This window comes from Alnus glutinosa, chromosome 2, assembly GCF_958979055.1.
Source record: "Alnus glutinosa chromosome 2, dhAlnGlut1.1, whole genome shotgun sequence".
Lineage (NCBI taxonomy): Eukaryota > Viridiplantae > Streptophyta > Magnoliopsida > Fagales > Betulaceae > Alnus > Alnus glutinosa.
The window spans coordinates 12,537,488-12,602,650 of NC_084887.1; the positions used below are offsets into that span (position 1 = coordinate 12,537,488).

The following is a 65,163-nucleotide window of genomic DNA, read 5'->3' on the forward strand; positions in this document are numbered from 1 at the left end:
TGGATTAGTTGTGACAGTTCTCTTTCGTCTTAGTATTTTTATTTTATTTTTTGTTAATTTCATTTCCAGTATTTCATCTTGACAGTTTGTTATTCTTAAATTTAGTTTTTTCGATGCGATTCAATCTTAGTTCAGTATTTGAAGTTTGCTATCCCGAACTTTGATCAACCAGAATCATGGATATCTTTATTTAATTGTAAAATATGATTTGTTCGTGGTTGCATGATTATACGTAAACAGTTTTCTTTTTCTTTTTCTTTTTTTTTTGAGAGGGTTGATAAACTACGAAAGTAACGAAACCATCATTGGCCTACTGCATCACTTGAACCCCCCCTCCCTCTGCTCCCCCTTTCACACACTACCACACACTGTCTTCTCTAATTTTTTTTTTTTTTTTTTTTTTTTTTTTTTTTTTTTTTTTTTTTTTTTTTACTACCCGGTCTAGATAACCAGTTTCACCCAGGGTAACCAGGTAATCCCCGAATAACCGTGTGTAACGCCCCGCCTTTTACAAAAGGGCGTAAGTAAAAATTTCGATTTTCACGTGACATTATGACATCATCAGAGTTAAAAGTTGGCAACGGAATATATTTTTTAATGATAACACATTAGAGCTTCTAACAAAAATACTTCAAAATATATAGAAAGAGTGTAATTGAATAATTACACATTAAAATAGTATTTGTGCCATGTATGGCACAGATAATTTGCAAACATTATAATCATAGCATCATCAATATATACCATATATAAATATTGTTCTCCGAATATTATAATAATGGACTAAACATAGTAGTCCACAAAAATGAGAGGCATCCTATCCTCAAATACTGCCGACAAGATCATCTAAGGGTCTGGACAATCCTGATACTCCTCCTCCTCATAACCTGTATTAAAATATAATACAGAGAGAAACAATAATACAAAAATACCTAGTGAGTCTACTATTTCCCATAGTAATATGATTGCTGATTTATTAGAAATAAAGAACACAATGCAATGACATAATAAAATGACAGTTTTATATGCACAGTCTTATTTATTTAAATAACCATTTTCTTCTTGCATTCATCAAATGGAGACGTAACTCCAGTATATAAAATCTAGGAGACATAACTCTTGTCTAACGTGTTATAGGAGACGTAACTCCCGTTTATCGAGTTATAGGAGACGTAACTCCCGTTTAGCGAGTTCTAAGGAGACGTCACTCCTCTAACAATTTATTATCTTTTTGGCACAGACAGACGTCACTTCTTGTTCCGTAGGCAGACGTAACTCCCTACTCTATTATTTATTAATATTTTTGGCTCAGGCAGACGTCACTCCCTGGTCCGTTGGCAGACGTCACTCCTAACTCTTTTATAATTAAATTCATTAATTAAAATATCAAAATATACAAATTTCACATGCGCAAACAATTAAATAAACCAGAAATCATAACATTAGGAAATTCAACATCACCCTCAGCGAGTAAGAAATACTCACAGTTCTTTCTTTGCTTCAGAAAAGTGTTCACATAAATACTAACTGCAGTATAATTTAATACCAATAATAGTGAATTAGTACAATCCACTAATAAAGTCATATCAACCCTATTTTTATTTTTAACCTTTTAAACCTTAACATAATTGCTAATATCATTTAAACATAATAACGACATATAAAATGGTTTAATTATAATGCCACATATTCCATATGGGTATTATAACAACACTTATAAATAATGACCAAAATACCCTTTTACATTTTAAAATACTTATTTACATAAGGGTCATTTTACCAACACTTTTAATCATAAAAGCTATATATTTATATAATATAACAAATTCTAATTGAGCTTAGTAATAGCATTAGTATTAGTAATGTCTAAAAATACTTTTGGAATGTTGGGCGGCATAACGGCATAATTATGGATAATTCACTTTATAAAATTTGGCAGAATAACGACACTTTTATAACTAATGCTTAAAAAACCTTTCAAAACTTTTGACAGTGTAACGGCACATTTATGGAATACCCAATTGAATTTGGGCATCATAATGGCGTATTTGGTAAAATAAATGATCAACTTTTGAACATAAACACATAATGGACATAATCAAGTTTAAACTAATGAAATCAAAACCTAAACCATAAAATCAATGAAACTAATGATTGTAAGCTTACCAAAATACTTCCTAGCATACACCCCAAGCCTTGGACCGCACAAAAGCACACAAAAGCACACTTTTCTCTCTCTTGGCCATGGGTGTGTGTGTGAAGCTTGATAGATTTCTGCATCATTCCCCTTTAGTTCTATTTATAAGAGAATGAATGGCTAGGATCAAGTAGACACATTTTGATCTATTGGATGGGAGTTAGCCTAATCCTCCAAGGCACATAGGTGTCATCATTACTAAGGTAAACATCTACATGCATTTGCATTTCATATGAATTTACATTTCATGTGTATTTTGGCACATAGGTTTCATCATTACTTAAATCAAATAAAATCAAATAATATCTAATCTAATAAATTCCATTCTAACTAAATTTGGCACCCCACGAAATATCTAAAATCTTAATCATCACAAAATCAAATAAAATCGAATAATATCTAATCCAATCATAGCAAATTCCATTCTAACTAGATTTGGCATTTGTCTTTACTAAGAGATGAAACTAAGTTACAAATAGGACTAATTGGTTACAAAATATCACAAAGGAATGCTAGCTTACTCGTGGTTGGCTTTAAATGAGAAGAAATCATCAAAGCAAGTAATCATGATTTTTCAATAATATCTTTTATCTTAGTAACCTTATTCTTTAGTTAAATAATTTTTATCCTTAGATATTTACTTGACTATTAAACTACCATACAAGACTGGAATGGACACTTGTCAACTCAAGAAAGCATCAGAAAATCAATAGGGTGACATGGCGATGACGTGGCAGAATCTTGGGCTGCCACATGCATGATGTCCAATCTAGGGGCACTAGGTTCACGGACAATTTCGGCAAACCTACAAAACTCTGATTTTAATGAAATTTTATATGTAGATAGAGGACTCTGAGATGAGTGTTCTAGCTTTTGAATCGATCAAAGCGGAGTTCATTTGACCTTGTTTCCATCGTTATAAAGTTTAAGGTCCGTTTAAACTTTTATTAAACTAAAACTATAAAAGTTTCTTAATAAATGAATATTTATCTTCATAAATATTCATATTTATTCTTTTGCCTTATTATTAGGTCATAAATCATATTTTAAGGTATTTTATTTAATATCTTAAAATACGGGGTATTACACTGGGGTCCCCAGTTAACCGGGGTGCCAGTTTCGGAGCCCATTATTGAATTTCAATAACCGAGGACCCCAGAGCCAGTTCCCGATTATCGACCACCGGCTCCGGGTTTACACTCCTATAATTAAGCCTTAAACAGTTAGATAACTAAATGGCTCCGATGTTGAAATTATTCTATTTATTTCAATGATTAGAAGTTCTGTTGCTATAGGTTTTTTCTTTAATATGTTATGCAGTTGTTTTGAAATTTGTTGTGTTGATGTTGGCTTGTGATTAATTGTCATGCCACTGTGATGATCCATTTTGTGTAAAAAATAAAAATAAAAAATGGGTCGTCACATCCATTCTGCCCCTCTATTGCCTAGCATTCCTAGAGTGAGAGTGTGTTTTGGAGAGACAAGGAGATAACTTTCCTAGCTTAACGATGGTCCTTTGTGCTTCTAAGGAGGCAACTTTCCTAACCTAACTCGTTTCATTTATTGTTGTTATTCTATTGGTTTGTTTTAATAGGATAAGCTCACAGGTTTACGCCTCTAAATGGTTTTGTTGGCCTTAACACTAGCTTTTTAATAATGGATTAGCGTATTGATAATGTAGGGCCTATCTTTTTTCCCAATACCTTAGTTGCCCACCCTAAACCACTCGCCAGGAGCATCGACATTACATGGGCAGAGCATTTTTAGGACTAAGAGGACTAAGATTCAGTCTTTCAAGGTTTCACCATTTTAGAGTTTTAAGTTTATGAAACTTTTAGGTTAACGTTTTACTCTTCCAAGAAGGAAGATGAACAAAACGCTCCGTTTTGTTAACTTTTTTAACAAAACATGTTGGGTCATTGGTGTAGCCTCCTTTGATCTTTCCTAAAGGATACCTACTTCTTGGATGTTGGATGTGGGACGCGCAATTGGGGCTTTGGTCTGTTGTTGTTTTAGTGTGTTGCACTGTCTTGGTGTATTGGGAGCTATTGCATTTTAAGTTTTTTAACTTTTAAAGTGGTGTTGTGTTGGCGTGATTAAAAGCTATGTTTAGTTTTTTATTTTTATTTTTATTTATTTTAGTAAACGTTTAGCGGTCATGACTTGGGAGTTGGAAACCTATCTAGAACTTGTGAGTTGCAATTTGGGAAACCAAATTTACAGCTGTCCATCACACATTAGAACTTTAAAATATATATATATTCAAACGGGAAAGATAACAAGTCAACAATACTTCTATTTTTTTTTTGAACGAGAAGCATGTGCTCCATCCATTGCTAAAACAAAGCCCATTGGGCATTACAGAGACAGATAAGGGGTACAAGACACCCCTACATCCATAGTCAGAAACAAGTCTGACAAAGCAGCTGCCTAAATAATAGACAATAATTACATGAACACCTTAAGCGCCTCATTACAAATAAGTCCAATAAATATTTGTCTATTACATAGACACACTGCGAAATACAAAGAAACAAGGAAATAAACACAAACAAACAACAGAAACACCGTCACTGCCAACATCGGAATCGGAGGAGAAGCAACCGCCACCAGAGACGGCGCGTGCAAAACACGCGCCTTTTCTGAGGAGGACAATTGATCCCCAAAACTGATGCTACGTGAAAGCCTTCTTGTCAGAAAGAACAAGAAAAAACACCACAAACTCCTCGACCCATAAGGGTAAGGAGACAAAACCTCCACCGAAGCATGTCCGGGAGGAACGAAACTCCCTGCCCTAAAGGCAAAGAGAAAACTAACCACCCATGGTAAAAGCCATGGAGGGACAAAAACCTCCTAGGGTACTAGGAGGACCAAGGACCGGGAGGAGGGAGGCGTGAACCTCCCTCCCCCGGCAAGAAATTTCTGAAAATGAGGACTCTCTCTCTCTAGAAACGTCGGGACTCTCTCTCTCTAGAAAAGATTTCAACAATACTTCTATTTGTCCAAAAATATAGCCAACCAATAAAATATCTCTCTTCAAACTTGCTTTACAATTTACAAAATCAATAAATGACAAAAACTAGCTTTGTTTCTTCTTTTTTTTTTTTTTAGTGTACGGTAAAAAGAAAGAGTGAAATGTTTACCCCTTTTTTTTATTATTATTTATCTTCATTGAATAGTTTTAGGTATGTAAATTGTTCTTTTAAATTAGTTGTTTATATATATATATAATCCCTCCTGGATACATTTCATGTCAGATCTAGAATCAATCAAAGCAATAGCATCAAAAGAATAATCTTTTGCAATAATAACAGTAATTTTTGCATACCATTTCCATAAAGGGGCGGATACACGTGGGGAGAAGGAGGTCGAGAGAGACCTAAGAAAGTTGTTTTGTGTGTGTATGAGGGAGAAGGGGAAGGCGGTATGAACCTGCCAACTGGGGATACAGATAATGAAAGTAAAATGATAAAATAAATTTTATCAAAATTAACAGAATTATCAAACTATAATTTATTTCAAAATGAAATACTTACAGAATTAACAGGGGATAATACAAATGAGGAGATCGGAAGATCACAATAGGAGAATAGGAGAGTAGGAGATAGAAAATCAGGAAAACAAAATTTTATTGTCTAAAAGCTTCTGCCTTACCCTGAAGGCTTTGGTCCTTTAAATAGGCCAATTACAAGGGGTATAATAGTAAATAAACAAGACTGTAGATCAGCATGCGACGAAACTGTAGCAGTACTGTAGCAGTCAATAAGGTTGTCGGCCAGCTGCAAATGTAACCAATAATTCCGCAAAAGACAAATGAACTTTAGGTGGAGCTCAATGATGCTGTCTGAAGCGTGAATCAACAATAGGGGACCCGTGGGGGCTAATAGTTGAGTTCTGGAATATCTTCAATGCCTGGGATTTTCATCAAAGGCATCTAGAGCATCCTGACTAGTAATCGGGTCATGCCCGAATAGGTGGCGGTTTTCTCCGCACAGGCTAGTAGTATCCAGGGAGAATTCTGAAGAGTTATCATTTTCTTCATCTCCGCTGTCTTCAATATTATTTTCTTCCTTGTATGATTTGAGAAATTGCTAGAACATTCTCATATCATTCTTGGAAGGGCCTTTCTTCTTCTTCTTCTTAGATGAAGAGGATGAGGCAGCAGCAGACTTGTCTTCTAAGACCTTATCAACAGCAACCTTCTTTTCTTCTGGAGGAGGAAGGAAGTGTGATGGTGTAACAAGTCCAGTAGTAGTGATTAATGGGACCGTAATAGGAACTGCTGGAGAAGTACTCTTTTTATGAGGACCTCTTAGCAAAATCCTTGTAAACAGTCTAAATAATAGCATCAGTTTGGGGGAATTTGTCCCACCATTTAACAAACCATTGGCGATCAATGATATCACCATCTTTAATATAATTCCATTTTAAAATCCAAGAAATCTTGAATTTTATAGCAAAATGCATTATGGTAGGGAAGTTCTTTCCATAAGCATCAGTGTTGTAATTGTCTCTGAAGGTTCCAAAAGCTTTGGCGAGATGCAGAGGAAAAATGTCTGGAATTGCTCCGAACTGTCCCCACCATTTTGAGAACCAGAGAGGGAGTATCCCAGTGAACTTTTTATCAAAATTAATAAACCATGAATGGTTATTGGCAGAGTTCTGGTAAAGCATAAATCTGAACCAGGCATCAATATAATCATAATAAGAATAGGATAACTCAGAATTGGCAAGCATTCTGGGTTGGGAAGGATGTTCACCCCAATCTTTGAGAAGGAGGATCTTATCAAAGTAGACGCTCATGTAGAGTGTCTTACCGATTTTTTGGTCAGGAATCAGTTTGAAATGGGCCGATTTTGTTTCAACCAAAATAGTGGTGTAATAGGCAATATCTTTGAGGGGGTGTTCAGGAACCCAATGAAAACGAGGGGGGAAGTAAGCAAGAGCCAACTGGCTTGGTTCTTTAATGGGAGCCATTCCTATCTCAATGAAAAACAGATGCTGGAAATAGGGTAGGCAAGATATAAGTTGAGGGTTTTTCAGCTTTAATAAATGGCATTCTTGGTCTATGAGAAGGACCAAGGAATGGACTGTATTCAGAGGCAAGAGCACTACTGAAAGTAATATTTGGTTCAGGGCAGAAAGTCATGAATTGATTAGTAAGTGCCAATGAAGTGGTAATAGGAGAGGCAACTGGGGTGCCAACAGGGGAAGACTCTGATTTAATGGCTAGAGGCTTATTAACAGAAGAATTAACAACTTTTCCTTTTCCTCGATCCTTTTTACTTGCCATGGTGGCACTGCAAAAATTCACGAGTGAGAAAATCAGGGATGAAATTGTTAATTCCTTTAATATATTCAATATCAAAATAAAAAACACTTAAAATTGCTTGCCATCGGGCAAATATTTGTTTTGAAGCAATATTTTCAACATCTTTTTTCAAAACATATTTTGCAGATTTGCAATCAATTCTTAACAAAAATTTCTGATTAATAAATCAAATTGAAACTTCGTAATGCAAAGAACAACAGAAAGGATTTCTTTTTTAATAGTACTATAGTTCTTTTGTGCATTATTCCAGGATCCAGAATGGAATCGAACAATTTGTTCAGATAATCCTGGTGAAACAATCTGTTTCAGAATTCCTCCATAACCAATGTCGGAGGCATCAGTTTCAACAATTTTGAAAGCAGTATCAGTGGGTATTCCCAAACAAGGAAGAGATCTAACATGAGTTTTGATCTCTCTAACAAGTGAAGTATGAACTTCTGTCCAGGGAGGAGGATTGTTTTGCAACCTATCAAACAAAGGTTTGCAATACTTTCTCAAATCTTTGTAGAAGTCAGCAATATAATTTATAGATCCAAGGAATTTTTGGAGTTGATTTTTATTAGTGATCACATTAGGAAATTTTCTAGCAAATTCAATAGCTCGATCAATAGGACGGATTTGTCCTTCAGCAATGTCAAAACCAAGGAATCGAATCTAGGTTTGGAATAATTTAATTTTCTTTGCAGAAACAACAAGTCCATTGGTTTTAATGATTTCTAGAAACGAATTCAAATGTTTCCAGTGTTCATCAATGGATCTAGAATAGATGAGGACATCATCAATGTAAATAATGGCAAAATGACTAAAGGGGTTAAGAATGTCATTCATGATCCTTTGGAATTCACTAGGGGCATTCTTAAGGCCAAAAGGCATAACATTCCATTCGTAATGTCCAAAGGGTGTGGTAAAGGCAGTCTTATACCTATCCCTATCATCAATCTGAATTTGTCAAAATCCAGATTTCATATCAAACTTAGAGAATATTAGGGCTTCACTAATGCGGTTGACTAGGTCTTTCCTATTAGGAATAGGGTACCTAATCCATTCTAACACATCATTCAAAGGTTTGTAATTAATTACCAACCTAGGAGAACCTCTTTCAAGTTCAGCATTTTTCATAACATAAAAAGCAGCACAAGACCAAAGGGACTTGCTCTTGCGGATAATATTTTTCACAAGTAAATCAACAATTTCTTTTTGGCAGAAATCTAAAGTTTCGGCATTCATTTGAATGGGCCTAGCTTTAGTAGGAATCTTCCTTTCGGAGAAGTCCTTGGTATAAGGCAAAGCAACAATGTGCTTCTTCCGGTGCCAAAAAGCATTAGGTAGGTCAGAACAAACAGTATCAACTAGTTTGTTATTAAAAGAAACAATCTTTGATTGTAGCAATTTGTCATAGAGTTGCTGGGCTTTCTCTTATACTTGAGTTCCTGTTTTAAGGAATTCAAGTGTCTGGTTTTTGCAGTGACTAGGTTGAGTCGGTCCAGCTCAATATCCAGTCTGGATGCAAAAGTGAATTTTACTTCTGTACCCATCTTAACAGTTGTTATCCCAGTTTCATCAATAGAAGAGGTGGGGTAAAGTAAGTAGAGGAAAGGATTTCCTAAAATTACTTTATCACTCTTCATGTTCTTAACAAGCACAGAAGGAATGGGAAAACAAACATCATTCTGGCAAACATAAGCCTTACTAAGCTCATACTTAATATGAAGAGAATCTCCATTGACAGAATTTAACCTTTCAGTAGATTTCTCAAAATATTTACTAGGGACTAATCTCTCCTGGATACAGTTCATGTTAGATCCAGAATCAATCAAAGCAATAGCATCAAAAGAATAATCTTTTGCAATAATAACAGTAATTTTTGCATACCATTTGGGTGGTATGAAGCTCTTGACGAGTTTAACAATTTTAAATCACTACTGAAACAGACAGTTGCATTGCTGGATTCAGGATCATTAGAATGCTCATGTTGGTTACCAGTAATGTCTTCAATTTTTAAATCTTCATTTTTAATTTGGAATTTTTTATGAAGATTGGTTAATAACAATTGACTTTTTAAGTCTTGATTATCAGTTTTAATATGATACATATCATTTTTCAAATCAACAATGTCTTTCTTGATATTACTTATCTCATGCTGCAAGTCTGAGATAGTAATAGCTTTGGATTTTTGTTTTGAAAATCTTTCCAAAGTTTCATCAAGAGAGATTTTGGTTTTAACAGATTATCCAAAATCATGCTTCATTGTTTTCTTGAGTTTTTTAAGATATTCATCTTTTAACTCATCATTTTCAATTTTTGAAATTAAAGTGATTACTAAATTTTCTTGTTCTTCTTCTTTAGAAGTAACATTACAAAATTTACTTTCACAGCAAGATTTACTGCAACCAATTTTGAAAACATCTTTACTAGACGATTTGCTAGCAGAATGATAGCAAGAATCATCAGAAGTAATGGCTTCATCAATGTAGGATGAGTCAGAGTCGGAGTAATCTTGGGATTGTAAAATCCTGAAAAGATCATTCCTGTCATCTTCATCAATTTTTAAAGAATTAATTTTATTTTTTTAATTTATTAGGTGGGTTTGGACACTTATCAGCATAATGTCCCTTTTTACTACAATTAAAACATCTTCCTTTAGAAGACTTAATAGTTTTAGAAAGCTTATGCTTTCTAAAGATTTTATTAGGCCTTTCAGGCTTAACAGTTCGTCTTTTAGTATGACGGTATTTTTTAGTGAACTTATCTGGTTTCTTCCTGTGTCTCTTGCTTGGAGCAATGGGAGGTAAACCAAATTGTTCATAGAAATTACCCATTTCATACTTAGCTTTCTTAGCATTTTTTAATTGTTGTCTTATCATCTTCTGATCGACACACATTTTAATGCCAAGTTTTTTAATAATTGAAAACAGATCACCATAAGTTAAGTTTTCATAATCAATGGATCCCGTAGTGGGATTAACAAGTTCATCTTTTACTTTGTGAGCAAATAATGAAGGTAATCCATCAATGAACTTTTCTTTCCAATAAGGCTTAAAACTATCAGTTCTAAGCATAACACGAGAAATAAAAACATCTTGATACCATCTATAATCAGACATAGTAGGGCATCTAAGATTATTCAAATAATCAGAAATACGAGAAGTAATATTGGACGGAGTCCCAACAAAATGTTTAACGATGGTGTATATCAAAGTATTGACACCATCAGGCAATTGCTTGCCATCATTAAGGACAGGAGTCCCATCATCATTGGTCTTAATAGCGGTTTTAATCCGGGTTTTAGCATCTTGGGAAAGATGCTTGTCCCACCAAGCATTGAAGGTGCCAGAAAAACCAATGGTTAATAATTCAACAATATCATAATCAAAAATGTCATGGTTAGTCATATAAGCATTAGCAACCATAGACATATGATTCATCTTATTAAGGATTTCCTGTTCAGACAAACCATCAATATTCCACTCATATAATTTATCAGTAGAAACAAAAAACTGGTTTTGAAAAACCCTTTCTTCAAACTACAAATCAGGAGGAGTGGGTTTATTATACCAATTCTTGGTAAGGTTAACAGGTTTGGATTTAAAAATTCTTTGGATTTCTCGAGAAATGTCAATTTTCCCAAAATTTTGTTCAAGAATTTTAATATCTTCATCAGTGGATGAGTCTGATTCAGAAGAACTAGATTCCTCCGATTTTTCAGACTCATTATCAGAATGTTTGAAAACATTTAAAACATTTTTGCCTTTGTCATGGTTAATGGCGCAGGCTTTGTTAATACTTGAAGAAATATTTGAAGAACTGGCTTCAGGGACTGGAGCAGTCTCTCGAGTAGCCTTGCAAAGGCTTATCTCTAGAAGCATTTCTTCAATTTTTTCCAAATTCTTTTGACTATTAGTTTTTAAACTAATTCCTTTTCTTTCTTCTGGTAAAGAAATCAAAGGTTTTTCAACATCTTTCTTAGCAGCCAAATGAATAGGTTTTTCAATAATTTTAACAGACGAATCAATCTTTTCTTCAATACGATCAAGTTGTTGACCTATAATGTGAAGAGATTGATTAGCAAAATTATTTTGTTCAATAATCTTCCGAGTCTCAGAATGAGTAGGATCATTCTTAGAAGTTTTATAAGGAGAAGCAATGACAACAGTATCATCTTTTCCCTTTACTCGGAGGGTTTCAACAGGAGGATGAGAGGCTTTAACAACAGTGTTGTCTTCAGCCAAAACAAAAGGTTTTTTAACAACATTTAAAACACCAGGTTTAACCTTTTGAAGAAAGTCGAAAAACAGAGTATGTCTCTGCTCTTCAAGCATCTTTTCCACCCACTGAAGTTTTAACAGATCTTGTTCCTTTTGAGAAAAAGATTTAAAATAGATTATTCTCTGCTGGCAGTTTTCTTTAGATCGAAAATCTTTTTCTAAAGAAGGCCAGTCGAGATCATTAAAACCCATTTTCTTAGGTTCAGCAAAGGTAATAGCATTACAATGGTGAAAAACAGGCTCAGGCATAGGAGCATTTAAATCAGAAGTAGAGGGAGAAACATCTCCTTCTTCAGTTTGTGAAGCTTGTGAAGGGAGTGCCGATTGCTTGGCAGGATAAAAAACTGAACAAACTTGGGAACTGGTGGCAATTCCTTTTAGCTTGTAACCAGCAGAAACAGAATCAGCCAAAATGTTTTCAATATCTTTATCACGTTTTTGAAAACCTTCAGTAGTAGTTGAATCAGCAAAAGAATTTCTTTTTTGATTAGCAGAGAAGGAATTTCTTCTCTCATTAGGCAATGGTCTTTCAGTCCTTGAAAGATTTAAATCGGCGAAGCTAATTTTGACAAATCCATCCATGTATTGTTGGATGTAATCAACATTAGCATCGTTTTGAGCAACCTTGGCTGGTTGAGTAACATTCTCAATTAGCCATTCATTAGGGAGTGTGATCTCACTCCATTTCATCATCCGAGGAATTCAGATGTTAGCATCTCTGGTGGAGCTCTGAATTAACAGAGTAGATTCTCCCGAGTTTTTAATAACAGCTTGAGGATTCAAGTTGGTTTTTAACAATTTGTAATAAATGCGGTAGATAATAACCACGGGTTGACTACCAATCAACATGTCATAACCAGAAGTTAAAACATTCAAAGTTAATGCTTTAGAAATATTAACATCACTCAAAGAAAGAGTTATGTTAGGAAATGTATCAAAATAAACAGGACCATTGTACAGAGACGTATGGACCATGCCAAGAGTGCTAGTTTTGAAATCAATAAACCTAGCATCACGAAGGCACATTAATACAGAAGCATCAATACCAATTCGCGTTAATGGTTTAATAGCAACTTGGACAGCTCCAATATGCAAAAACTTAAAACCTTTAGCAAGAGATTGGTTAACAAATCTCTTGTTAAATAGTTCAAAATCTTCATTCCTATTTGAAATCGGATGGTTTGTTCAACAGTTTTAACAGCATATTTAGTTCTGAAAGAACTCTTAAACCAAGAAGTTTTGTAAACTTCTTTATCAGGGAGTCTTGGAATACTCCAATTTTTAAAATCAAAAGAGGTATCACCCTCAACAGAGTAATGTTCAGAATTTACAACATTATCAGAGAGATTAATAGAGGACCTAGAGCTAATTGAAGAATTAGACCTCCAAATCTTGCAAATCAAATCAAACAAACATCAAAACAAACATAATCAACAAAGTCTCTATCCTTAGTTGGTTATTTCACGACACATACCCTGACCCTAGACCTTTTTTCGACCAATCCCTAAAACGCCTACCCCGGCTTGGACGGGAACCAGGTCTGTGCTAAAGAGCGGCCTGTACGGGGGGGTGGTTATGATCCCTAACCTTAAGGAGAAAGTCTTCGAAAAACGAAAGCTTTAAAAGTTGAGGGAGAAGATAAACAAAATGAAACAGATCTTAACACTTATGGCTTTGAGAAAATAGGGACATTATGCTGATAAGTGTCCAAACCCACCTAATAAATTAAAAATATATATATAATATTTTAATTGTATGAAATAGATAATTGTAACTTGAGATAATGGAAAACAACAATTATTTCATTGAGCTCTAATTAATTTTAATGGAGCTCATGTCCAGGTAGATTTAGCAAATATGACATATGAAAACTCGTGGAGGATAGGCGTGACGAACTAAATTATAAGTTCTATATATTTTAAACAATAAATAAATTTTGTTTATTTGTTTCGTTAGTTCATTTGTGTTCATCTTTAGTTGTTAATCTTGCCTCCTGTAATCTAAAATTCTGGCTCAACCACTTGGTTCATTATTGTGGCATAGGACTCTGTTAGGGATCATGTTAAGACTTTTAGACTTGCCTATAATTGGTTTTGCTCCTTTTTTTGTTCTAAAATCAGTTTCTACTCAGCACCAAATGTTTGTCTCTCATCTGGACGAATGTTCGATGTCGTGGAGAAACCTTTGACCTTTACTATCCGAACTTTTGATGGTGAGGCAAAAAGTCTATTCTGAGCATATTAAGGTTTAGGGCTTGTTTTAGCTTGAGTTTAGAACTAATGGTAGGTCTTTTCTCAAATTTCGAGGTTGTGGAGCCTCAGGTAGATTTTTGGAGGAGCCCTACAACACAAGTAAGTAAAACTAATACAGATACTTGTATGCTTTTCTTCCCGCAAAGTATGATTATTTTATGTATTAAATGTGCACGTTTACAACTCACATGAAATACATTTTTATTACTTTTAACTCTATTTTGTGAAAATGAGTGATGAATAAATAAGATGATGAAAATGACGATTTGTAAATACATACATGTAAGAGACTATGAATTAAAGTGCATCATATGGCATGGTACACCGATACGTGCAAGATAACGACCATAGACTTATTATACAGGTTAACTCTATGGTCAAAGATTTACTGTTATTTTTTGGCCTTGGATCCAATAGTTCATTGTGACCGGTGCACTATGTATAGATGAGGTAACAATTACAACTTTGCTAGTAACGTGGGCCACACAACGTAGGACCTGGTCGGGCTGCTAGTATAAGATGGTAGGCTGTAACATCCGGGGCATCGGTGCTTTGCTACAAGTCCCTCAAGACAACACCAACCCTGCCGGGAAGGGGTTAGTATCTTGGGTAGACCATGTGGTGTTGAACTATGACACATTTTTCTTAATTATCATGTATTATATCTATATTATATCAACATGTCATATGATCTTTAAACTGATAATCTTACCTGACCTTACTGCATGTGATTTATAAATAATTGAGTTCATTACATGATAACATGTACTCCATGTGTATTAGTAGTTACTAATTCGTTGACTTATGCTTGTATCTTTTCTACCTATGAAATATGTGTTGTTTCATAGTTTGACTACCTTTAGATGTTAATTAATGTGATGGTACTTCTTAGATGTGCTGGTTGTAATAATTAATGTTGGTAGAATTATCTTATGTTCCGTTGCGTAGTATTCTCTTTTTTAAGGAGTAGAGATCCCTAAGTCTTAGTCCTTATGGAATGAGATTGAGAGGCGGACTGTAAATTTAACTACCAGTTAATTAATTTTTCGGGGCGTTACAGTCTCTCCTGCATCCTTGGGAGACTCATTGACATGCTCTGAAGGTTGAAACAGAAGTCCAAACCAACAACACTAAGAACTAAAACACTTGCAAGTCAAAAGCAAGAACAGAAACAGGTACACAAGATTTCCCAAATACAAGGGGAAATGCAAAAAGATCCAAGGCCAATTCTATCCATCCCCACTTAAACACTAGGTCGGAATGCATGACATGTATGAGGGATGCATTTTAGATGCACACTACAAATTCTCAACAGATTGAATAAATCAATACAAGGCAAGTGCACAATTTAACCAACACAAGGACATATGAAACCAGCAATTCAACACAAAGAAATGTGTTTAGAAAGTCATGGACAAGGCAAGGCAAGATATTAATACAAGGTCAATCGACCGATGAAGATGATTTATGAGATTTCAAGGAATGAGCAAAGTAATTCACATTTTTGTTTTTTTTTTTTTTTTTAAAAAAAAAAAAATCCAATACTTCACACAAAATACAAAAATCAAGATCCCATTGCTAATTAAAAATGCACAATAACCACACAATATGAACATGATCAAGAGAACCATATAACGATCACAAGATGTACCTCAAAATCTCAATGTACATAGATATAATGGTTTCTTAACTCTTTTAAAGACATTTAAGGAAATGGAAATCATAAATCATGTCAATCATTGTGTGTAGCTGACATGTATAAGGAGGAAATACATTCTCACAAGGAGGCTAGGTAGACCAAGAAGCTCAAAAATCAAACCTTATGTCTGTAAGATTTTGTTACACATTACTAGGGCCAAAGGGCACTTACACACCCATTACTTTTCAACTCCAGCTTTTGACATTGACTTTTATGTCCTGTGGGCATTTTCTTTTTTTCACAATGATTTGACACCAACTCTTTCTATAAGGACAAAAGAGGCAAATCATTGTAAATGTTGTGTTTAATTATTGAATTTTCATTTTTTATACACTTGATTTTAGATCACGTTGTGCTATTTTTATTGAAAAGGTGATGCCATATGTAACACACGAGGAATTTAACTCTCTTAAATGCATTATAGATCTCGACGATTGTGCTTAGAAAATATTATCATTAAGCTTTTATAATTATTTTAGCAATACCATTTGAGTTCGATAAAGTCATAATTCAATTAGGAGAGTTTTAAACTTTTGATCGTAAGTAGGCACTTCAAATTATTGAACTGGCTGCAAAAAGTGAAAAATTGTCTACAAACTACTGGAATTTCTTGGCCTTTTGTAACTTTATGACAAAAATTTCGAATTTATCAAGAAAATTAATAAAGCAAGTGTGAACACAAAAGTGGTTTTAAGACTACTTTGCTAGAACTTATCAAACAAGTTGAGACTTTTATTACATTTTGCACCTCATGCCCGTAATTTCATTATATAAATAGATGCCAAGGCTTTGGATTCAAGAACACTTTAATTTCCTCTCAAAACTTTGGCTTTCTCTTAGCTTTCCTCTCTTGTTCTCTTTGAGCACTACACGGCCATCTTGGTAAGTAATCCATGTATGAAGTGCTTTCTTGAAAATGGACTTTCAAGAAAATATTTTATGATTTGCTTGGCATATCTGTATTCTCTTTTGATCCTATCATTTTAATTAAAAGTTGTTTAAAGACCCAATAAGTTTAAGAGATTAAAGGAAATAAGATAAAAGTAACATATAATGCCTTTACTTTTATTGCCCTCTTGGTGCTCTTGCATCGTCATAAGTGATCACATTTGTTTCTTTTGTCCTTATAATTGTAGGTTCATGCTTAAAATTTATGTCACCGAAGCGCAAGCTAGCTAGCTTGTTTCGACGTTTAAGCATCAATCATAATGATGGGGCAAATATGAGTGATTGTCTTTACTTTGTTGTCCCTATGACTAATTTTCTGACTTTCATGGGATAAGAATCGTGCCTTGCTATAAAGTTTGAGAATTAAGGTGTGTATTTATTATGTCCCATTATACTTAAACTACTGATCTTAATGGTTCCCATTCCCTTCGGAAACGATTCAATCTCTCTCTCCATGTGTACATCGGAGTGCCTCCTCGACACGCACGCATATATGTGAAGGTTTTTAAAATGAACAGTCTAGTCATCATTTATCTTAATGGGGCAATCATGGCATGGACGGTAGTTGACACTAAATTTTATCCGCAAAAAACACCGCCACATGCAGTTGAATTTAATATAGTTTCATCCTTTCCTACCGAATCGCCACGAACAAATTTGACCCTCCCACATAAATTATTCCAAGTCTCACTTTCCGCCTAGCTAGCCCTGACAAACAAAAAGATTCCTACCTTTGCAAACAAATCTTTCGGTTACTAAACGGGAATCCGTAATTAAGTGATCTTAACTAGAAAAAAAAAAAAAAAAAAATTTAAATAAAATCTTTTGGGTTCATGTTGATAAGTTAACTTATATAATTAACCTTCGACTGCATTTCTCACTGTATTTCAAGGACACAAAGTTAAGCAGTGGTATATATATAAGGATATATGTAAAAGGAAACCTACATTTCCATTGAAAATAATATATTATTTTTTTATTTACAAAAATTGTTTAGAAAACATGTTAAGCCTATATTGAATTATAATTCACAAATATTGATCAACAAATAATATTTACATTCCCAAGCAGATAATTTACGAAATAGAACCCACTTATTTATTTTTCTTGTTTTATTTATATATTTATCTGGACTTCCTACTACATATGATTCAGGACCATTACAATGTGATTTAAAAGTCATGATCTTCTGCTTATTTTGTGCAGCGGTATAGAATGAGATTTGGTTTAAAATTATATTTTTTATTTAAGAAATCGCAATTTCAAACGCACCTTAACCACACAAACAATTTCCTAATTAATAAGAAAATGATAATTATTATATATAAAAGACTTCTCATATAACTCTGATGCAGTTGTAAATCCATATCAAGCCATTAACTTCCTTAATATATATATATAAAATACAAAAGAAGCCGTAGATTAAAACGATATATTGTAAAACAATTCTCAAGGAAAAATGTAAATTCAATCCATATATGGTTACACCGATTTGCAATAAGTTCTTTATGGTATAAAAATATTATAAGAGCTCTTTATGGTAGGTAAAAATAACAAATAACTCCTGTACCAACCTTCCGGCTAATTTTTTATGAATTAGAGACCGTTAAATGCCACGTTATCAGATACCCTCCTCAAACTACTACTTCATTGTCAATGTCTCCCAAACTACCAATTATGTCAATATCCCCCCTAAACTACTAAAACAATGTTAATGTTTCCCTTCAAGGCTAACAAAAAAAAAAAAAAAAATGGCCTCAAAAATTTTTGGGATAGCATTACAAAAGGATATCGAATTATATGTCGTTTTAAGATAATGATACTAACAGCAAACGTCTCAAACCAGGGTATTCAAGTTTCCAAACGTCTCACTTAATGGTACTCCGTTAAGATTTGCTGTTAAATCCTAACAAAGTACTCAAGTACCCCTCTCTTTTTCTTTTCTTTTTAATAAAAAAGAAAATGCTAGGATTTAGGTAGCTAGGATTTAGATGTTGGTCAGAATTTAATGGAATTCACAAAAATACCTATGACTGAATCTTTGAAAAAATTTCTAATTATTTTTTTGAAAAAAAAAAAAATACATGGGTATTTAGAAAATTTTGGCAGGATTTAATAACAAATCCTAAACAAAGTATCTTTAAGTAAGAGGTTTGGAAACGTTGATACTCCAGTTTGAGACGTTCGCTAGTGCAGTATTATTATCTCAAAACAGCATATAATTCGATATCTTTTGTAAAATTATCCCAAAAATTTTCAATAAGACAAAAATATCCATATAAATTCGAAAAATAAATAAATAGAAGTAAAAATTTTAAAAAAATTAATAAAAATGTTTTAAAAAAAAAAAGTAAAAAAGAAAAAAAAAATTGTATAAAATTATCGCGTTGGTTTTTTTTTTATTTTTTATTTTTTTATTTTTTTAAAATAATCATTAAATTTTTATAAAAAATAAAATTTAATAAAAAAATTTTAATCTATTGGCATATTTCGACAAAATGGGCATTTTTAAAACTTTTTGGTAGTTTGGAGGGTTAGAATCTAAGAATTAGCAGTTCGTGGGGCTACTTGCAAAACAGTTGGGAGTTTTGGGAGTTAAATTATAATTTTTCCTTTATTTTTATTTTGTTATTTTTTATAGTTTTAGTTTTTTGTTATAATTTTAAGAATATTTTTAATTTTATTAAAAGTTTTTTAGTCATTGTAGAGATTGATATTATTTTGGTAGTTTGGGAGGACATTGACAATGAGATATTAGTTTGAAGAAGGTATGTACACTTTTTCCTATTTATAAATATATAAAAATTAAAAAAATTTATAGTGATAATAATAATTAAAAAAAAAAAAAAAAAAGCCTAAAACTGGGGTGGTTGTTTTAGAAAACATCTCGCTTTGAGCCATTTTTGTAAAACGACTCAAAAAGCAGGCTTTTGTGTAGTGTAAAAGGTGGGTGAACCACCCCATATAACCAAAGAGTAGTTTGGCCCCCGGCGGTCGACCTGGCCGGGCATATGGGAGCAACTAGCCCTTCAGAACCACTCGCCCATACATTTTGGGTAGAAACCTTCGTCAGGAGCGGCAGAAGAAAGACTTAATTAATTGCTCTTTCTAAACATTCCGCCTCTCATAAAACAGTGTGCATGAACGCGAAGTGCACTTGACACCCGAGTCACCACCTCCACAATGTTGTCATATAGCCAGCAGTGAGGTGTTGCATCTCTCTCTCTCTCCATTTGTGAACTTCTTCCTATCACAGCTAGCTGTCACAGCGCGCAGCAGAGTCCTTTTGCGGACAGTACTGATTGCATAGATGGGCTGATGCCTGGACCATTAACTCACCATAAAGTATACGATTTTTAGAGAGATAGTACGTAATTAATAAACTATTCTGGTTCTCAGTGGAATTGGAGAATACCTTGGGCGCTTAGCATAAGCTCCCCCATGACTGGACGGTCACTTCGCGCGGATGGCCGAAAAAGTACTCGGCCAGGCCATTTGCGATTGATTTGGCCACCCGAATTTAACTTTTTGCTTTTGGAGGGGTCGATTTTGAAAATTCAGCTAAAAATATTTTTACTCGATCACTTTTTTTCTTGGCAAAAAAAAAGTTGCACCTAAATGCGTGTATCCACCACTACATATTTGAATACGGACGAATAAGCTATAATTTAACTCTTATTCAGGTATATACATATATAGTTAAAAGTTTGAGTTAGGAATGATTGTCTAAAAGTGGTGGATGTCCCTAGTGAGGTGGGCGGGTACAGTGGCGTATGGGCTCGACTTATTTTGCAAATTCCCATGAAAAGTAGCAAAGCTTTAGCATATAAGCTAAGATACGACTGTCCCGCAAATAGTTCTTATGATTATGCCAGTAAATTGCTCAGGAAAAAAAAAAAAGATTATACCATAATACTGAAGTAAATTGAAGATCAAGAACATGCAGCCACATTAATTAAAAGCTGAAAAAAAAGACAAAAAAAAAAAAAAAGAAAAAGAAATTGCATGTTATGAGGTAAACGTTTTTCCTTCACAACATGCACATGCACTCCATCATAGCACGCGTACAAATTGCACAGACAAACAACTCGTTATTCAATCTCGAAAAGTAGGGGTAGCCGCCATTAGTGATGGTCATGATTTGGTCCTCCTGGTACGGTTCTATCCGTTGCTACCTCAGAATCGGCCAACCTTCGATAATGCTCATGTTTCGATTGATCAAAACCTAGCTCATGCCAAAGACGTTGGCTGTCTTTATTTTCCTGCATGGCTGGGCGAGCATGAAGAACACGTGCCTGGGAGTTCACAAGAAAACCCGAGAAGCAGACGAAGAAGAATATGCAGACACCTATGGTGATTGTGTTAGCCATCTTAATGAGATAAGAAGAGCAGCTTGAAGGAAAACTGATATACAGAAGTAGCTAGCTAGGCGGGACAAGTGAGGAGATTGAAGTAGCTAAATGGGAATGGCTGTTGCTTTATATAAGCTAATTAAGCAGAGAGGACATGTTTAAATTATTACAAGTGGAGAGAAGAAGACATATAATAGTTTTAATAAATTATAAGCCACAAAATCCTACTAAATGTAAATTGTCATCTACTGGAAGTAGTGGACATTTTCGTCTGTTGTTGAATATATATCCTATTACTAAAGCCAATGTTCGAGTACCAGGCGCTATGGCGCTATGGCGCTGAAGCCATAGATTAATGTATTCTTCCATCCTCCTCGATCGTTCTCTTTCTCCAAAATGATATGGGATTTGCTTAGTATGCTATTTTGTATTGCATGCTTGAGCGCTCGCGGAGCATCAGCTAGAGAAAGCACAGCAATAAACAAGAAGATCATGCATCTAGGAACATATATGCATTCAATTTTTAATAAAGTCAAAGTAAAAAAATTAGGAAAAAAAAAAACAAAAAACCACTTTTAACCAGATTTCTCATCGCTATGAATTGTTACGTCAGTTTGTAAATGATTCTGCAGAAAAAGTTATAGTATTCCTAATACCACTCTTTTACAAAACTTTTAACTGATAGATTATCTAGCACGAAGTCCAGCTCGAACGAAATAGGGTGTACGTATATTGTGTAGTATAAACGTGTGAATATGAAAAATTTAATTCATATGTACATTAGGTAGTTTTCATGATTAAGTGTGAGTAGTTAGTATAATATAATTAGGCTCAAACCAGTAGGCTTAAACTTTTGAATTTAGTAGTGTTTCAACATGTGATATATTATGGTTGTTGGTACAGTTTCCGGTATGGTGTGAATCTGCACGTTCCTTTGATGTTCTTCACGCTTCTCAATAACTCTGCAAAACAACAAAACCTAGGGACCCTTCCGGGGGTCCCGCTCCGATGCCTAAGTTAGCTTCTGTGAGAAAATAATACTTTGTGCATAAAATTGAGTCTTCTCTTTGGATCGGGTTGAGTGGGATTTATCCCCAACAATGGCCTTACTAGCTAGAAGGCTAATTAAAGTGTAAATCTCTAAAACTAGTATTAGAACAAATGGTGGTTCGTGTATGCTACATGATAGATGTGCCTTCCGTAGTTGGAGCAGAGATGATGCGCATGCACGAATGACAGGTTCCTTTCCTAGTTGGAACAGGGACGAAGGCTCATGGCACAAATGACGTCCACATTGGCTACACAAGCTGCGATCCTAGAGATGGACCAAGAATTGATAAAGTATATTCCGGGGCTTGGGAGTGTAACGATTTGGTACGATTTTCTGATAGACGTACTATGCCGACACAAAATAGGAAATTGTTAAGGATACACGTGTGATATAAAATGGTTTAGTCCCATATTTGATTGTTATTACAGATATTAGTAGTTAATGTAACATAATTGAGTTTGTGTATTTATACATGTATATATATATACTATATGTATAAATGCACATTCACACGCGAAAAATGGAGAAGTTTTAGAATTGATGTCTCTAAATTAAGTAAAGAAAAAAAGATTTGGAGAACTTTTTTAGTGAGAAAGTACGGTGACATTAGTGTAATATGTGTGGTGTAAAATGGCTTACTATACGTCTCCAGAGAAAAATTATTTTACGCCGTAAATGTCTCATTTTCCATTGGCTTCAAATTAAAAATCATTTTCATTAACTAATATCTTTTGTTTGCACCAAAAAAATAGAAAATATGGAATATATATATATATATATATATATATATATATATATAAGAAAACAATATCTAGCGTTGTTTTTTAAATCTAGAAGTTTGAGCCCAAGAAATTTTCCAAAAGCTAGAAGAAAGTCTTTTAATTTCCCAAAATGCAGAAAGCGTGGAAGAGATTAATCAAAAGGGAGCAGCTAGCCAAATAAATAAATAAATAAAAGAAAACAAGAAAAAGAAAAAGGAGCAGCTAGCCATCTTTTCTTAATAATGATAAGGATATTATTAAAATGGTACGGTAGGGTGGATTTTGAAGGCATATTGTAGGTGGTCCACGTTTATATGGAGCATGAGATAGATGAACAACGTACCCATCATTGAATCTTAATCTGTTCTACTCACTGATGTGCCCATTTATCGAGGTTGAGGACAATGATAATGGGCATGAGGAAGAGGTTGATGTTGTGCATGCGGAGGCTAAAGTGGAAGCTGATGTGGATGGCTAGCTTCATTAGAGAGGATCATGTGGCCGGCCAGTATAAGGAAGCTAATCTTAGTATTCAAATAAGATTAAGTTTAGTACGCAAAATAGTTAATATCTCTTTTGAAAAAAAATACAAAATAAGAATTTATTAAAAATAAAAGAAGGTGAAATAGAATAGCTAGTTTTGGTGTTAGAGTACGTATATGATAAAGACCTAACAAGCACTTAGAATAATAATTCCTTCTTGGCCATGAGAATGACTATTTCATTTTATGTTATTTCATTTTTAATAAAAAAAATTATTTTCTTAACAGAATAATCATTATGTGTACCAACCATAACTTAATTGAATTTCATGAAATTGATCACAATGGGACTATACACAACAAATGTTGAACAAAATATATGGGTTAGTGTCAGTGAATTGGATTGGGTTGGATAGTTTTAGTACTTGTTTTAGTTCGACAATTGATGGTGGTGTGTAGAGTCCGAGTATGACGACAATAATGAATTGGCTAGCTTAGAAAAGAGTGATGAGTGTCGGCGAAGCAATATAAACACACAAGGCTAGGGGTTATGCTGAGGTATATAGTATTTGAAAATCCCTTTTAGGCCACAAGTTATAACAAACAGTACTGAATATATCAATCTTATCCCAGAAGTTAGATTAGTAAAGTTATCAAATTTCAAGCCAAACACCAAATAGATAATCACCAAAATCCAGACAAGAAAAAAATAAATGAACACAAGGATATTGGTAAGGAAGTGAAAATCTTTTGAATTACTCTTCAAGCGTAAAATTACTCTAGCAGCCAACCAACCCCAAAGGTATCAATGATAAAATAATTATGTTACAGATTGATCTTACATACAAATTAAACCGTTGTATGTAACACCTCGCACTAGATTAGGGGTAAGGGCACCCTTGTAATACCCGGGAAAGACAACCCACTTAAGTTATCAAAATATGTGCATAAATATAAGACTTAAGAATTGCTCTTAGTCTAATTGAGTTATATAGTTATGCATGTAGAGAGTTGGATCAGTAAAGTGATGTCAATCGAGCGACTTTCTGGTCGATCGAGCGATTATAGGTTGATGTCGATCGAGTGACTTTATTTTTGATCGAGCGACTTCGCCCAATGCAGTGCAGTTTCCGCTAATTGCGAAAATTGATTTTTCCACCTAATGATTTGGGACCTACACGTGGTACTTGATGCCAAACGATCATGTCCATATTTAGTTAGCCTAGTTAGCCCATTTTGGTTGAAGCCCAACCAGATTTCCTTAGATATCATGTAATCATGAACTAAGATATGGAATAGTCACCTATGAGATTTGAGCTATGGATTTGAGGTGTTGGCTGGCTCAAATCCGGCCATTGAGATGATGATTTGTTGGTTAAATCTCAGCCCTTCAAGAGTGTTATATATAGGTTGCATGGGGAGTTGATTTTCATGAAGAAGAAACAAAACTCTAGCCAAAACTCTCTCTCACTCTAGTGCTGTAGAAGTAGCACGAAAATTCTCCATTTTCACCTCACTTTCCAGCACCTAGCAAGCCCAATTAAGCTCCAAAACCACCCTCATTCTCCCACAAAATCAATGGTAGAGTGTGAGTGGAAACCTCCTTTGTTTTGAGACCAAGAAACCAAGCTTTGCAAGTGGAACTCTCTTGGACAGCAACTCTCCTTCACTCTTTAAGTTATTGGGGAACTTTGGGTGAGTATTTTCTCCCTTAAACTTCTCATAAGATCAAGAAGTTCTATTGTTATTTGAAATCATGACTTGCTCTTGCTTTTAATTATGCATGTTGTATGAAAAGTTGGCTAACTTACATGTGAGTATATGTGTAAGCATGTGGATGAGTATTTACTACATGAGATTAGTAATTTAGAATGGGTAAATTGTGTTTTAAAAATGGATCAAGAAATGTAAGTGTGAGAGTATATATATGTTGATATATATATATATATATATATATATATATATATATATATATAAATTAAAAGAAAAGAGGTGAGCAATATCTAGGTGTGTGTTATAAGGATGTGTGACTTAAAGAAGAGTAAAATCATATGTGTGCTTGATTATATGACAATGTATCCTTATTTTTAAAGTGTGTTATGTGATGGATAATTCTAGTAGTGCTAATACAAGAGTTGGTGAGTAAGCATTAAAATAGATAAATAAGAAATCATGTTTAAATCTGTAGCCGTTGCAATTTCAAGGAAGAGATATGGTAATAATAATGATTTCATAAGAATGTTTTATTAATTCGTTATCATCATATGATGGTTGTTATGCAGTTGCAAAGGAAAATATTTGGAGCAGAAACTAGTAAGTATCTCTATACTTACTGAGGACGAAGCTGGTTGACTTTTCCTATAATATTATGCTTACTGCTTTGTTTATTTGTTTGCGCATGTGGCTTTGCATGTTTTATTATTTTTAATAATCTGTCTAATAACAAGCTGCTGGATCAAGATCCACAGTGGGTACGCGAGGCTTCAGATGAGTTCCTAGGTTCTCAGTGAATGAGGAGGTACCTGAAAAGAGAATAATAAATACAAAAATTGTTGTACCTAGGTCACCAGGGATTTCGAGGTTTCCAGGAGCCTAGGCTCCCAAAGAAAATAATTAAAAGTTAAAGGGAGGAAACCCAGGCTTTAAATAACACGCTAATCGTGCCTAGGCCAACAGAGGAGTGGAAAAAGGGAAATACCTAAAACTATACCCTTAAAACTGTCATTGCTTTATGATTATGTTTATGTTCATTTTATGTCTATGACTCGCGATCATGGATTATATTTTGTCTATACATGTGATTATATGGCCATTGCATTGTGTTGCATTAATTAAATAAATCAGCACTCATATTATTATTGGAAACAGCGGACTCACTTTAGTGTTTATGTTATTTTCTTCTCTTTGTATGGTATTTGTAATGGTTCAGGCTATGAAGAAGAAGAGGATTATCAGGACTATCCCGACACATAGATGGTTCCTGGTTCAGTTTTTGTAAGGCTGGATAGCCTATATTTTGGGACTACCCTGTTATAGTCCATTAGCCTAACTTAAGACAATACTTATAATTCTCCGGTTATATATAGATATTTGGCTTGTATGATTATCTAGCCCTGTGAGGCATGACTGGTATTACTGTTTGTATAATTATGCTGACTGGCTCATTATATATATATTTTGAGGTATTTCAATAGTAGCTCTGAGGTGTCAAACTATTCCCAATTTATATTACATTTATTCCGTTGCTAATAATTACCTCTGATAAGTTAGTAATGTCTCGTGGAAATTCGAAAATTTTCACTTACACTTTTTGTAAAAGCAGGGCGTTACAACCCTAGTTTATGCCTAAGTAGGATAAGTAGAGTTAGATTAATTAGTCTTTAAACATAGAAGGAGGAGAAATTTTTTTGAACGATGATAGTCTACATACGTATCGCATAAGCTATTTCGGCATGGACTCGTGAAGGTGGTGGCTTATTTAAGGGTTTAGGTCGAGTTCTAGACGTTGATTTTGCCTATTTCAGCCACCGAAACCCTAGAGAGTGAAAGGAGGAGGAATGTGAGGTTTTAAAGTCTTGAGGGTCTAGCTTCAAGGAAGGTAATTAACCTCTATACCTTAAACTTGGAGTATGTTGTTGGCTTCATTTTGTGGATTCATCTTGTTTATTCTTCTGTATTGTGTTTATTTTCATGTGTGTTTGTGTGTGTTGGTAGAAGGTTTAAGTGAAGGTTTTGTTCTGGATAATGATGACTTTAGGGTTAAGAAGTTGGGTTTCCTTGAATGGTTTGAATTATTTCATTTCCCTTACTATTTCAGAGGAGATCTCCAATTATTAAAGGTATTTTTGTGAAGATTCTCTGTGCCTTTACAGTGTTTAAAAAGGAAAGCTTTGTCTTTTGGAGAAGACTTGATTTTTGAGTTAAGTTTGGGACTTGGGTGTTTGAGTTCCATTTTGAGGTGTGTTTTGTGCCTAGGTTAGTGAGAGGAAGCCTTTTTGAGGCATTCGAACATGTTAGATTGATTAAAAATAAATCATTTCTGAGTTTAGGAGTCTCTGCCAAGAGCCCATTCCAACAGTCCGTGCCCTTAGACTCGATATGTCTCATCTTCATAATTTACCTCATCAGCTATTTCATCTTGATATTAATATTGGTTATACTCTGCAACCAGATCATTCATGTTGCTGTCGACCTCCATAAACTGTATCTCATATATTGTAAAGACCAAGAAAATAAATAGGGAGTTTAATAATTAAAAAATTGTATTTATTAAATGGATGGGGCTAATAATTAAATTCTAGGCGACAATATTTATATTATGGAAATAAAATAAGTCTAAGATGAATAATGGAAAATAGAATAATAAAATACTACTAACGGGTCTTTAGGAAATAATAATGATGGATCCTAGAGAATAAATAATTATTTGTATTGGTAAAAATATAGTTAGATTAAACGCGGGGTTAAATGTTAGTTGTTAAAAGATATGATTTTAATATAATGGGGGTCTAGATGTAATTAATAAAAGTTTGGGTTTTAAAATAAAAGGAGATTCCCCTTGCCACGTGTCAACACATGGTTGGCTAGGAGGAGATAACATTATCTCCTCCCAACCACTCACAATGGGACAAGTGTCCCACTTATCTTCTTTCTTCCCATCACTTTTCTCCCTTTTCTTTTGGACCACACGATCTCTCCCCCCCCCCCCCCCTTTTCTTTTCTTTTCTTTTCTTTCCCTTTCTTTTCTCTTCCTCTCCCTCATGCACAGCTCCTCTTCTCTCCCTTTCTTCACACACACACGTTGAGAGAGAGAGTCGGACCGAGAGAGAGAGAGAGAGAGAATTACTGATGTCCGGCCATGAGAGAATAAGAAGAGAAGAAAAAGAATAGAAGAAGAAAAGGAGAGAGGGCCTGTGATGATCCAGCTGAGAGAGAGAGAGAGAGTCACGGTGCAAAGTTGAAGAAGAAGTAGACTCCGGCCATGGGCTTCTTGAGGTAAAATCCTTTTCCTCTAGCTTTTTGGTTTGACTACCATATGGGTATTCTAGGGATTTTGTTATAACAAAATGAATTTTGATTTGGGTCTTGATTGAGTTTTGTTTAGGAAGAAAATTTAGGGTTTTGATTGGGTTTTGGTTGAGATGAAAACTTAGGGTTTGATCGTGATTTGTTTGGAATGGATGGTCGTGTAGCATTTTCTTTTAGGGGTTTCGGTTTTGATAATGTTAGATGGTGTTTGATGTTCTAAAAGAAGTTGTTGGATTTTTTTTAGGCTTATATAATGTTGTTCTTGGTAGAATCCGGATTTGGTGTGGTTTTGTAAATTTGATTGATGATTTTAGTTTAGGTTGTGGGAATTTTGAATGGGCTTATTGTGTATTTTGGGGCTTTGCTTGCTAGGGATTAAGGTTATTTGTGGTTCTAAGGTTGATATGGTTGATTGAGTTGATTTATGATGTTTTGGTTATTTGATTTCCATTGAGTGTTGATGGATGTTTTGGTGAAAGTCAAATCTGGTTTGTGTTTGTAAATTAGGGATAATCGTGTTAATTCATGATTAATGCTCCATTATTGATTGTAGAATGTTTGGTTGGATTGAGTTCAGTTTTGGAAAGGAATTTGTTAGATGATTGATGGAATTTTGGCGGTTTGATGTGGAAGAAAATCTTGACATATTTGATGATGTATTTTAGGGCTTAGTTTGGTGATTGATATTTTGAGTTTTAGAGAATGTATGAGCTAATTTTGAGGAGTGTTTTAATTGAAATCAAATCTGGTTTTTGGGGTTGGTAATTTGATGATTTTGGTTAGTGTTTGATTGTTAAGGATCGAGTTTAATGATGTAATTGATTTATTGGTGTTTTGGGTTAATGTGGTAACTTTTAATTTCTGTGGCCGAATGGTGGTGTTAATTACATGTGTGTTTGGTTGAAGTTGTAATTGATTGGGTGAGTTAAATTGGGGGCATTTTTTATAGTTATAAATTATGGTTGGTTTGGATGGTTGTATGGCATAGTATGAGTTGTGGTGGAATTTGGATGTATAGGTGATGGTTGGGTTTTGAATTAGTTAATGATGATGAATTGGTACCATGGTTGTTAGGTCGAGTTCCTTATTATTGTTGAGAGGGCATACTAATTATGAAGTTGAATTAAGTTATGATTGTTGATGATTGGTGTGATGATATTTTGGTATTATGATTGTGGAGGATTGGTATTATGATATTTTGGTTGAAGATATGGGATTATTCTCACTTGAGAGAGAAGTTGGTATAGATGAGAATGTTTGGATATGTTGGATTTGTTGAATCGATTAAAGTTGGATTCCTCATTTTAGTGTTATAGGTATGGTGATTATGAGATTGTATTAGGTTGAGGTTATAAGTAATATGGTTCTAATCTTGGCGGTAATTGAGGAATGAGTCAAAGTAGCTAAGTATAGAGCTTCATATGGGTAACAAGTGAAGATAGCTAAAATAAATTATAGAACCCATCTATGCCCATAGGTTTAATAAAGAGTAAAGTATAATCCTTAGCTTTGATGTTTATGTATATGTCTCAAGCTTTAATAAATAAATATATTGCAATACGTGATTATAACCTAATCTAATAATTAATATGTTAAGCAAGATTTAGGTTCTATAATCTAAATTACCTAGATGGTTAGTAGCTAATAAAAGATAAAAGTATTGAATATAATAACAATGGTGTTTAAGGTTAATAAACGAAATAACGTTACAAACATAAAGTCTAAGGTTTATACCAATGAGACAACAATTTAATAAGAATGTCAAAGAGTTATAGATTACCCAAATGACCCTAAGTTAATAAGTATAAGTTAGTAAGCTTATAGGAGCACATAAATGTAATATGAATCCACTATGTGGCAACATAGTAACTAATCCACTTATACATGCACACATGATATTTATGTGTTATCGGATTTGGTTAAGCGTTGTATGTGTATATATATAAATGTATATATATGCATATGCATGTAAATAGGTTAAATAAATATCGTTAACTTAGTAAAGAAATAACAAGCCAATAATTGATTAATAATAATAATAATGTGCTGTAATAATAATAAATAGGCAAACAAAATAGTAGACATGTCTTAAAGATAATAAGCGATCTAGTGTTAACCTAATAATAGTTTAGGATACTTAGATAGACCTAGAAGTGGGTAATGCGACGTGTGAGTACGCGGGTAGTCTATGTGTCAAAGAGTGTAGAGTTCAATAGCATAGCCTAACGATACCAATGTTTGCAGGATAGTGTCTGGATTGGAGACTTCAATGGGTTCTCCAATGTAGAGTTCGAGTTGGAGTCCAATGCAGCCAAATGAGTATTCTACTCACTCAGAAAATATATTTTTCGTATTTTATAGAAATGCAAATGATATATGATTTTCTACTGAACCGACGATATGTTATTAACATGTATGTTTTGGTTGTTTTAAGTGGTTTCAATTATGTTGAAATATCAATGATATTATGAAATGATGCATGAATGAAATGTTTTGAATTGATTTGAAGTATCTGAAAGTGGTGCAGTTAGGATTTAAATTATGCAAAGAAGAATGATGAAATTTCATGTTGATTGGTTTATTGAATTTGAAGAAAGCATGATTTTGCAAAGAATAGGAGTAAAGAGTTTGAATTGTAAAGCATGAAGCATGAACACATTAATGAAGAGAGGGTAGGACTCATAATAACAAAGAGAGCGTAAGGCTCATAATAATGAAGAGAGCATAAGGCTCATAATAACGAAGAGAGTGTAAGGCTAATAATAACAAAGAAAGCGTAAGGCTCATAATAACGAAGAGAGCGTGAGGCTCATAATAATGGAAAAGAGGGTAAGCCTCACAATGAACAAAAAGACTATCATGAGCATGCATAGCATTGTTTAAATTGTGTGTTGTTTTCATGATAAGTATATTGTAGTTTTGCTAGACGTATTAGTATGCATAAGAGTCTCGATAGAAAAAGAACTTATGTATATTGGTATCGGATGGTTGCATGATTTAAATGTCATTGTTTTCTATAACGAATCTCCTACGAATAATATTAGGTGCCTAGTATGTTAAAATGCTTTCTATTTTTTAGTGTATGCTATATCAGCTATGGGGATTTTCAAACAAAAGTTTATAAAATTGTTAGCTGTTATAGTGTACGCATGACTAAAAAGAAAAAGTTGGTTCTTTGCAAAAACTCAGTGAATAGTATACCTCTGAGGTCTTAGTGTATTTATGTATGCTAAGACGGTGGGCTCATAATTCTACCTATACGGATGTGGCAAACCCCCACAACCGTATAGATGATGTACATTTGGCTGCAGGTACTCCGGTCGTAGTTGATGTGTTGTAGATGTGGACTTGGGATCTTATGACCGAAGCTCGCCGCGACGGTCATAACTACAGGACCATGGGCGTCCTCAGTTTTATGGGTTTTGTTTATGGTTTGTGACGCCTGTGTCACTTGTTATAGTATAAAGTCATTTGTGTTATGTATTTAATTTGGAGAAGGACTTAAATAGATAGATGTAATATTGACTCTTGATTATGATTAATTTATGATAGATGTTTAAGATGTGATTTCCGCTGATAGGTTTATGTTTGCCGCTGCATAGTAGGTAGATGTTATACTCTGATTTACCAGGTACATATTATGGGGTATGTACCATATGTTGGCTTTGCGACATATCGTCGTGCCACTGTGATGATCCGTTTATATTTTAAGAGATTAATATACATGCAAATGTTTTGTAAATAAAAAAAAAATAAAAATAAAAAATAAAAAAATAAAAAAACGGGTCGTCACATATATCCTTTCCCTAATATACCAATGCAGGAAAGCCTTCCCCCTAAACGTGGCAGTAAATTGCTTACTCACCCTTTGGAACATCTCCTGAATGGATGTTGAATTACCAATGAAGGTGAATGCAATCTTGAGACCCAGTTGGTGGAATATCACAAATTATAAACTATTGATTTCACATTGTTGGGAATCCCCTCAACGAAGTAAGAGTTCTTGTTCTGCACATTCAGCATTTGCTCATCTGCTTCCTTGGTGCTCATCTTACCAAGGAACATACCTGAAGAACCAAATCTTCAAGATGCTCTAGTTGCAGGATTGGTGAAAGACATTTCTCAGTGATCTACAGAGCAAAAACATACATCTGACAATTCTGCAACAAGAGGTGAACGATGTTTTAAGAACATGTAAACTGGCATGGAATATTGACTGTAGTTAGCTTGAGGATGAAATAATCCAAGGAATATGAATCCTAGAGAATATGCAGTCAGTATGCATGGCAGGCAGAGAGTTGTCTGAAAGATATTTATAGGGATTCTGATGCAAAGTCTGAGCTAAATCAACCGAAGGATACAAGCATAATCTGGATAACAAAGTCCATAAGAGGTTCTAGAGCAAGTTGTAAAAAGCATTTAGACTCGCAACGAGTTTTCCAGCATTTTCAGGCCTCTTTCCGAACTTTACAACAACAGCTGTTGCAGCACCAGATGAGATCCCCATCTGCAACAAAATAACTCATGAAATTATTTGTTAACAAAACTGGATGTAAAAGGTCCCAGAGAACCATTACAGCTGATCGTATCTACTATACCAGCTAGCCTTCTTTCAAGGCAAGCAGCTTAGCAGTTTCAATAGCTTCCTCACTTGAAACGTGAAAGGTCGCCAAAACATCAGGAGTGAGAAACAGGAAATTCACATTTGCATTAGCAGTTAATTAGCAGAGATCAGATTATAGATACTTCCACGCAAACAAAATAGCAGGCACTTGCATTACGCTAATTTTAGAAGATTTACAACAACAACAACAAAAACAAACAAACAAATAAAAAATATATTGTAGTCTATAATTATGTGACAGGAACGTCCAATCTATATATATATATATATATATATATATATATATATATATATATATATATATATTCTTTATTTCTTAGAGGTAAACATTAATTGTCCAAGGCCTGAAAATTCCAAGAAAATAGAACATCCAATTTGTTCCCAGGATTCAGACATCCGATATGCTCAAACTTATTTATGTATGAGCAATTCATATCTTAGCCAGAAGTGTTTTTTCTTTCCTTGAATAACAAAAACTTAAAATGATGAAGATATTCAGTTCAGAGGTGCCATTCCAAAAATTGGTTTAAGAGGATGACCCATTTAATTGGACAGGTATACAACTTTATGTTCATGTATTTCTTAATTAACATATACAAAATAAAGAAGTAATTGGTGCACAACAGTTATGCACAGTCCCACCACATGAGTTCCACCCCATGTGTCTAGTGTTGTATACAACTGTTACGCAAGAATATTTTTCGATTCCTACAAAATAACAAATATAAAGAAGGTCCTCCAGGTAGTTCGAGAAACCCTAATACCTTCCAAATCAACTCAAGAGTTATTAATAATCTTTGCTTACTTTATTCATTAACCCAATAGGTTTATATAGAGTTACAAAGAAAGGCGATAAACATAAACTACTCTCATAGAGATGTATCACATGACTATCCTATGACTATCAACTATTAATAAAGATAATACCCAAGTATTTAGGGATAACATACTATTCCTTTATTTCCTACTTAAAGATAGACTCTAATAGATAAATAATAACTAAATAATAAAGATACATAATAACTAAATAACAAAGAAATATGACTGCTTGTGAACTCTTTTGTTTTCATCCGTTGTCCCATCTGATACGTAACATATTTTTTTCTCTTTTTTCTTCTTTTTTATATATTATTCAGGAGCGCAAGAAATGCATTTTTTGGTCCTGAATAAAAAAAACGTCTTAGTTTTTTCTTTTATAAAATATATCTCATTCAAGAAATACTACATGCACTCCGACTTTTAGGCTTCCTGATGATGCAATCAAATAGTAAAAGAACAAAGGGAAAAAGGATATGGGCTACTTCGAGAGAGTCGTAATCGATCTCTAATGACTACTTCGAGGGAGTCATGACCTCCTAATATACTAACAAAGGTTCTAGGTTTTTTAATAATTCAGCATGATATTTTATTCATTAGGGTTATACTTATATAAAAGACGGCTAGGCCATAAAACATAATCATTAGGTCTAACCATCATTACATCATGCAGAAAAATTAATTAGTAAAGAAATAAACTATTGAAAATACATTTCTTATTAGCTGAAACATGTAGGGAAAGAAAATATGGAGATTCTATTCCTTATTCACTAAAGTCTTGGGGTTTCGGTACTGCCATGTGTGCTGCCACGTAAGCCCTAAAATTTTAAATGTATCATCCCTCTCCCCTAACATCTTCCTTGTCCCCAAGGTAGAACTCCAGAAATTGAACTTGGACCATGGCTTGATTTTCCCATGTAGCCTTTATCGGGTCAAATGATCCATACTCCTTTATTTCCTGCCACATCTATTTTGCTAAGATATCTTAAGAGTTCCCCGATAACAAAAAGCAAGGGCACTCAGAGATGTGAATACCATTTGTCTCCCTCGGCTGTGATTGCAAAGGGCACAGGGGGTTGTCCATTTGTTGTCTTGTGATGTAGAAGTACACCATGCACACCATCCTTCATCATTATTCTAGAATTAATTAGAGTGCTGACCAGAAAATTCAGAAATCCTTCCCACAGAATTTGCCCCTATGAAAAGCAAGGTGACATCTGCAGCAGTCTTTCCAGAATTGTAAAGCGTGAAAGTAAAAGCCGGGACAGTGAAACTGCTTGATGTGGTCTTTTGTTTACCAAAATATATTAATAATAAAATTACCACTCGCAATAGTACGAATCCTTATAGGATATGGCTATATTGAGGGTGTCGAATCTCAAGGACAGTGTGGGAATTGCTATCAAGTTTGTGAAGATAAAAATAACTAAAGAAAAGATTGTTGATTTTTGTTTTCTAAAAATAAATGTATAAAAGTAAAAGACATAAATTTAAATAAAGTAGGGATGAGATAAAGAATAGGGGATTGATTTCACCACTCACCGCATATCAATGGTCAATCATAAATTAACAAGGTAAATTCATACTATGCATGATATAGGACTCGTCTCACTCGAGTAGTCAAGAAATTACCTCTAAAAAATAAGTATAATCCATCTTCGGTTGCCACGGACCGTCCACCTAACCAATAAGATGCGGTACGACCCGTCTTCCCTAGATATGGATTAGCTACGTCTTTAATAGGATACACACAATCAATGGAATAGTATAACCCATCGTCGGTTGGTACGAACTATCTACCTAAATTATATTAAACTATGGTGTAGTACAATCCGTCTTCCCTAGGCATGGTCTATCTAACCCTCTTGATTATATGTCAATTAAAACTGTTGTATAACAATCATTCACATAATTATAGAAAATATGAAGGATTGAGTTCAATCAATATAAAAGACTTTCTAAGACAAGATAAGAAATTCATAATGATTGAATATAAACATTAAGATCAATTCTCATAGTTATACAACCATCATGCATATAGAAAATACTAAATTAAAATATAATCAAACTATTGTTACTTGGAAAGGGCTACATCAATACCATATTAGGAATTTAGCTGCTCATCGTGGTGTTGGGATGGCCTTTTGCCATGTTCTTCTCCTCTTCAACTTGTCAAGCCTCGAAGAAGAATTTACTATCTACAACTAAGCACAAGCACACCTTCTCTTGAAGCTTAGGGGTCTATTTATAGAGACTAGGAGAGGCTTAAAAGCTCTTGGAATTCCAGAAAAATCGTCTCTTGAGTCTTCTTGTCCAAGTAGGAGATTGAAACTTCAATTCAAGTAGGAAAAGGATTCCAAATTCGTCAAGAATTGCGATCTTTTATTGCAAGGAGATTTTGGCATAATAAACATCCGAATTAGGGAAAAGCTATTTCTGAAATATTTGTTGCATTGTTTATTAGCTTTTCAATGCCACCAATTTCATTGCAATCCAATATTTGACGCAAAAGTTATGATTCAAACACTGAGACATGTGCAGAATCCAAATTTGAATCCAATCCGATTTTGACACTTAGTGGAAAAATTCCGATTTAATCATTCACTTGATTTGATTAAACTTAACCACATCATATAGATCTTCTATTATGATTGGTTAAGCTTAAACATATCTTCTAGGTCTTCTTAAAGTGTACTTTAAGCCCAAAATCAATAGAATTAACTGCATCTTTATTTACAACCAGAAAACAATAAAACAACATAAAATCAAATAAATAACAATGCTAAGGAATTAATATATATAAGTTATGGGGCTTGAATGTGCAATATTCGACGCTTATCACTGCTCTCCTCATAATTATGGGGGATAACAGGCGAAATTTGACGACAAACTATTCTAAGCTTTGGATCATGTTCACCTTGAAACTGCAGTTTCTTTAAGCATCTCTAGGCTCCCTGGGCATAGTACCATAGAATATTTTTCACCACTTGAGCGCGAAACAAATACCTCGGCTTTCTTGTTTCTGGTTGGTATCTCTTTCTTGTAGTTGTTGAGATCACGTGATCTTCTTTTCCCATCATCTTCAGCATAGAAATTGGCAACTTTTTCTTCTTTTTCCTTTTTTTTTTTTTTGTGATGGGGGCAGTCAGTGAGGTAGGTGTTATGGGCAAGGATTGGCTTGCTGGAGAGGTGCGTGATGGAGAAAAACTTTTAGTTCTTCTCATGTGCTCCTCAATTCGTTTGCTAGATTCATCTTTCCACGCAAGGAATTCTGACCACATCTTTTCTAACCTTGCTTGTTGCTCTTCATTCAAGAAAAATTGAAAAGATATGGTGATGGCGTGGATTGGAGATTGTTGTAGAAAACAATCAACTTGGCTCTAATACCATTTGATGCAATCAAATAGTAAACAAACAAAGGGAAAAAGGATATGGGTTATTCGAGAGAGCCATGATCTCTAATGGCTACTTCGAGGGAGCCGTGACTTCCTAAAATACCAATAAATGTTATAGGTTTGATAATAATTCAGTATGATATTTTATTTGTTAAGGTTACACTTATATAGAAGACAGCTAGGTTAAAAGACAACCATTAAGTATAGCCGTCATTACATCATACAGGAAAATTAATTAGGAATGAAATAAACTAGTGGAAATACATTCATTATTAGCTAAAACATGTAGGAAAATAAAATATGGAGATTCTACTCCTTATTCACTGTTGTCCTGAGGATTTGGTACTGCCATGTGTGCTAAGACGTAAGCTTTAAAATTCTGAACGTGTCACCTGACATGGCTTTTAATCTATTAGAGTTTGGATCAAATGATGATTTTGAAAGACACATCAAAAACTGTAGAACTGGACATTTGTGTAGCATTCATCATCTCATCAAGCAGCCAGAAAGAACCAATTGAATTTCAACCCACAACACCACCTCCATACAAAAAAAAGAACATGGTTCCCATATTAACCCAGAATTGAAGTTCAACCCTCGTACCTTTCTGCCTACATATCAACCGCTGCTCAAACTCGCAAATTTCGTCAGCTTTGCAAATTGATCAATCAATAGAGACACAATTTAACAAACGCAAAGCAAACTCAGACAACCCAAAGTGGCATGCAATTAAACAAAGCAACCAATTAACCAACAACTACAACACAAATAAAAATAAAAAATGGAAAACCCATTTCCCTCTGTTTGTTTTCTGAGCAAACAATTGGTAAAACAAAACAACTTCAACTACTGGAATGTATAACTAATTTGAGAAATGCTTCATTTTCTTCGGTCTTTCTCTCATCATTCTACTTTTGAAAATCATTATTAGATCTGTGGAGTCCATGTGGGTCTCTCATATGTCTAACCGTGATTTTTAAAACTGGAAGGATGGAAAAAGGACTGGAGGAAGATGTGTAGAACATCTAGTATATTTATAACCTAAGGAAACTACTACTTAAAATCTTAATTAATCAAGGTGACTTTTTTACCCTTTTCCTTTGCTTTCCTCAGCTTTCTTACCTATCATACAGTAATTTTTAGGCAAATAAGAGAGATCCAAACTGCGAATCTCTTTGCACACTTCATACCGATCAACCCACCGCCAAATCGCTCACTCACAGGTGGTGTGATGCAGAGCCATAACTAGCGGTCATCCAGAAGATCTCTGCTGTACAAGTACGACAATGCCGTGTTCCCCGCAGAGCGGTTGACGGCCAGGGAGATCCCATCGGAACAAAAGCTTGCTGCTCAGCACAACCAGAACCCTCAAATGTTCATGAAAGAATAAAATGGCCTTGTGGCTTCACTACCCCTCGTTGAGGACAACCCTGCCAAATGCCAACGGTATTTTTTTCAGTTGCCAAATTTCATTAATGAAATAATAGAATCGCACATAACTTTTATAAGTGCGTTTCAGGAAAAGCCTCAATTTCAATTTTTTCCTGAAGCACAAATATGGGCTTTTTGGAGGCAAAAAAGTAAATTGACATTTTTTTACCAAACACTTTTTTTTTTTACTTTGAAACAGCTTTTTAGATGCTGAAGGAGCTTTTTAGCCTTCCTAACGCAAAACCAAACGGGCTCTAAGGTGTTATTGGGTGCCACACACTAAAGAAGTATGGATGCTTTGATGGGCCATAATTTGTTGGATTTATTTACAAAAGACGTGATAAAACCTGTAGAGCATCTCTTTCATCAAAGTGTATATATAACAGAAGGGTGCAAGGAGGCAAAGGAAACATTTGTTGAGTCCTTCCCCACTCTGGCTTCCATCCTTGTTTGTTGAGCTCAGTCTGGCCTTTACATACCAAAAATCATCAATCCTCCAAGGAATATTCCACGTTGAACGGTATGTAGTGAATTGTGGACCTTAGGCTTAACAGCAGAGGTGGGAATCATATGGGACATGCACAGATAAACAGTGACATTGCCTAATCTCCCATAGAAATGTATTTGCTGGGCTCATCCGAATTTAGATGTCTCATGCCTTGATCCATTGCATTTCCTCGTCTCTTATAGCCTTCTAGGAAACTACGCCATATAATGGCATCAGGTAGGAAAGGCATGCTGGCAATCATTTTCTCTACTTCACTAACATATCCATACTTAGCCAGCAAGTCCACCACACAATGGTAATGATCCATTTCCGGTTCAACTCCATAACTCCTTATTCTTCCAAACAACTCCATCCCTTCTCTCACTAAGCCACCATGTCTGCAAGCAGTAAGCACTGAAATAAGAGCTAACCTATCAGGCTTAAACCCCAGCCACTCCATTTCTCTGAACCTTCCTAATGCCTCCTGAGCAAAACCATTCAGTCCAAAGGCAGATATTAGAGTTGTCCACGTGATGAGATTTCTATTTGTCATTTTGTCAAAGATTTTCACTGAACTTTCTACGCTCCCACATTTCCCATACATATTGATTAACACATTGCAAACAAATGTGTCACAGCGATTGAAATCTGTCTTTATCATTAGACCATGGACAGAACTTCCCAAAGCAAGGTTGCAAAGTTTAGCGCACACACTCAGAAGGCTAACATACGTGTAATTATCTGGATGGATGTGAAACATATGCATGTGTTTGAAAAGCTCAAAAACCTCTTTGTAATCATTGTTGCGAGCACAAGCTGCAATCACAATGTTCCAAGATACAAGGTCAGGTTCTTCAAGTAGAGAAAGCAACTTTAGTGTTTCACTGTATTGACCAGTTCTGTTATAAATTCCAGCAATGATGTTAGAGGGGACAACAGGGAGTGGATTGTAAGAAGCCGTGACGAAGACCAGGGCATCAGATATGAGACCATTTTTGGCATATGAGGTAACAAGATAGCTTGATACATACTCATTACTCAGGTAGCCCATTCTTATAATTAAACAATGAAGCTGCCGGACTTCCAATGCTAGCGATGACCTAAGAACAGCCGAAAATGAGAACTCATTAGGCCGTAAATCCAATCGCAGCATATCTTGAAGTAAAAATATACAAGTGGAAGAGCATTTGTTTGAGTAACCCAAAATCAGAGAATTCCAAGAAACCACATTCTTCTCATATATCTCGTCGAAACAGCGATGGGCATCTACCAATTTATCGCATTTAGCATAAAAGTCAACCAATGCACTACCCACATAAACATCAGATTCAAAAGCACTCCTGATTGTTTTAGCATGGATGAATTCTCCATAAATTGGAATCTCCAAAGTCGTACAACAGTTAATAACACTTACGAATGCGGGCTGGCTAGGCGCCACTCCACTCTTGCACATTTTCAAAAAGAGTTCCAATGCTTTTCCAGGTATCTCACTATTTGCCACCGTCGAAATAATTGTATTCCACAATGAAACATCCCGAACGGGAATAGTGTCAAAGACTTTCTCTGCTGAGCATATGCCGGCACATTTCACATACATATTGATAAGAGAATTAACAACAGAAACTTCACTATCAAACCCATTTTTAGTCAGTAAACCATGTATTTGTGCCCCATATGCCAAATCTTGTTCACACGAAATTCCAGACAAAACTCTAACAAAAGAACTTTCAGACAGAGCAATCTCCACCATCAAGAGCTCACGGAACAAAAAAATACAATCTTCAACAAGCCCATGAAGTCCAAACAAAGACAACATTGAATTCCATGTCACCAAGCTCTTACAAGGCATATCTTCAAATGAAAGAAACGCGTCTTCCATACGACCGTGCCTCCCAAACAAACCCAACAAAGCAGTTCCCACAAAAGCGTCAGCATGAAACAGACCATTCTTTAAAACCAACGCCTGCAGCTGAACACCTCGATGAAGATCCAGTGCCCCACACGATACTAACCCACCGAACGTGAACTGAGTCGGCCTGAATCCCAAACTCCTCATCTGAGAAAACAAACTCCAAGCTTCCTCTACATCCCCACATCTACTATAAGCACTAATTATCGCATTATATGAGACTACATTTTTATGGGGCATTTTCTCAAACAACTGACGTGCAACGAATAGTTCGCCAAGCGAAACATAACAAGAAACGATACTGTTGTATGGAAAAATAGGTTGGTTGGGGACTGGGCCCGTTGTGATGGTTAGCGCGTGGAGGACTTTTGTTGTACTGAGAGATGGGAGGGTTGCGCATGTTTGTAGTAACTGAAGAAGACGGTGGTGGTGTTTGGAGAAATTTCCATGAGCGCACATGCAGTCGTTGATGTTAGCATATGGTGACTAGATTTCGAGATTTGGTGCGTACTAGAGTGTGTATACTATAGTAGACCTTATTTGGATGTGAAAAAGGGTAAGAAGGTCCCAAACAATTGGCCACTCGAGTTGGTAATAGGCTTTTATGATGACGGCCCATTCTGTTATGGCCTTTCTATTTCCTTGATCTAAAATGCGAGGTTTGGAGCCCATTTGAAATTGTGTTGAGAAGTATAGTTTTTATATTCAAAAAGAGCTTTTAAAAAACATTTTTTTTTTTTTTTAGGCTTTTTTTTAGGAGTAAGTTTTTTGCATTTTTTAAAACAAAAATGTCAAACAAGTACTTTTTGAGTTTTTTATCTAACAAATTCTTTTTTTGTTTTGCACGGCTTTCTATGTACTAAAATTACTTTTTAAACTTCTTAACGATTTCTATGTACTATTACGGCTTGATTTCAACATAGATTCATCTTGAATAACTCTTTCACAATGTTATATAGTTAAGTAATTTTTCATCACATTAATATTTTGTTCATTATTAGATTATTTGACTTTCATTTATCCATCATACTTACCAAATGTTGAGATCATTAAAGATTAAAAACAACTTTACCCCCCCCCCCCCCCCCCCCCCCCAAAAAAAAAAAGTTCAAAAAATGTACAAAACAAAAGGGCTTTGGATTGCAAAGAAGAATACAATTTTAGAAATGCATGATAAAAGTCAATAGGACGTCTAATAGGGGCATAACCACATTCGGTTTAAGTTACTCTTGATGTAATGAAAAAAAAAAATCTCTTATTTTCTTTACGATTAAATACCATTTTGATACTTGTAATTTGCAGGTTTAACAAATAACACCTGGATTTTTAAAAGGGTCAATTATGGTACTTACGTAACGCACAAGAAAATAAATAAAGAATTTTGTATTAATAAATTATATTTATTAAATAAGATGAAACTAATATTAGGTCTAAGTGATTATATTTATATAATCGAAATAAAATGGGTTTAAAGTAATGAAAAGAGATTAGAATAATAAAATAATAGGAATGAGTCTTAATGTGTTAAAGAATTTTTTGTAAGGGTAAGTTGTTGAATTAATTATAAGGGGTCAAATAACAATTAACATAAAAAAGAACTAGATGTAGTAGGAGTAATGTCATAATTTAGAGAAATTGGTGGTTTAAAATAAAAATGTAATCCTATCCACTGCCACATGTCTAGCTATGGTTGGTTAAGGGGATATCTTATCCCTTAGTTTTATTAAAGGAAAGCAAAAGAAAAATAAAATGATGGGCAAAGCCCATCCGGTCAACACACACCGCCCCCTTTCCCCTTTCATGCACGCCTCTCCCTCCCCCTTTTTCTTTTCCTTCCTTTCCTTTCTTTCTTTCTTTGCCCCTCCCCTTCATTGCTGTGCCAGACTGAGAGAGAGAGTTGCTAAGAGAGAGAGAGAGAGAGAGAGAGATTCAGCTGTGGAAGATGCAGCCTAAGAAAGAAGAAGAAGAAGAAGAGAAGAAGAATAAGCAATCGATTGATGGGTGAGTTGATGGGTTCCGGCCATGGGTTTTTGTGAGGTAAATTTCTAATTTTTCTTTGTGTTTTCATGTTACTGGTAGTGTTTTCACCGATGATTAAAAATAGTGATTTTGGTTTTGAAAACTAAATCGGTTTTGAACGACTAATTAGATTTTAATATTTATAAACTACTCGCAACAGTACGAATCTTTATAGTGAGGGTGTTGAACCACAAGGATTGTGTATGTTATCCATTTTAACCTTAAAAAAAGATGTTTTGATTTGATTTCAAAAAATAAGTTAACACAAACTAAGAACAATAAAAATGGAGAGACTTAGAGAATGCAAAGTATAGGGAATTGATTTCACTCAATCCTCATATCAATGGTAGATTATATCTATCTCGAATTTCCTTTACATGCATAATATGAGCGTGTAATGATTATCAATCATATGACGACCTCAACATGAAACTACTTTAGTTAAAAGATAATAATAATCTATCCAGTTACACATTAATCATCCATCTAATATCTATTTATGAATGAAGTATGCTCTCTAGCATAGACTATAAGACCTCTTAGTAAGCATACATATCTATGGAAAAAGCATAAACCATCTTAGTTTTGCACGGATCATCAATATAAAAATTACACTATAATGAAAAGCATCTAAAAGGCATTGAAACTAAAAGGATGTGGAGTAATACATGTTCCCTAGCATGGTTTATCAAGTTCACATAGATTATGTCAAAGAGCATCATTACATAGCTATCGTTCCCTTAATCACAGAAAAAGGAAACGTTGAGTTCATTCAAGAATTGAAGGGTTCTCATGGACAAGAAAACCTTCTTTTCAAGATTGATTATTGAATTGAAGAACATTTCACAAGAGTTTTGCAAACCTCTAAGCTATGTAATCATTACACATATATAGAAATCCAAAGAATGACATGATCAAGCCACGGTAATCGGACGGAGTTCCATCAGTACCCTATAATTAATTTAGCTACTCATGAAGAAATGTGATTCTCTTGTGGAAGAAGAAGAATCCATTTCTTTAAGAGGAATTAGAAACTATAAATTAAACAATGAAGAACAAGGAATTGGAAAAGAAAAACTAAAGAAAAGCATTTAAGATACTAGGTTAAGCTCTCTGGAATTTTCAGATTCCAGAGTTATATCAAAAATAAAATGAAACAAACACTAAAGAAAGAAGAAAAGATTGCTGAAATAAAATAAGGAAAAGAATTGCATCAAACAAAATTAAAGCTTTCTTGAATTGAACAAAATTAAAATGACTTACAAAATTAAAATAAACTAATCTAAGCTCTCTGGAAAATGTAAATAAAAAGGTTGCATCAAAGGATTGCAACTAAAAATACAAAAGAAAACTAATTATCAAAAACTATCCATCTCTCTCTCTCTCTCTCGGCTCTTCTCTATTTATAGAGAATTTGATGTATCAAATATATCCCAAACAATCCATCTCAGCAATACAAATGAAGAGTGTTGACATCTCATTTCAATCATACAACTTGAGTTTGAATTTTGAATTGCAAAAAGATTGTGTCGATATTTGCAGATTTATTCGTAAGATTTGAAATCGCTCGATTGAATTTGCCCGTCGATCGATCCATTTTCGATCGATCGGATGTCGTGGCACGATTGATTTTCACTCGCATCGGATGTCTTGTGTCGCACGATCGATTTTCGCTCAATCGAATATAAAGTTGATCGATTGACATGTGCTTTTAAGACTTGTTTGCTTTTCTCTTGGTGGGTGAAAGATTAAGGGCTCTACCGGAAGCCACAGAGGTATGCCAGTAAGGTTGCAAACGAAGGTAAACTTGTTGACCCATCTCAAAGGTTCTTTCACTGCGTTTCAAATCCGCATACTTCTTCATTCGCTGTTGGGCTTGCTGCATATTTTGTTGGAGGAGAGCCAAGATCTGCACAAGATTGCGAAGCACCTCATCCCCTACCTCAACTCCTGTAGTCCCTAGAATGTAGGTAAGCAATCAGGGTGGGGGTAAACCATTGACAGCCTAAAAAAGAGTCATCTGAATGGAGGCATGCCAACTTGTATTATATCAGTATTCAGCCTAGGGTTGCCAGGAAGTCCAATGTTTAAGCATTTCCTGAGTGAAACACCTCATGTAATTCTTAAGGCACTTATTAACAATTTCGGTTTGCCCATTTATCTGATGGTGGTAGCTAGTGCTCATCTTGAGAGAGGTGCCCTGTAAATTGAAAAGTTTTTTCCATAAGGCACAAGTAAAAATAGGGTCCCTATCAGAGATAATTGAAGCAAGCATGCCATGGAGTTTGAAGATGTGGGAGATGAAAAATTTGTCTTTGATAGTTACCGTATTGAGGGATCTATAATCCATGCACATTCTCCAAGTGCCACCAGTCTTCTTCACCAACAGAACAAGAGAGGAGAAAGGGCAATTTTTCTAATGACTCTCGACTTTAACAACTCTCTCACTACCTTTTCTATCTCTTCCCTTTGGTAAAAAGGATATCTATAGAGCCTCACAGAAATTGGTTGCACTCCCTGTTGTAGAGGATTGGAATGGTCATGAGACCTAATCGGTGGTACACCTTTAGGTTTCTTGAACACATGTAATGTCCGAGACATTATTTAATAATTAAAGTATAAAAATTTGAGAAAATAATTGATTAAACTTAATTAGGTGTATTAAAAATGCAAGAGAATATTTTTAAAGTCCAAAATGAATAGAAAATAATAGAAAATAGAAAAATAATAGAAAAGGAAAATATATTAGAAAAGAAGTTATGAAATAGAAAAGTAAAAATAATAATAATAATAATAATAATAAAAAAGCCTGATGGCCATTTCTTTACAAGGCCATTCGGCCATTTAACAAATGGCCATGCGGGCATTTAAATATGAAGGGTCAGATACGTAGAAGAAAAAAAAATTAAAAATAAGAAAAGGGGCGCACAAACGTGCGCCACTTTAATAAAAGAGACAGAATGCCTCTCTTTAGAAAAAAAGAAAAAAAGAAAAAAAAGAAAAAGAAAAAAGAAAAGAGGAAGGGTCTGGTTCTTTCCCACTTTTCCTCTTTAGGTTTTATTGGAAAAAATCATGATCTACGAAGATCCAACGGTCCAATCTTCAAAAACGTGATCCTAGCACTCGGATCTACTTTTCTACCGATTGTTTTGAGGTAAATAGTTAAATTCATAATTTTTTGGTTAAATCTAGTAAAATATGAGTTTAATCTAGTGTTTTCTTTAGGTATTGCGCTACTTGGTGCTTGCTTGTGGTTCCCCAAATTTCATATATTATTTGGGTGAATTTTGGTAAGTTCCATAAACTCTAACTTTTAGGTATTTAATTTTAATTGAGTTTTTATGTGATTAACCTTTAGTAAATGCTATTGGGTTAATAATATTGTGTTTGGGGTAGTGTTTTGTAAATTATGGTTTAAGTTTGGAAACCCCAATTTGATGGGTTAATTAATTTGGAGTTTTTGAGTGTTTAAAAGTTATATCGTTAAATCATGTTAATAAGTTAGTAATTATTGTAAAAAGATTAGTAAACGTAATTTTAGGGTTAATGTAAATATAGTAGTATTTTATGTGACTAGGTTAATGAAAATAATTTATGGGTTAGTGGAAATAATTTGAGATTAGTATTTAATGTTATAAGTAGTTATTTAAATGGTGATTTTAATATCTAACCCTTAGTGAATACTTTGGGTTACTGTTAATTGAGTTTAGTTAGCGTCTTAGATGTTGGATTGATGTCTAGAATCCTTAAAATGTTATGAGTTTCCCATGGGTTAGCTCTTGAGCAATTTAAGAGCAAATGGTGAGTCCAATATTAGAAGTTGTCAATAATGTGCAATGTATTGTTTGTACAGTGATGCATTGCTTGGTGGTGTATAGGAAACCTAGTGCTTAATATCTTCACAGCCAAAGTGATATTTTACTCACTGAGAAACTATTATTTTTTTATACATTATAGAATTGTAAAATATATATGTTTTATAAATCCAAACCAATTGTATGTTGAATATATTTGTTTTAGTTGATTTGAGTTGTTTTTGAAAATAAAATATGACTTCTAAACAACCAAGTGTGTGTTCGTGTGCAATAAAATATCTTAAATGCGGAAAATAAAAGAGACAAGATATTTGTTGACGAAGTGGAAATTCTGTGAAGAGAAAAACCACTCTAGGGCAGCCAAACCCAGGAAATTTACTATCCAAAGACAAAGCAAGTTACAAAGCACTCGAACTCACAAAACCTATTGTAGTAGTCATACCTTTAACTATAACATGAAGCCCATCGTGAAAACTTCCCAACCAAGTCTCCTACTTGAAGAGGTCTTTGATGAATTCCTTTACCCTAGGGTCAACCCCTAAGATAGACTTCACACGAACAATGGTAGCACACATCGGCAACGGCTAGAGAGCTAGCGGATCTTCAATTCTTCCTAAAAACCCTTTGTAAGCATAATGAAATTCTATATTGAATTCTTACAAATAACAAGCCTAGAGCCATCTATTTATAGGCTTCAGAAAACCTAATTCTAGACAAATTCGGACTCTGGCTGTGGAGCGTCCGGACGGAAGATAGCCTTGTCTGGATGGTCTTCTACGACCGCCTTTCCAGAATAGCGCAATTCTTCCCAAAACAGGACCACGTCCAGAAGGTCTTCACTGTCACTCCTTTCTGCCTTCGTAAAGGAAACCTAGAATATTCTAGAACGCTGAGTAGCATCCAAATGTGTTGCCACGTTGTCTGGATGTCTTGTAGAAACTTCCCAAATAGTGTCGATTGAAATCCAACTCCATGTAGAAATTGGAGAAGCTTGACCTAGCGTCCGGACGGTGTTGCCCTGTGTAATGTCCGAGACATTATTTAATAATTAGAGTATAAAATTTGAGTAAATAATTAATTAACGTTAATTTAGTGTCTTTAAAATGCAAGAAAATAGAAGAGAAAGAGAATGGAAAATAAAAATAAAAATAAAATAGAAATAGAAAAAAAGAAAAAAAAAAAAAAAAAAAAAAAGAAGAAGAAGAAGAGAAATATAAAATAGAAAAAGAACAAAACAGAAAAAAAAAAAAAAAAAAATAAAATTAATACATGTAGGGCAACATGCACCCCACATGCTTAAAATGAAGGGCCATCTAGCCCTTCACGAAAAAGAAAGGAAGGGCCCTTCTCAAAGAAAGAAAAATGAAAAAAGATAAAAGATAAAGTGTTAGGTGCACATGCGCCTCACTTAAAAAAGAAGGACAATAGGCAGTGCATCAGGCCAAGAGAAAGAAAAATGGGGAGAGTGGAGATTTTTCATTTTTTTCCACACAAAAATCGTGATCCACGAAGATCTAACCGTCCAAACTCAAATCCGATTTCGAAAACGTGATCTACGAAGCTCGATCTACGTTTCTACCGATTGGTTTGAGGTATTTTCGTTAAACTCATATTTTAGAGATTTTGGCTAAATCTTGTTAATGTGATTTTAATCTAGTGCTTTCTTTAGTAATGGGTTATTTGGAACTTGATTGAGGCTACCCAAATCATGGATTTTGGTTTAGTGAATTTTCGGTGGCTTTCCTCAAACCCTAACTTTTGGGCATTTAATTTGAATTGATTTTTTATGTGATTAACCCTTAGTAAATGCTTGGGTTAATAATATTGTGTTTGAGGTAGTGTTTTATGAATTATGATTTAAAGTTTAGAAACCTTAATTTGATGGGTTAAATTAATTTGGGGTTTTTAAGTGATTAAAATCTAGATCGTTAAATTATGTTAATAAGTTGGTAATTATTGTAAAAAGATTAGTAAACGTAATTTTAGGGTTAATGTTATTTTAATACGGTAGTGTTTTATGTTACTAGGTTAATGAAAATAATTTTAAGTTTAATGATATTGAGAAAATATTAGTGAGAAATAATTTAGAAATTAGTGAATATAATTTTAAGGCTAATATTATTTTAAGTGTTAGTGAAAATAATTTATGGGTTTGTGAAATTAATTACGGGTTAGTAATTAATACTATGAGTAAATAATTAAATAATGATTTTAATATCTAACCCTTAATCAATACTTTGGATTAGTATTGTTTGAGTTTTAGTGTCTAGGCGTTTGGAACCCTTAAAATATTATGGGTTTTCCATGGGTTAGCTCTTGAGCAATTTAAGAGCTAAATGTGAATCTAATATTAGAAGTTATCAATAATGTATAATGTATTGTTTTTACAGTAATGCATTGCATGGTGGTGTCTAGGAAACCTAGAGCTTAATATCCGCGTAGCCAAGGTGAGTATTCTACTCACTGAGAAACTTATTTTCATATAATATAGAATTGCTAAATATATATTGTTTTACAGAATTCGAACCAACTGAATGTTGATTATATCTGTTTTGGATGATTTGAGTACTTTTGAATATCTTGAAATTATGATGATGTTGAAGTATGTATATAATATGTGGAGTTCGAATGAATTGTGTGACTGTATGTGGTGGTTGGGAATTTTGTAGACTAGGGTTACATTGTAAATGATTGGGATTTTTAGTGTGAGTTATAAAGTTGAGACATGATGCATTGCGTGCTTAACGTCACAACTTTGGACTCGGTGATTTGAGTATGGGACTCAGTTTCTTGAGCCAGGGGCTCTGAGGACATTGCATATGCATACATATATCATGGTGTGTTTATATGTGCTGTTTTTATGATAGATATTTCTTGTTGCATGATTTAAAGGCATTGAGCTTTAGTATACCAAGATTGTACGCTACTAGATTGGGTGATGTAAGTGTCTTGCGACACGAAGTTACCTACATCTGGCAATGCTGTTTCTTTGTATTGCTGAGTAAGATGCCATTGTGTTAGTATTTTGGCCTCATTCTGTGTTTGGACAAAATCACTTGTGTGTAACGATGCTTCACAGGGATTCTACTATTCAAAAATGCTTCAGAGTCAGAATATTTTTAGTTCCCTGTCCGCCGTCCAGACGATTGAGCCATCCCGTCCGGACGACCATCTGTCACTGTTCCATCCGTCTGAACGACGTGCCATACTGTCCGGACTCCAGACAGACCAAGCATCATCCGTCCGGACGACGTGTCTCTCCGTCCGGACCCTCCACTGTGTCGAGAAGGTTCTATCCAGCTTGCATCCGTCCGGACGTTTCAGTAGCACGTCTGAACGCCTCTTAGTACTTGATCAGTTTCAGATTTCTTTCCAAGTTCCAAGAAAGGGAAGATCTATCAACCGTCCGGACGATGTGGTATCCCGTCCGGACGCACGTCTCTTTAAGGCAAGAATCACAATTCAAATATCACTGTCCGGACGTCTGACAGCTGTGGTCCGGATGCGTTCATCAAAGAAGGAAATTACTGATTTGACTTCAACCGTCCGGACGATTGCCTATCATGGTCCGGACGCGCATTGCAAATATGAAAACTGCGTGTTGAAGAATAGCCGTCCGGACGCTCATCCCCCATGGTCCGAACGCGCGAAGCCTTATAAGGAAATTAATTGCAGTGGATGTGCGACCGTCTGGACGATGTGCCATCCCGTCCGGACGAGGCTCTTAAACAGGAAAGATTTCCCCGGGAAATTTTCAGAAAATCTTGTCGTACAGTTGTCCGTCCGGATGGCCCATGTCCACTGTCCGGACGGCGCCCAGGTATATTTTGCCTGACGCTCATTTGAGCCCCTAGCCTATAAATAGAGGCCCTTGGGCATTGAGAACTGCAAGAATTCGGTATTGAATTCAACAATTGCTCAGAGACGTGATATTTCCTCTGAAGCCCTATCAAGTGTGCTGTTGCTGTGCTAAACCTGAAGTCTATCTTAGAGGTCGGCTCTAAGATAAAGGATTCCATTGAAGACCCCTTCAGGTAGGAGAACCTGGTTGGGAAGCGTTCGTGTTGGGTTACACGTCAGAGATCAAGATACGACCACTGCATCGGGTATATGTGAGTGTTACTGTCTCGTATCTAGCTATGTCTTCTGAATAGTGGAATTCCTGGGTTTGGCTGCCCTGGAGTGGTTTTTCTCTTAATTGAGTTTCCACTTCGTCAACAAAAATCAGAGTCATTTATTTTCCGCTGTGCTTTAATTTTTGTTGACACTTATGCACACACTTTATTTTTAGAAGTCAATTTCATTTTTCACATTGTTTTATGATTGATGTACCTAGATTGTACGCTACTGGATTGGGTAATGTAAGTGTCTTTTGACATGAAGTTACCTACATCTGGCAATGCTGTTTCTTTGTACATTTGAGCCGCTATTGTTTTATGCTTGATGTACCTAGATTGTACGCTACTGGATTGGGTAATGTAAGTGCTGATAAGCGTTGAATGTTTACATTCAAAGCCCCTTAATTTACATATGTTAAACCCTAGTTTGTGTTGTTAAATAACGTGTTAGTATGTTTTAGTGTTTCATCTCTTTTTTAGGTCTTAATTGAAAACAAGAAAAAAGTCAACAAGATAAGCCTAAAGAAGATATGTGAAGTTCAAGTGTTCCTGCCTAGAAGAAGAAAATCGATCAAGTATATTCGATCGATCGAAATTACATTGAGTGGAACAATCGATCGATCGAAATGTCGATCGATCGAAATCTACAAGGCAAAACAATTCGATCGATCGACTTCGGATATTTCAGAAAGATCTTCAGATGTCGGCAGCTTTTTGTGTGGCTCAAAATCATCCTCAAGTTGTGCGGTTCAAAACAGAAGTTGTCACCATTATTTTGTACGGTTGAGAGTGAGTGTTAGAGCTAAGTTTGTTGTACCAAATCCTCTATAAATAGAGGATGGACGTATGGGTTAGAGAGATAGTTAGTTTTAGTTGACAAAGTGTATTTTGAGTTTTTGTGCATCCAAGTGATGCACTCTTTTCTTCATGTTTTCCAGAGAGCTATTTTCAAGGTATGTTTGTGCTATAACTTAGTCTAAATTCGTTTTTTATAGTAAAGTGAAGTTGGAGTTTAATTCATTCAAGTGTTCTTACTATTTTCTTTACATTTCCAGCACTTCTTTCTTCTTCTTCCTTTTGTTTTTGTGTTATTTTATGTTGAAAACAATTCTGGAATCCTTAGATTCCAGAGCCCATAGCTTGTTCGCTAATGTTCTACTTAGAATTTCTTTTCCTTAAAGCTTGTTTTTGAGTATCTTTTTAGTTGTTAAAGTAGATTCAATAATCAAAGTTAGTAGTTTTTACATCTTATTAGTGGGGGTTGTAGTTTTTATATCCTCTAGAGTAATGGGTTCTTCTTCTTCTATAAGAGAATTCCATAACTCCATGAGTAGCTAATTTAGTTGTAGGGTGTTGATGAACTCTCTCTAAGGGCCATGGGGTAGATTGTGTTGTTCTTGGATTTCCATATAAGTGTGATGATTACATAACCTAAGGATGGTTGTGTAATGGTGCTTATGACATAATTTATGTGAATTTGATAAACTCATGCTAGGGAACACATATCTCTCCACACTCTTTTTAGTTTAATTATTGCTTAAATGTTTTTCCATTCTAGTGTAAGCTTAGGTGGAGATTATGTGTTGAACTAATATGATTTATGCTTTTTCCATGAATGTGTATGCTTATTAATAGACCTTATAATCCATACTAGGAAGCATGAATTATTCAACCCTAGATTTGAGTTGAATGACTTGTGTATGAATAGATGGTTTATCATTGTCATTAACTAAAGTAATTTCATATTGAGGTAGTCGTGTGATTGACAATCATTACGCGCTCGTATTGCATTTGTGAAAGAAATCCGAGAGGAATACAATATACCATGTGCTTAAGGATTGAGTGAAATCAATGCCCTACACTTTCCTTATTCTTAGACTTTTCATTTTTACTTGTTTAGCTTAGTGTTAGAACAAAACAAATCATCTTTTTCATAATTAAATTAGGTAACGTTTTAGGTACTTCATCAATTAAACAACCTTCCAATCCTTGTGGTACGATACCCTCCTTAGTACTATACTACAAAGTCCCGTACTATTGCGAGTGGTTAAAAATATTAAAATCCACGTAGTTGTGAAAACCGATTAAGTGTAAAACCAAATTCCTATTTTTAAATCATCGGTTGGATCGCTACCAATTTTTGGCGCCGTTGCTGGGGATTGCAAACGGTTGTTTGTGAAGTGTTTAGGATTTTATCTAGTTTAATTCCGTGCATATTGTATATTCTGTGCATAAGCGGTTTCGGTTCTGTTTTAAACTGTTTTTGGGTTTGGACACTGATTTGGTTCTGTTTCTGCAGAATTCTGTTTTCTGCAGAAGTACATTCGATCGATCTATTTTTTTAAACCAAAAGAATCGATCGATCTAACAATTGATCGATCTCAATTTTGTTCGATCGATCGACAATATCGATCGATCGCATTTATCTTCGATCGATCGACCTATCTCAGTGACATCTCAGCAGCTGTTTCAAGGCAGAAACTAATTTTATTTTCTATTTCTGTCAATATTTTATGTTTTTGTACAAATATCACTTTTTTTAGGATTCGGTCGAGTTTGTTCTTTTGCAGAGAAAATTCGATCGTGCGACACATAAGTCGATCGATCGACAAATCGATCGATCCATTCTGAAGTAGATCGAGCGACTTTGGTGGAGCAACAGAGACTACTGCATCAACTGGAACTCTGCTGAAACCAGTATTTTTTCTAAGTCCTTGTGTCGTATATATTGTTTTATTTTTGTTAGTTTATGTTCGGTCGACGGTCGCTATTATTGCCTATTATTCCATACGACCTAGACCTAGAGCGGATTCCTAGACGTCGTAGATCCGAAAGGAACTCACGTCGAAAAGCCCGCTCGAAAACACCTATGGCTGAAGAACAAAAGCCCGTGTTGTTGAGGGATCATTATGTTCCCACTACATACACCCCTTCTTCAAGCCTTCAGCTGCCGGACATTACGGCAGCTCATTATGAAATTAAGCCCAGCATTATTCAAATGCTCCCATCTTTTTATGGGCTTGATAACTAGGACCCCTATAAGCATCTTGATGAATTCCTTGAGATCTGTTTAACTATGAGATTACAGAACATTTCTGAAGATGCTTTGCGTATGCGTTTGTTTCCATTTTCTTTAAAAGATAGAGCGAAATATTGGTTGAATTCCCTAGAGACTAACTCTATCACTTCTTGGGCTCAGATGCAACACGAGTTCCTTAAGAAGTACTTTACCATAGGGAAAACAAACCAAATACGGAAGGCCATAACCGGTTTTTCACAAATAGAGGGGGAACCTTTTCATGAAGCTTGGGACAGGATGAAGGACCTTCTACGGAGGTGTCCACATCATGCTGTTCCCAAGTGGCAACTTATTCAGTGTTTCTATGATGGCTTGACAGAGCCTCATAGACAAATGGTCGATGCCTCCTATGGGGGTACGTTTATGCTTAAAAGTGAAGATGATGCATGGATTCTGTTTGAAAACTTAGCTGAAAATTCTTTACACCATTCATCATCTGGTCGTAGGGCACCTGCGTCTAAGAACCAAAGAAGTGAGACAATTTTCGGAGTAAGCCATTCCTTAGATGTGACTACTAAGGTAGATGCCTTATCAAGGAAATTAGATCAGATTATGGCTACTGGTTTTGCACCTACAACTGTTTCTCACATTCCACCTCCACAGGAAGTTTGCTCATTTTGCTCTAATCCATCGCATCAGGCGAAAGATTGCTCCGTCATAGGACAATTCTCTGAAGTTCAGCATGAGCAAGTAAATGCAGCCATCTCCAGACCGGTTAATGATCCATATTCTCATTCGTATAACCCGGGATGGAGAAATCATCCGAACTTCTCTTGGCGAGCTCCAGGGCATTAGGGACCGACTATAGGAGTGCATAATCAGGCACACCCTTTGCCTCCTAATCAATCCTATAATCCCAATTATCGACCCCATCAGTATCAGTCAGCTGTTCCTCCAAGAAATTCTGCTTTTGAGGATAAGGTTTTAACTGCACTTGGTAACTTGGAAGCAAATACTCAATTGCTGAATTCTCATTCCCAATCGATTGCCAAGTTAGAAGGTCAAGTTGGACAGCTGGCAAATGCGTTTAATCAGAGAAAAGAAGGGAAACTTCCCTCCCAACCAATAGCCAACCCTAAGGGACAATACATGGTCGATGGGAGTGCTTCCGACAGCACCACCCATGAGCAAGTCCAAGCGGTTACAACCTTGAGGAGTGGAAGGACAGTCGATAATCAGGTAAGGCAGAAAGACACTGAAGAAGGTGAATCCCGATCAAATCCAAAGATACCCCTTGAGAATCCAAAAGATAAAACCACTCCTGAGATACCTTATGAGCCTAGAGTTCCATTCCCTGAACGTCTCAAGGAGCCTCCTAGTGCTGTGAAGCAAGGAGAAAGATATCAAGAAATGATGGATGTTTTTAAAAAGGTACAAGTTAATATACCATTTCTTGATGCTATCAGACAGATCCCACCTTATGCTAAGTTTTTAAAAGATTTGTGTACTCAAAAGCGTAAGATGAGGAAGCGTAGTCCAGAAAAAATTATTTTGACCGAGCAAGTAAGTTCTTTGATAAAACATGCTGTAGCCCCCAAAGTTAAGGATCCGGGTGCTCCCACTATTTCTTGTATTATTGGAGACCATACCATTGACAAGGCACTCCTTGATTTAGGTGCAGGTGTTAATTTGTTACCTTACTCGGTCTATGAGCAATTAGGACTCGGAGAGTTGAAGCCCACGACGGTTATCTTACAACTTGCAGACAGATCCGTAAAGAAACCTCGTGGTATAATTGAAGATGTAATCATTAGAGTGGACAGGTTCTACTTCCCAGTGGATTTCATTGTTCTTGATACAGAACCTGTCCCAGACCCCGCAAGGTTTATCCCAGTCATCCTTGGACGCCCTTTCTTAGCTACGGCTAACGCTTGCATAAATTGCAAGACAGGAGAAATGGAGATAACCTTTGGGAACATGAAGGTAAAGTTGAACATTTTCAATGCTTTTCAGCATCCATCAGATATTAATGAGTGTTTCTTATTGGACATGATTGAAGAAACTGTTAAAGACACACTCCCCCACCTTTTGATTAAAGATCCATTGGAGGCTTGTCTATCTCACTTTGACTTTGAGGATTTTGATATTGAGCATTATGTTGGCGAAGTCAATTCATTACTTGATAATATGGCTGCAATAGACTTTCCTCCTTGGAAAGTACCAAGGGATCCATTACCTAGTACGTCAGGCATCCCTCCTATTCCTTCTCTGATCTCCCCACCAAAGCTTGAGCTTAAGCAGCTTCCTGCGACACTTAAGTATGCTTTCTTAGGTATAAATGATACTCTCCCAGTTATTATTGCATCTAACCTACAGGATGACCAAGAGAGTAGTTTACTCGATGTTCTAAAGGAACACAAGGAAGCAATTGGTTGGAGTGTGGGAGACTTGAAAGGAATTGATCCCTCCATATGCATGCATCGTATTCATCTTGAGGATAATGTTAAGCCCTCCAGGGAGGCACAGAGGAGATTGAATCCTAATATGAAGGAAATAGTCATGAAAGAGGTGGTGAAATTATTAGATGCGGGTATCATTTATCCCATCTCGGATAGTACATGGGTGAGTCCCATACAAGTGGTACCTAAAAAGTCTGGTATCACTGTGGTTGAGAGTTCTTCTGGTGACCTAATTCCTCAACGCATGACCACTGGATGGCGTGTGTGTATCGATTATAGGAGACTCAACTCTACAACTAGGAAGGATCATTTTCCATTGCCATTTATTGATCAGATCCTAGAACGTCTTGCAGGCCAAAGTTATTATTGTTTCCTGGATGGTTATTCGGGATATAACCAAGTGGCTGTTGATCCCAAGGACCAAGAGAAAACAACTTTTACCTGTCCCTTTGGTACCTTTGCTTATAGACGCATGCCCTTTGGATTATGTAATGCACCTGCAACATTCCAAAGGTGTATGATGTCTATCTTTTCGGATATGGTAGAAAAGTTTCTTGAAGTGTTCATGGATGATTTTTCCGTTTTTGGACCTACATTTGATGAATGTCTCCATAACCTTTCACTCGTTCTTCAACGATGCAAGGAGACAAATTTGATATTAAGTTGGGAGAAGAGCCATTTTATGGTTCAAGAAGGGATTGTTCTGGGACATATAGTGTCCAAAAGAGGTATAGAAGTAGACAAGGCAAAAGTGGAGTTGATTTCTAAACTTCCACCACCTACCACGGTTAGGCAAATACGCTCATTTCTCGGACATGCTGGCTTTTATCGTCGCTTCATCAAGGATTTTAGCAAAATTTCACGACCCTTGTGCAATCTTCTTGCCAAGGAAACTTCGTTCAACTTTGATGAAGCATGTTTAGATGCATTCGAGACACTTCGCTCTCTTCTATCCTCAGCTCCGATTATGAAGACTCCCAATCGGTCTCTCCCTTTTGAGATTATGTGTGATGCATCCGACTATGCAATGGGTGCTGTTTTAGGTCAATGTGTGGACAAGCTCCCTCACGTGATTTATTATGCTAGTAAGACTCTTTTAGAAGCACAAGCAAATTATACCACCACAGAGAAGGAGTTACTAGCAGTTGTTTTCGCCTTGGACAAATTCCGCTCTTATCTTTTAAGGTCCAAAGTGATTGTATACTCTGATCATGCCGCATTGAGGCATTTAATGGCCAAAAAGGAAACAAAGCCCCGTTTGATTCGATGGATACTCTTACTACAAGAGTTTGATTTAGAGATACGGGACAAGAAAGGATCTGAAAATGTTGTAGCTGACCATCTTTCTCGTATATTTCTTGAGTCCTCTCTCCTCCCAGTGCATGATTCCTTTCCGGATGAGCAACTGCTTGAGATCACGCCTCAAGAAATACCTTGGTATGCTGACATAGTTAATTATCTTGCTACAGGTAAGGTCCCTTCTTATTGGTCTAAGCAAGCTAAGGATCACTTTTTCAAGCAAATCCGATCCTATTTTTGGGAGGATCCTGAACTTTTCAAGTACTGTGCTGATCAGATTATTCGCCGTTGTGTACCGCAAGGTGAAATTCATAGTATCCTCATGTTTTGTCATACTCTAGCATGTGGAGGACATTTTAGTGCGCAAAAGACTGCGGCGAAGGTTTTGCAAAGTGGATTCTTTTGGCCATCCTTGTTTAAGGATTCTTTCAAGTTTTGTAAGGCGTGTGATCGATGTCAACGCCTTGGAACAATATCTCGGAGGGACATGATGCCTCTAAACCCCATCCTAATTGTGGAAATTTTTTATGTATGGGGGATAGACTTCATGGGACCCTTCCCGCCATCTTTCGGATTTGAGTATATTTTAGTGGCGGTAGACTATGTATCAAAATGGATAGAGGCTGTGGCAACCAAAACCAATGATCATAAAGTTGTTGTGAAGTTCATTCAGACAAATATTTTTAGTAGATTTGGTATGCCTCGAGCAATTATCAGTGACGGAGGAACACATTTTTGTAATCGATTCATAAAAACATTGCTTGTCAAATACTCTGTCACTCATAAAGTTGCCACACCCTACCATCCTCAGACAAGTGGCCAGGTGGAATTATCTAATAGGGAGATAAAGAGAATTTTAGAGAAAACGGTTCGGCCGGATCGCAAGGATTGGTCATTGCGCCTCAATGACGCATTATGGGCCTACCGTACAGCTTTCAAGACACCAATTGGCATGTCGCCATATCGGCTTGTTTATGGCAAGGCATGCCATCTCCCTGTAGAGTTAGAGCACAAGGCTTGGTGGGCAATCAAGACCTATAATTTTGATATGAAATCTGCAGGGTCCCACAGAAGCTTACAATTGAGCGAGCTTGAAGAGCTCCGCAATGATGCTTACGAAAGTGCCCGGATGTACAAGGAAAGAACGAAAGCATTTCATGACAAACACATCCGGCCGAAGACTTTCGTTCCAGATCAGAAGGTATGGCTTTACAATTCTAGACTTAGCCTGTTTCCTGGTAAACTCCGTTCGAGATGGGATGGGCCCTTTATAGTCACATCTGTATCCCCTCACGGAGCGGTTGAGTTAAAAGATCCCAAAACTGGCCAATTTTTTAAGGTTAACGGTCAGAGATTAAAACCCTACATTCAGGGCATTGCGCATAACGAAGATGTGGAATCCGTTGATCTAACGGATCCCATCTACTTTTGATACTTAGAGCTTCATCTTGTACATTATTTACCTAAGTATACTCGGTGGTACTTTTGTTTTGTTGTGCATATGTTTCATCACCGTGTATTTTGTTTTGTTTAATTTATTTTATTTTTACTGTTTTTATCTCTCTGTTTATATATATATATATTTTTTTTTTTTAAAAAAAAAAAAAAAAAAAAAAAAAAATTGTGGAGGGGGATTTCGATCGATCTAATTTACAAGTCGATCGATCTAATTTATAAGTCGATCGATCTAATTGTCGATCGATCGAAATATAAGTCGATCGATCGACATCGCCCAGTAGCCATGTGACAGGGTTTTAAAACCCCCGTGCCCTCCTCACTCCTTCATTTTCTCCCTTTCTTTTTCAAAACCACCGAGAGCCCTCTCTTCCCCCTCTTGGTTCCTTCTTCCCAACTCCCCTATTTACTCATTTTTTGTTCGTTTTTCTTAAATTTTTTTTCCTCCAATCTCTTCCTCTTCCCTTTTCCTCCATTTCCCACCAATTCCAAATCCAAAATTTTTCCTTCCTTAGCAAATTTTTTGTGGCCCACCACGTGTTTGTAAAAAGTCCTCAAAGAACCTTTTTGATGGAACAAGACTCTCCTCTCTCCCCCGACAGTCCCGGCCACCTTGGTGAGTTTGTTACACCCGAATGGCGGCACAAACCGCTCAATGTCGAAACTCGTTTCGACATTGTCGGTGAATTCCGAGAGAAAGAAGAGGTGAAATGGGCTTATCGTCAAATCCGGAAGCGCAACTTGTTGCCACTTTTGAAGCCCGCCGATGATTCTATCCGCCATTTGTCCGTGTGTTCTACCAGAATCTTACATATGACACGGACAATCTGGCCTATTTGTCTTCCGTTGTCTTGGGGAAACAAGTGTACGTGAGCGTGGACGACATAGCCAATGCACTTGGCTGCCCAACTGATGACCCGCGCGGTAAATTTGGTGAGTACCCTCCACACTGTGACTTGCATTTCATTATTCGTGATATGTTTGGAGGGGCTTATGGGGATATTAGACGCACTTGTGCAAAGAGAGCACAATTACCACCTCATCTATTACTCGTGGACTCGGTCTTAAAGAAGAATGTGTGTCCGTTGGGGCATAAGACACAGAGGATAGGTGACATTTTACATACTCTTTATGCTTTTGAGAAGCGATATTGGGTGAACATCCCAGAGATAATTTGGAAGCAAATGTACAAGTGTTGGGAAGATATGATCGAGAAGCAGCTGCGGAACGCTGCACAGAGGCCACTACCATTTCCGTGCCTCATTACCAAGCTTATCATTTCTAGTGGCATTCATCTTCCGGAGCGGGCCAACTTAGATAGGAGTATTCCAATGTTCGGCCTAGCTCAGTGGACTCAGAGCATTTCTCACATGCCACAGTTGGGCGAGCCACAGGTCGACATGGAGATAGATGATGGTGCTCCCGTAGACGAGGCACCCGAGACTGAGCCCTCCGCTCCACGACAGACTTCAGTTCCGTCCACTCCCACAGATTTTTCTTTACTTCAGAGTCAGTTGGACGTTTTAGCTGGAGAGATGCGCGACACGCGTACTGAGATCCTGGCTCGGCAGAGTGCTATGGAGGACATGTTACGTCAGATTCTAGGACGTCTCCCACCACCTCCGGATGCCGCGCCATGAGTGCTGTTGGGCACCTATGTTTCTTTGCTTTGTTTTGATTATGACATATATTTCTTTTGATAGACATTGTGTTTTCTTTTGGGATATTTTATGTTTTGCACAATGTACTTTTGATATGTCGTTTTGATGTAACGGATAACGTTTTGGTTTTAATATTGTCGTTCGGAATGTGAAATATTTCTTTATTGTTTCTTTTTCTTTTGTAAATTACTTTTGTTTTTAGTTTTGCTTTTCAGGTTAAACTATTTCCACCCTCTAAGTTTGGGGGTATGCTCTGAGCCATACCTTCCCCAATCAGGTTTTCTTTTATACCTGATCTTGTGCTTACCTTTCATATACACATTGAGGACCATGTGTCCTTTAAGTTTGGGGGTATGGAGACACTTTTCAGATTTTGTCTATAATTTTTGTTTTAACATGTACATATTACTCCTTAGAATACTGTTGATTTATAATTGTGAATTGCATTTCGTTGGCAAATTTAAACTTTCGAACACATAAACACAAGTAGAGATTCTAATTTGTTCACTCACCTTGGGCTATGAAAATGCATGTGTTGAAAAATTTGAAAATCACGAAATACATTGGCATTTTGCTTGTGGGGTATGATTTTAAGTTGTAACCATACATAGTTGTTTTGAGTGTCTTAGATTGAATTTGAATGCCTTGTGGGATGGATGACTTGGGCATTATAATGGCATGAGTTTAAAAAAAAAAAAAAAAGAAAAAAAAAAAAGAAAAAAAGCTTCATTGAGTAACCGGACCTTTTGCCTCATTAAGCATTGAGTGTTCGCGTCAAAAGATGTAAGTAAATAAAAAATGGTTAGTTTGACTTCGTAGTTCTTTTTGACTTAAGTTATTAAGCCCTTTGGGATGTTCTACATTTAGTGCCCTAAAGCCGTCTGGTTTGGGAGTCACTGGCCTAACACTTGTACATAGGTCAATTAGACGCTTAATGGAGTTAAGCATTGCACAACCATGTTAATATTGTAAATAAAATTAAAACATTGCATATGCCTTGGTTATTCCATCTTGTGAGAATTTTAAATAAATTTGAGACATTAGAAGCACATATATGTATGAAATACTTTGAAACCCCATAGCTATATGTTAATATCTAAGTGCATCGATTTGAACATATGATATTTTGTCCAGCCATTTGTGAGTAAATAGAAAGGAATTTTCTAAATTGTGTAATATGGGTTTGTTAGTTTAAAATTATTCATGAATAGGAGTCCATTATTTTGAAGATACTTTATTCTTTGGGTTAACATGAATGTTTGTAGGTAGCATTTCTGCTAAACCTTCACGAGACTTCACTCGTCCACTAGGGTAGCCTAGGGGTTTAAAAGGCTTATTGCATGTGCTAAGTGCAATCGTGATTCCCACGAAAGAGGATTTATAGTAGTTGTTTAAATTTAATCTTTAAATTGAAATGCAAGGGACTAGCATTATGTAAGTTTGGGGGTGTGATAAGCGTTGAATGTTTACATTCAAAGCCCCTTAATTTACATATGTTAAACCCTAGTTTGTGTTGTTAAATAACGTGTTAGTATGTTTTAGTGTTTCATCTCTTTTTTAGGTCTTAATTGAAAACAAGAAAAAAGTCAACAAGATAAGCCTAAAGAAGATATGTGAAGTTCAAGTGTTCCTGCCTAGAAGAAGAAAATCGATCAAGTATATTCGATCGATCGAAATTACATTGAGTGGAACAATCGATCGATCGAAATGTCGATCGATCGAAATCTACAAGGCAAAACAATTCGATCGATCGACTTCGGATATTTCAGAAAGATCTTCAGATGTCGGCAGCTTTTTGTGTGGCTCAAAATCATCCTCAAGTTGTGCGGTTCAAAACAGAAGTTGTCACCATTATTTTGTATGGTTGAGAGTGAGTGTTAGAGCTAAGTTTGTTGTACCAAATCCTCTATAAATAGAGGATGGACGTATGGGTTAGAGAGATAGTTAGTTTTAGTTGACAAAGTGTATTTTGAGTTTTTGTGCATCCAAGTGATGCACTCTTTTCTTCATGTTTTCCAGAGAGCTATTTTCAAGGTATGTTTGTGCTATAACTTAGTCTAAATTCGTTTTTTATAGTAAAGTGAAGTTGGAGTTTAATTCATTCAAGTGTTCTTACTATTTTCTTTACATTTCCAGCACTTCTTTCTTCTTCTTCCTTTTGTTTTTGTGTTATTTTATGTTGAAAACAATTCTGGAATCCTTAGAGTCTAGAGCCCATAGCTTGTTCTCTAATGTTCTACTTAGAATTTCTTTTCCTTAAAGCTTGTTTTTGAGTATCTTTTTAGTTGTTAAAGTAGATTCAATAATCAAAGTTAGTAGTTTTTACATCTTATTAGTGGGGGTTGTAGTTTTTATATCCTCTAGAGTAATGGGTTCTTCTTCTTCTATAAGAGAATTCCATAACTCCATGAGTAGCTAATTTAGTTGTAGGGTGTTGATGAACTCTCTCTAAGGGCCATGGGGTAGATTGTGTTGTTCTTGGATTTCCATATAAGTGTGATGATTACATAACCTAAGGATGGTTGTGTAATGGTGCTTATGACATAATTTATGTGAATTTGATAAACTCATGCTAGGGAACACATATCTCTCCACACTCTTTTTAGTTTAATTATTGCTTAAATGTTTTTCCATTCTAGTGTAAGCTTAGGTGGAGATTATGTGTTGAACTAATATGATTTATGCTTTTTCCATGAATGTGTATGCTTATTAATAGACCTTATAATCCATACTAGGAAGCATGAATTATTCAACCCTAGATTTGAGTTGAATGACTTGTGTATGAATATATGGTTTATCATTGTCATTAACTAAAGTAATTTCATATTGAGGTCATCGTGTGATTGACAATCATTACGCGCTCGTATTGCATTTGTGAAAGAAATCCAAGAGGAATACAATATACCATGTGCTTAAGGATTGAGTGAAATCAATGCCCTACACTTTCCTTATTCTTAGACTTTTCATTTTTACTTGTTTAGCTTAGTGTTAGAACAAAACAAATCATCTTTTTCATAATTAAATTAGGTAACGTTTTAGGTACTTCATCAATTAAATAACCTTCCAATCCTTGTGGTACGATACCCTCCTTAGTACTATACTACAAAGTCCCGTACTATTACGAGTGGTTAAAAATATTAAAATCCACGTAGTTGTGAAAACCGATTAAGTGTAAAACCAAATTCCTATTTTTAAATCATCGGTGGATCGCTACCAAGTGCCTTTTGACATGAAATTACCTACATCTGGCAATGCTGTTTCTTTGTACATTTGAACCACCAAATACAAAAGTACTATAGTAGGTGAGAGGGTATGTAGTTGCTTCCAAGGTGGGATGACTGGAACTTCTATATATGTCCACAGCTACATAGTATGCTTTAAATGTTTTCTATTAGTCGGTGTTTGCTATATCAGTTATGGGAGTTTTCAAACAAAAGTTTACAAATTGGTAGTTGTTATAGTGTACGCGAGACTAAAAAGGAAAAGTTGGTTCTTTGCGAAAACTCAGTGAATAGTATACCTCTGAGGTCTTAGTGTATTTATTTATGCTAAGACAGTGGGCTCATAATTCCACCTGTACGGATGCGGCAACCCCCATAATTCCATCTGTTCGGATGCGGCAACCCCGGCAACCGTGCAAACATTGATGCTTTGGTTGCAGGTTCTGCGGATATAGATATTGACTCGTCCACCTAGCGTATGAGATGCTATGATTGGAGCATATCGCGACAGTCATAAGTTATGGACTCATGGGTAGTCCGTATTTTGGGTATTCTATTTATTGCTCGTGTCCTATGTGGCTTATGTATTTATTGAGCCCGTATTTTAGTATGTAATTAGTGTAATATGTTTTATAAGCCTTAAATAGACAGACTTGTAAATGGCTCTTGTTGTTGTAATTAACTGTTATGTATTAGATGTATTTCCACTTTTGATATGTGTTCTGCTGCACATTGATATTATATTCCGCTGTGTTATATGTAACTCTGAATATCAGGTACATGTTATGGAACATGTACGTTATGTTGGCTGAGCGACAAGTAGTCTTGCCACTGTGAATATCCATTTATGTATGTTTTTTTTTAAAAAAAATGGGGCGTCTCACCTTTACGTCCAGACGTCTTCAATGCTGAAGCTTCTAGACGTTGATGGGCGTCCGGAAGTCTTCAAAGGCACGTCCGGATGGTTGTACAAGAACCGGCTAGTTGACTTGCAATTTGCATGGAATCTTCATGAACATCTTCTAGAAACTTGTGACAAGGCACATGGCTTGAAATAAACACTGTCCA

At 35.6% G+C, this 65,163-nt stretch overlaps 1 protein-coding gene and 2 long non-coding RNA genes across 4 annotated transcripts; 2 read left to right on the forward strand and 1 right to left on the reverse strand.

Annotated features, from left to right (window-relative positions):
* The first annotated feature begins 28,056 nt into the window (after positions 1 to 28,056).
* LOC133859129 (uncharacterized) lies at positions 28,057 to 31,942 on the forward strand. Its single transcript, XR_009898711.1, has 2 exons — positions 28,057 to 28,334; positions 31,658 to 31,942. It is a non-coding gene; the product is annotated as an uncharacterized LOC133859129 (long non-coding RNA).
* A 5,671-nt stretch (positions 31,943 to 37,613) lies between these two features.
* Positions 37,614 to 41,568, reverse strand: LOC133859468 (pentatricopeptide repeat-containing protein At3g58590). 2 transcript variants are annotated; one of them, XR_009898756.1, is made up of 2 exons: positions 38,981 to 41,568; positions 37,614 to 38,632 (listed from the first exon to the last, which is right to left on the reverse strand). XR_009898756.1 is itself a non-coding variant. In XM_062294880.1 (1 exon), exon 1 carries the CDS (start codon positions 41,486 to 41,488, stop codon positions 39,236 to 39,238), a length of 2,253 nt encoding a protein of 750 aa, XP_062150864.1. In that variant the 5' UTR covers positions 41,489 to 41,568; the 3' UTR covers positions 38,926 to 39,235. The 2 variants fall into 2 exon arrangements, 1 of the variants encoding a protein (XP_062150864.1); XM_062294880.1 differs by lacking the exon at positions 37,614 to 38,632 and having other exon boundaries at positions 38,926 to 41,568.
* Positions 41,569 to 46,058: 4,490 nt separating this feature from the next.
* Positions 46,059 to 51,151, forward strand: LOC133859489 (uncharacterized). Its single transcript, XR_009898760.1, has 4 exons — positions 46,059 to 46,202; positions 46,274 to 46,338; positions 49,254 to 49,310; positions 49,943 to 51,151. It is a non-coding gene; the product is annotated as an uncharacterized LOC133859489 (long non-coding RNA).
* The last annotated feature ends 14,012 nt before the right edge of the window (positions 51,152 to 65,163 follow it).

Coding starts and splice junctions, on each gene's coding strand:
- LOC133859468 (XM_062294880.1), bottom strand. CDS start 41,488: ATGTGCGCTCATGGAAATTTCTCCAAACACCACCACCGTCTTCTTCAG.